The following is a 72,089-nucleotide window of genomic DNA, read 5'->3' as shown; positions in this document are numbered from 1 at the left end:
CTGTTCCCAGGAGTTGATCAACTTTGTGACCCCACACCTCCTGGATATCTGTGCAAAAAGCTCCATAGCTCATCGTATTCCCCCAGTCTCAATAACGATTCTGATTCTGATCATTATAATCGTCCCGTCGGCAGTTGCTTTGAATGCCCCTGCCATGCGCTGCTGCAGGTATTGCGAGTATAGTGTATATGTATTTATTTTATCTTAGCAAATTCTCTCCCCTCTCACACACAAGGCCAGCATTCAACTACGCAGTATTTCGCCTTCCTCTGCTAGCTTCTTTGAAAATGAGCACCTTGGCACGATGTGGTCAACACCTGCGCTGGGGAGATAAAGGTGGCTAAGCTTGGCGCTGGCCCCAGATTGGTTGTACAGTCTTTGTTCTCCTGGAACGAACACCGCGTTTGTGGGAAAAATCGCGTGGTAATAAATAATATATAATGTAGGGTAAAGCACAGTCCGCGACAACACGTAAGATGCGCATGCAGGCTGAACAGTTCAGTTCAGTTCCATTTATTTGGTATAGCCCTGTTAGCCATTCAGCTCTTGAATCGGGTGCAACCGCAACAAACAAAAAACATGAACAAGAAAACATCTTAAAGTGACTACGTGACTATGCAAACAGAAAAACCAGGAAAAACATCAAAATATTCCTGAAAAAGCACCGTACACCAACGCTGTGTGCAAACATCCCAGTGGGATGCAAGTCAAACAACAACAACCACAAGAAAACTTAGATTAAGACCATCAGTCTAACTCCGTACTACAAAAAACAAAAACATGGCCAAACCAAAAACCGTTTTCGAAATCACCAAAATAAAGCCATAAATGCCATGTAACTGTGATCATAGGGACTGTGACCGAATTTGTAACAATAAACTACATAAATAACATGTAACACCAAACCCTAGAGCCATAGCTGGCTGCATGAGTCACTCCACAACAAACAGGAGCATCAGTCGGAGTATCACATTTTTGAATGCACCTTTAAGATCAGCACACTAAATCAAAATACAGAGCGAAACATTTTATTTTAGGCCACTGAATAGCAGTGGCAGCTAGGGGTGTACAACTCCTCTAGAGCAGTTTTGAGAGAAGATCTCATTGGTAGCGATTTAAGTTGCAGTTTATTGGCAATAGCATTCCAGACCCTGGGGGCATCAATAGCAAAGGCCCTTCTTCCGGTTTTTGTACGGCAATAGGGAATGTGAAGCTGGTAAATGAGCGAAGACCTGAGGTCAAATTTGTTCTTTGAAACAGAGAGGAGATCCAGCAGGTAGTCTGCGGATTTTTCTGTAAGTACATCGTGAATAAATACGATCTGGTGCACAAGCCGTCGAACATTAAGAGATGTTAAGTTTTACCCAATGTAGAGATCACAGTGGTGAGTCATATATGGGCAGTTCAATGCAAATCTTAAGGCCGAGTGATAAATGGAATCAAGCTTCTTCAGTACAGTACTTGGGGCTGATTTATACACGATATCACAGTAATCAAGTAGAGGCAGTATGGTAGCATTTATCAATTCCAAACGGAACATAGGGGGGAAGCAGTCCTTGTGTCGATACAGAAAACCAATTTTTATTTTTTGTCTTTTTACCAATATTATCAATGTGATCTTCAAAATTCAGTTTTGAATCCAGGATGACCCTAAGATACTTATAGATCTTGACTTGCTCTATTTGATAATTATTTAAGAAATGTAATTGGGGAAAAATAACTTCCTGCTTTAGTCCCGGTGAGAAGCATAGCACCTTGGTTTTGGAGGTATTCAGGAATAGTTTAAGAGCAACTAGCTGATGTTGTAGTTTGTTGAAATCACCCTGGAGCTTAGCAATCACGTCATCCGGAGAGCGACCAGCAGTAATCAGTATCGTGTCATCTGCAAAAATATTTACCCTGGAATGATCCAGGTCAGTGCCCAAGTCATTGACATAAAGAGAGAACAAGAGAGGGCCGAGGATGGAACCCTGTGGAACCCCTTTTGTTATCGTCACACTGTTTGACCTCCAACCATCTGTGAATACAGTTTGGGTGCGAGAACAGAGTAAATTTTTTAACAATTTTACTGTGTTTTCGGAAAAACCGAGGCAACTTAGTTTACTAAGCAGGGTGTTGTGGTCAACTGTATCAAAAGCTTTGGACAGGTCAAGAAAAAGACAGGCACAGTACTGCTTATTATCAAGGCTACTGTAAATTTGATTCAGAGAGTCTAATGCAGCAGATGTGGTGCTGTATTTTTTTCGGAACCCAGATTGTTTTAGATGTAGTAGATTTTGATTTAAAGCTTTCGTGACTACAGGGATTCATATTCTTGGTTCTTTCGGTAAAGTCACGTAGAAGGGAAACAATAAAATAATAAAAATATGAAACAATAAAATTCTCACGACGTTTCGACTGCAACACAAGCAATCATCATCAGGTATGAAAACCACAACAAGAAAATTTGAAAAAGTGGCAGTTATTTTTAACGTTAGCACCACGGAGAGAGATTTGACAGTTTGTTCAGATGGACGAGTCCATCTATGTTCGGAAAAGAGGAGGGGGGGAGACGAAAAATAATGGATGCGGTCTGAAAGCCATCTTAAGCGTGATCAATCAATTAAGACCTGGAATGGTTTATCAAATCCTTCCAATGATTGCTAAGCCAGAATCCATCTTCTCGGTTGAAATTGTCTCTGTGTTAGTATATGTGGATAGCCTCATGAACGAATCTCTCATGGTAGCCAGATGGCTTGCAAAGAACCTCTGTCTTGGAGAAGTCAATGTCATGTGAACCTACTGAATTATAACAGTGATCTGCCACGGCCGAGGTGTTGGTCCTACCGTGTTTCAGGTCTGCCTTGTGTTCACGAATGCGGTCCGAGACATGTCGTTTGGTTTCTCCAATGTAACTACTACCACAGAGGCAACTTAGTTTGTAGACGCCAGGGTACTGTTTGTCCGGAATCACATCTTTTACAGACGGAACCAGATCACGGATTTTATGTAATGTGTTGAATCGGACCTGGATCTTGTGTTTATTCAAGATTTTGGAGATCTTTTCTGTGATCCCCGCAATGTAGGGTAAAGTGATGGTTTTGAAAGGCTCCTCAAGAGGGTCCTTCTTCATGGTTGGAGTGATAGCTTCGCGGATTGTGTAGTCGGAATAACCATTAGCCTTAAGAGCTTGGTGTACGTGCTTGAGTTCACTGGCTATATGTTCCTGGTCGGAAATGCATTGGGCTCTATGGTGCAGAGTCTTAAAAACCAACAAAATCATTTCTGATTCAACCACATTAATTGATCAAATCAAACAGTTCTCGTTGAAACCTTCTGCTGCCAGGCCACCAAGAAAAATACATAAAGTAGATACACCCCTTCGTCCCATCGTCTCTACTATCAACTCCCCCACCTACAAACTGGCTCATTTTCTGTCTGAAATCCTGCGGCCTTTCACTGGAAAAACCATCTCTGCGGTACAACATTCTACTCACCTGGTATCGACAATCAAGGGTATTTCCCTGTCCCCAGACGACCTGCTTGTCAGTTTTGATGTAGTTTCCTTATTCACCAAAATTACTGTACCTGACACCATCGCAATCATTGAAGACTTGGTTCATCAAGGATTAAACACTGAGGTACCCCCCCTGGTAAGACACTGCTTAACCAATACATACTTCACTTGGAATGGAACTTTCTACAAGTAAACTGAGGGCACCCCAATGGGCTCCCCCCTATCTCCGGTTAAAGCCAACATTTTCCTGGAGAAATTTAAGACTGACGCCATCCAGACTGCCACTCTGCGCCCAACCTTATGGAAGAGGTGCGTGGATGACACTTTTGTCATCTGGCCACATGGCCGGCCTGCTCTAGACCAATTCTTCGATCACATAAATTCCATACACTCAGCCATCAGCTTTACCATGGAAGTCGAAAAAGATGGCAAGCTACCTTTTTTGGATGTCCTAATAAAAAAGAGACCTGATGTTTCAATGAGCCACTCTGTCTACAGGAAAGCTACCCATACGGATGCTTACCTGAAACCGGATTCCCACCACCATCCATCCCAGAAGAATTTCCTCATCAAGACTCTGCACCATAGATCCCAATGCATATCCGACCAGGAACATATAGCTAGTGAACTCAAGCACGTACACCAAGCTCTTAAGGCTAATGGTTATTCCGACTACACAATCCGCGAAGCTATCACTCCAACCATGAAGAAGGACCCTCTTGAGGAGCCTTTCAAAACCATCACTTTACCCTACATTGCGGGGATCACAGAAAAGATCTCTAAAATCTTGAATAAACACAAGATCCAGGTCCGATTCAACACATTACATAAAATCCGTGATCTGGTTCCATCTGTAAAAGATGTGATTCTGGACATACAGTACCCTGGCGTCTACAAACTAAGTTGCCTCTGTGGTAGTAGTTACATGGGAGAAACCAAACGACATGTCTCGGACCGCATTCGTGAACACAAAGCAGACCTGAAACACGGTAGGACCAACACCTCGGCCGTGGCAGATCACTGTTATAATTCAGTAGGTTCACATGACATTGACTTCTCCAAGACAGAGGTTCTTTGCAAGCCATCTGGCTACCATGAGAGATTCGTTCATGAGGCTCTCCACATATACAAACACAGACACAATTTCAACCGAGAAGATGGATTCTGGCTTAGCAATCATTGGACGGATTTGATAAACCATTCCAGGTCTTAATTGATTGATCACGCTTAAGGTGGCTTTCAGACCGCATCCATTATTTTTCATCTCCCCCCTACTCTTTTCCGAACATAGATGGACTCGTCCATCTGAACAAACTGTCAAATCTTTATCCGTGGTGCTAACGTTAAAACTAACCGCCTCTTTTTTAAAATTTTCTTGTTGTGGTTTTCACACCTGATGATGATTGTTTGTGTTGCAGTCGATACGTCATGAGAATTTTATTGTTTTATATTTTTATTATTTTATTGTTTCCCTTCTACGTGACTTTACCGAAAGAACCAAGAATATGTAGTCGATTGTTGGTGAACAGGAAACTGCTAATTTGGTAGTTCGAATTTTTTTCTAAAATTTTCATCAATGGGGACAAAATTGAGATAGGTCGGTAGTTATTGGGATCATCTGTAGGGCCCCCTTTGTGAAGTGGACGGACATAGGAATGTTTCCATTCTAGAGGAACTGATGCTTCTTTGATGGACAGTTTGAAAATATGGGCTATATGTTTGTATATTAGGTGACCAACAGTTAGTAGAGAAAAGACGGGAATACTATCTGCTCCGGTAGAGGAGGACCCTTTGAGGTTGGACAGTTGTTTCAGAACATTACTTTCGTGGATTGGCTGGAAACTAAATTCGTTTAATGTTTGGACAGGGGTGTAGGAATTTGAATGAGCAGGGGTGACTCCCAATAGATTATCAAAAAGATTACCAGCTTCATAAAGATGAAGGTTAAAATTGTCAACAATTTTTTAGGGATCTGAAAAATATTCCCCATTTCGGTTAAGCTCAACGGGCAGATTGTCTGTTTTGGATGCCTTTTCGATACATTTGATTGTTTTCCAAAAAATCCTAGCATTTCCATGTGATTCCAGGAGAGTGGAGGAAAAGTAGGCATTTTTTGCCTGCCGTATTTTTTGACGCATCTATTCCTTAAAATCCAACAACAAAGACTGAGGCGCGTGGGTAGTATCTAGAAGCATCCAGCAGCATCCCAATGCCTCGTGTGATGATGCTACGCTGAGGCAGCTGCTACAAACGCTTATTCCTACTCGCGCAACGTGGTTCCGTTCACTCAATCGCGTTGTATCCAATTCGCATCCGCGTTATAAAAAAATGTGTTCCCTCATACACTCATCGCGTTCTATCCAATTTGCCTCATGAAAACAACACGCTTTATAGGAGAACATACTGCAACTAGCCTTTTGCCCGTCCAATGACGGGTGTATTGCAGTAAATCTGAAACTTGCAAGCGACAACAGACCGCAATGTGAAATTCATTGCATCAATTCGTTATAATCCCTTGTTCATCATCACGTACTTTTTACTTCGATGTCTCAATAGCGTTACGGAGACTGCGTGACATGAGGGTTCTGCCTTTGTAGTGAGGGTTGTAAGTTGACGCTGAGGAGGGGGGAGGAGGCACCTCGCCCCCCATGTGGAGTGACGTCACCCGCTAGTTATTATTAATGGTGGGGGGGGGGTGTCCATTTGGATGACGTCACCTGTTCATGATTATTAATGAGGGGGGATTCTCCATGCGAAGTGACATCACCCGCTCATGATTAATAATGAGGGGGGTCCATGTGGAGGACGTCACCTGTTCATGATTATTGATTAGGGGGGCTGGTCGACGTGGAGTGACGTCACGCGCGGGACACAGACATTATTGGCTCATTATAGTAGTAAATGTGCGCTTTCGCTCTCCAAAACGTTCTTTTTAGACCGAATGCATTCATAACTAAAAACAAATGTGCAACATTTATAAGAATATTGGTTGAAAATAAAATGTCATAGGAAACGATGGGAGGAAGAGTAGGCCAATATACTCTCCAGAGGGATTCTCTCGAGCTCCCTCTAGTGGAGGCTCTTCCGCCAGCAGTGGCGTGAGCAAGACAGTGCAGGGCTGCGCCTTCACCTTTATGTCATAGGACAGCCGATTGGCATTTTCCTCCTCGTTCCGTGATCTGGGCGATTGCGGACAGCTGAAGCAGAGTTGACCCTGGGCAGTGCGTCGATGGGCTGCCACTACCAAGCACGCCAGGTTGTCACGACGCGGCTACCGGGCTGTGCTATGTTGAGGTCAGCAGAGTGTGGGGAGCGGTGGTGTAGCGGTGACCCGAGCTCGATTCCCACTCACGGCCAACATCGGTGACGATTATCTGAACCGGTGCTGGGCCTCCCCTAGGTCGACTCAGCCTCAAATGAGTACAAAGTCGGTCGGGCGTGGTGCTGGCCACCCACCCCCCCCCGTGTACCATTCCGGCCTTCATAGGTGCTCGCTAACAGGACTTGCCCCTAAAGTCTGTTAAGGCTGTATGGGGGATCTTTTACTGGTAGGAACGAAGTTGTAAACTGAGTGTACCAGCCTGCAATAGATTAATGTGTCCGTCCGTCCCCTTTCAATACATTAACGAAGTGAAATCTCGTGCTGTTGGGGTTTAAAAATAAAATTGCGCAAAATTCCAATGTTCCTACCAGCCCACCCTGCAGGGACCTGTTATTTGGTCAGCAGAGTGCACTGCCACGGAGGCAATTGTACTGCTCCCACGTCGATACTCACTGCCGTCAGCAACCCCGCACTGACCAGCGTGGCGGGTGGAGTTGGTGTCACAGTGGTTCGTGGCCCGATGCCATGAGCAGAGTCCACCTGAGTTTGATTCATGGCCACGGCGGACATCAGTGGCAAGTGACTGCCGAACCAGTCCTGGGCCTCCGATGTCCTTCGTCAACCCGCACTCACCAGCCGCGGTCGTGGGGAGGCCCCTCCCTCCCTCCTCATCCAGCAGTGGATTAATAATCGTAATTTTAAATTGTAAGGCGATGCCGCACGGAATTGGCTCACTCTCGTACAAAGAGAGAGAGAGAGAGAAGATGATGATGACTCAGAGGTACGCGGAGAAACCGCGGACAAGTGTCAAGGCAGTCGCGCGGTGAGCCGAAGCTACCAACAATTGCCCAAGCTCTACAGTCCTTTATATATCAAGTTGTTATCGGACAATTATTGAGTGTTTACACGTGGGAGGAAACCGGAGCACCCGGAGAAACCCCACGGGGGCGAGGGGGGAACGCTCTATCCCATCCAGACGAAACAGGTGAGTCCATGTATTTTTGCTACACTCATGCCTTATGGAAGTGAACTCGATGCCGGTTTGACAGAAAGGGCTGTACACCTACATGTGTATACCAGGAATATCACTGGAGAAAGCACTGGTATTTGTCAGGTAGATGCTTCCTTGGTACATTGGTCAAATCAAATATAAGGATAATTCCATTCGGTGTCTCAGACGAAGATGATCCAACACCATTTATTCAAGCAAAACACACTCTGGACCAGCTACGACCTTATTGGGTCTCATCAGCAGTGTCAAGCTTGTTACACAGATGCTGCTGGATTCATCATCATCAGCCTTGATCAATCCACTGCTGGATGAAGGTCTCCCCAACCCGCCGCCACTTCTGATGATCCTTCGATGCAACAATCCACCCAGCACCTGCACATCAACTGATGTTGTCGCGCCATCTCCAAGGTATGCTCCTTCCCGGATTACCAGTCGTTATTGACAAGGGAACTCCATTAAAATATGACTATAAACTATTAAACCACTTATTTTACCAGGTAAGGTCCACTGAGCTGTATAAAGCTTTTTCACAAGCGACCTGACCGCAAATGACAGCTCAACTAAGTGGCTTACAACGTGGAAATGTATAGCAGCCAAATACTCAAAACGCATATTTCTAATTGTGGAGGGGGAAAAAATCAGAAGGCCCCGGTGAAAAATCCACGCGACCACAGGTAGAGGAAGTCACGGAGACTCCAAGCATCCAGGCGTCAGGGTCGGGGTCGAACCCACGAGGGAGTTAGCATCTCGCCACCGCGGCGCCCTGGGACCTCGTTAAACGCAAACGTCAGCAGTGAGTTGGCACATCAAGGAGCGTTAATCTGTGCACGAATTGTACACAGTTGTGCTGCTGGTATCCGAGTAGATCTCCTCCCACGTGTGAGTGCTTTCAGAGAACCACCACGGAGCTCGGCACGGATGGGGGGGGGGGGGCACGCACAATCGTCTTTGACAAACAGCAGACTCGGCCCTTGGAAATTCAACATTTGTTGGCTAACTCACAGAATAAACAAGTGTCAGCACGGGGCCAGCGAACAATAAATACTCTCTCCTCTCGGTAGCACTTGAGATGTGAAAACTGCAGAGTCTCGTCAAGTAACGAATAGGCAAGAAATATGCGATACGCATGGGATTCTAGAACGCTTCCCAATATTCGTGCGTGTCTCCCGGACGTATTAGGTGAACGATAACGACCGTCTCATTTGCCCGGTTTTGCATACGCAACACAACGATTAAGCAAACAGTCCTCCACGCAAGGCCGTAATTATGATATTGGGGGGGACACATCCCCCACAATAATCAAATATGCTCAAAATGTCCCCCCCAATATATTTCTATAAAAATATTTGTAAAAAATAATTGTGATGCTATGTAAATAAAAAGAACAATTTGCTAAACCTTGGCCACAATATCTGGACTTGTCTTCATATAACAATGTATAGATTTCTGTTCATATGATTGTGGTTATGGTTGTACTTTATGAATCCCTAATCTCTGCCATTACATACAATGAAACAAGAAAAGGTAAAAAATAAAAAAACAGGGGGGGGGGACCCCAGACCCCCTGGAAGATTTGGTACCCCCCAATGTTGACGCCATGGCTACGGCCTTGTCTCCACGTAATAAACACACACACACAAAGGTAGCTTTGCATATCTCATCGGCCTCAAAGGCCTCCTGACAGTGCACAAATTCCACATCGTTGATTACTTTTTCTTGCGTATTGCACAGTTAGAAATCAAGAAAGCCCCCAATAGCAACACAACTTTTTATTAATATTTAACTTGCAATGGATGACGTTTTCACTGGAGTTATTCTGCTTCCCTTCCTCCCCTTCTGACGGACACAACCCGTGCATTATTATTCACTCTAATCAGCCTTAGTTGGTAAACGTTACAAAATCCGTCGCTGAATGAGTGCTTACAAACGTTATTTTTGTTTTGTTTTAAACGATGGTTACAAAAATAAACCGTTCACACACACACACCGTACTCAAAGTCGAAATAACTCTTCTTAAACGGTGACCACTTCGACACTCGAAGGCTAAACTGTTGAAATGATGGGTATTTTTCTTATCCCACCGCGCCTCTGTCCACCCAGCAGTATCAACGGGTAGACCACAGCCGATCGGTAGGCCGCGCGTGGTGGGGTAGAATGTGGGTACCCTCACATCTTAAACAAAAAAGTCCCGCTAGAGTGGAAAAGTATTCCAAGATTCCCTCTATATGAGACTCGAGTTCCCTCTTGAGCAGTGGTTCTCAACCGGGGGTGCGCGGACCCCCTGGGGGATACGTGGCAATGTCCCAGAGGGGGTGCGTGAGGTGGTTTATAACAGTGTCAAATGTTGTCATACATGAGTCATTGGTGAATAATCACGCATGAATCTGCCAATATAAAACAATTACGATAGTTTTTGTTTAATCCATATGGTAACCTCGAATGATATATAAGACATTTCTAAACTCATTGAAAGCAAACAATGTGGATTTCCAAGAGTAACCAGGGAGCAAGAACAAATGACGTCCTGCATGCAGAGCGTCTGTTGAATTTTGTTTTTATTCGCTTGCAGTTACGAGCAAGTTAGGAAAACCTTACAAAATGGGCAGTTGGTTAAAATATCGATATTCTTAGTTCTTTCGGTAAAGTCACGTTGTGATGACACACCTGATGACGACCGTTTGTGTTATGGTCGAAACGTCGTGAGAATTTTTATTGTTTTATATATTTAATTATTTAATTGTTTCCCTTCAACGTGACTTTACCGAAAGAACTAAGAATATGAATTACTGCAGTCACGAAAGCTTTAAATCAAAATTTAAAATGTCGATGTTCATCATTCATACATTTATAAGGAGGGGTTCCAGTAGGCAACAAAAGGTCGAGAATAACCACTGCTTTAGATGAGATTTGCGCAAGCGATTGCAGAGATACACCTTCACAAACATTCGCCTTCAATTGCAAAAACACTGTTTGATGTGCTGCTGTCAGTCACATGGTGTGCGGATTGGGTAATTTCGTCGTAGCGTGACGCCACGCCGTGACGTCACGCCGTTACGTCATTGCACTTTGGGAACAACTTTTGCACATGGCTCCTCTTTTTCAGTTTAAATTATTTGGTATAGCCCTGTGAGCCATTCGGCTCTTGAATCGGGTACAACCGCAACAGACAAACAAAAAAATACATGAACAAGAAAACATCTTAAAATGACTATGCGCAAACAAGAAAATCCAGGAAAAAACAGCAAAATCGTCCAGAAGAAGCACCGTACACCAACGCTGTGTGCAAAAAATCCCAGTGGGATGCAAGTCAAACAACAACAACAACCACAAGACAACTTAGATTAAAGCCATCAGTCTAACTCCGTACTACAACAAACAATAACGGCCAAACAAAAAAAAACATTTTCTAAATTACGGCAGCATACACGAGTCTGACACGAGTCTGCTGCCGTGATTAATCGACTCTAGAACAGCTGCTGCGGCGGCAGCGGTGCACAAGCAACAAATAACACAAAATACTCAACGCATTTGTCAACAACACACAACGGCACCGTGCGTGTGTGGCCTGTAAAGGCAACATATGTAATAGGCGGCGTTTCGGGCGAGGACCAGGTCTTAAATGAACAAGGGTCGTTGCCCGATTTGCACGGTTGTCCACGTGCGGCGTGAAAAAAGTTCAACATAACAGAGCAGAACACACGCAATTGAAACTGTAAAAAAAAGTGAGATTGGGCAAAATGCGTCGTCTTCATTGAGAAGGGCCATTTGCCCGATACCGTCACCTGTTATATATTGTTATTGTTTTTTATTGCAATGGGGTAGCAAAGGTACTTCATGAAACAGCCTTACACCACGTGTCAGGTACACACGCCTTGAGCAAACCGCCGTTACATGCCGCTGCTTTGGTGGTGGAGACGTGGGAAAGCCTTCACCTTGAATAATCGGACGCTTTTATTTATCCTGAAGAAATCCGATGAGATATGAAGCTCAATCAAACGCGCCTTCATTTGGGGTAATGAATGAAGAGGGATGGCCAGGATAAAACAAACATGGATGATGCAAAACGCACGTACATTTACAAACAACTAATAAATAAGCCAACAGGTTGTGGTCTCTAGCAGCACACAGCAGCTGGTTCCCAGTTGTCCGACACAAGCATAATCTTTATTTATCCTGGAGATATCCGATGAGCTATGAAGCTCTTTTTTCACAGCTGTCCAGCAGGGACGGGTCAGAAAGTTACACAACAAACAATAAAACGATTAGGATTGCAAAGTATAGGAAAGGTAAGTAAATCACTGAAACGAAATGCATAGAAGAAAAATAAAGTATATAAGTTCAAATTGCACAAGACAATCAATTTCCAAGCTTGGGCATGGCAGAAGAAACAACAGCAAAACCATTCCCAGACCACACCAAGACAACACAGAGCCAATACAAATTGCGCATTAAAATGTAGTTATCGATACACGGGTAAGGATTAAAGTTACAAATCATATTCTTTGGGTTTTTCGGTAAAGTCACATATGTTGAAAGAAAATAACAAAAAAAATACAGATTACTTTCAACCTATCTACGTGTGACTTAACCGAAAGACCCAAAGAATATTAATTCCTGCAGTCACGAAAGCTTTAAGTCAAGATTTAGTTACAAATCACATTTGTAAATGTGATTGTATACAGCACGAATATTCTGCTTCAGACGAAAACATCTAATTGGTCAAGATGTGAATCGGCACCGTACGTTTCCTCTGTAAGTTGTCAACAACAAAGACATTGCAGGGCTGCGCCTTTGCCTATTCCAAGCACAGTATCCAAAGCACGGAAACTCCAATCTGTTTTAAATCTCAAAGAAATGCTTCAAATGTCGCAACAAGTACTGTGGCACATTCGACACCTCGTAAACGTTATCTTGTTGCTTGAGAAACACCCGGCGAGCCGGACAATTCCTTGAGGGCACCCGAGCATTCCAAAGGCAGCTCTAGCAACATCGGATGCAACGCCCTAGGGCGAGCGAGGATCGCCACAACCACCACCACCACCACCACAACAACCACCAAACAGCGTGTCTCTGGCAACAGTTCGAGGTGGAACCCCCCTTGCTCCGTTCAACAACGACCACACGCCGAGCGGCAGTGGTTCCAGTCATCGCCTATGAGTCATTATCGTGGCTTAACGCGATGTTACCCAACCCCTCCTAACGTGGCCCCCAAGAGAGTGTCCCCAACGTCGAGTATCCGGTGACATTAAAGGGGTGGGGAGACTGCCGGTTGCCTCAGCTGCAAATACAAACGAGATGCCAAACGCAGGACGGGATAAGCATAGCGCACGGGGGCGATGCCAATTTTTTTTAATCTTTATTGCTCCTACGACTGCAACAATCGCGCCGCAATGATAATAGCAATGGCTAGGCAGCGGAACGAATTATGCTCGCAATCCAAGGTTTTATTGTAATGGTAACTGGAAGACAAAACGGAAAAGGGCGCAAAGAAGCACGGAGATTGAATGCTGAGAAATCTCATTGAGACAGAGAGAGATAGAGGGAGAGAAAGCGGTTACACGTGGATTTGAGACCACACGCATTTTACAAAAGACAACAATTCAAGCTGTGAATAAAGAAAGTACGTGTGCTTGGGCAGGACGCGTCTTGGCGAGAGGGGTCGATTGCGGATGGTCGAGAATAGTGACGGAGTGGCAGCCAAGGAATGGGACGCGTTGGATGACAAGTGCCGCCGTGGAGACGGAGCGAGGCGATCAGATCGTGAGCGGACGTTTGGTGGGCAGGTCTTCGCAGAGCCGCGAGAGCAGGAAACGGCTTGCGGAGGTCTTCATCCAGCGGTGGATTGGTCTTGGCTGATGATAGGGAGAGTGATAGCGAAGCGGTTAGCACATTGCACTCTAAACCGAACAACCGGAATGTAATTTCTGGCCACGGCTAACATCATGACGAACATCTGAACTTATCGAGTTCCCTCTAGTACCACCAATTCACCAGCCCGAACTGACTAACGTGGTGAAGTATGGTTAAACCACTCACGGCCGCAATATATAGGGAGGCCTTCATGCAGCAGTGGATTGACAAAGATCTGAGAATTATTATTATAGAGGTATGCCACATGAATGCTGGTCATCGCATTGCAGGAAGGGTGTCACCCTCTTTGGGGAGAACGTATTTAAAATAGTTTGTTCCATGCTGACCACGTGCCATACGCTGGCGATTACAACCTAGACCACTAACGTGCGATTTACAAAAGTGGCTTAGCTCTCGAGTAAGCAGGCAGAGCAACTGCACTGGCACCCACGGGCCAGACGGGGCCCAGGTGTCAGGCTATGAAGGAAGGTCGGTGTGGGGGGGGGGGGATGGGGCATTGGCCATTTATATGACTTACATAGGGATCCCCGAGACTTATATAGAAACTCAGACTTAGATAATCATAGTCTCACATGGAGATCAATGGACTTACATTTCTATTGGCCTATGTACACTTGCATAAAGAACCAAGTTCTTGCATAGAGACCCATAGAACTACATATACCTCTAGCTACGGATGTTGCCATTGTTTGTGTGCCACTCACCAGCGAACCAGAAAATATTCATTGAATAATTTATCCCTGCAAATTTTGGAAAGGCACAACAGAGGAAATATTAGTAAATGGCTAAGCAGAGGTTACAGACAGCCGAGCGGTTGCTACCCGGCTGGCGGAACATGTAACAACTCGCGCTGGAGATGGGCGCAGCTGTAATTGCAGTCGGCATGCAGTGGAAGGGAATCACTTTTCCTGACACCGTTGACACCGAGCCAAGTGGGGCTTGCAGCTTGCTGCTGCTGCTGCCGCCACGAACCACATGTGTGAGTGTGTGTGCAACTCGGCGATTAGGCGGTGACACGGCCCGGCGGGAGCGCGTTTTGTTGCAGAGCTCCGCTGTTACAGAATAGTGGGCTGCCCTGGCCAATGCTGTATTAACCATAAACACTGCGCGCCGTCTGCTTTATGGTGGACTGGAAAAAACACATTCCCGGGATGTTATTCGGTGATAAATATGCCAAGTGTGCTGTCGTAATGGTCCAAATTTGCCAAATAAAAAAAAACCCAAATCGCTTAATTGGGAAAACTCAGTCACATCTAATACCCACTGGCAGATTATACACATGTGTAGGCCAGTCCTGAGTACACCCTGTGTCGCATTTGTTTGGTTACCACTGGGGGTCCCCTCGGCAAAACTCCCTAAATTCCCGCAGAGAAAGTGAATGGTTGAGATGAGAAGGCGCTTTGAGATTCTGGGCATTTAAGGCCCCTGTGAATGCAAATCCCTCTCTCTTATCCTTATGTGGACAATGACCCCTATAGTTAACGCGTGGGAACGCAGATGTGGAAATTCTGCACACCAACCTGCTGCTCTTAACATTAACTAAAATATTCTTGGTTCTTTCGGTAAAGTCACGTAGAAGGGAAACAATACAATATATTCTTGCTGTGGTTTTCACACCTGATGATGATTGCTTGTGTTGCAGTCGAAACGTCGTGAGAATTTTATCGTTTTATATTTTTATTATTTTATTGTTTCCCTTCTACGTGACTTTACCGAAAGAACCAATAATATGAATCCCAGTCACGAAAGCTTTAAATCAAAATTTACCAGGTAATTTACCAGGTAAGGCCCACTGAGCTATTTAGCTTTTTTTCAGAAGTGACCTGGCCACAAATGATAGCTCAACGATGTGGCTTATCGCGTGGAAAGTTATAGCAGCCAAATACTCTAAACTCGCGTCGATTCTAAATGTGAAGGGAAAAAACCGGAGGACCCGGAGAAAAATCCACGTGAACATGCAATCTCCAAATATACAACAGGCGTCAAGGTCCGGGTCGAACCCACAATCTCCTGCATACCAGGCGAGGGAGTTAACGTCTGGCCACGGCGGCGTTAAAAAATCCATCAGACAACACTTTCAGCAGCACTGATTCAAGACGGGCAAACTCTCGACCGGTTTCGACACTCAAGCGTCTCATTAAGCAGCAGATTGTGGGTTCAGGCTGCTGGTTGGAGACTCTCGCTCTTCCGGAAGACGTTTTCAAACCCGGCGGCTGCGTCTTTCGGAAGGACACATCTTCTGAAGACTTTGAAGACTCCGCGACATCTTCCGCTGCTGGTGCCTCTTCCGGAAGAAGTTTTCAAAACGCTGCTACCTCTTCCCGCAATAATCGATAGTTTAATCTTGATTTGAAGCTTTCGTGACTGCAGGAATCCATACTCTTTGGTTCTTTCGGTAAAGTCACGTAGGTAGAAATAAAATTAAACAAATCACCTACGTGACCTTAACGAAAGAACCAAAGAGAATCGATTGTTTGTCTCTTTAAGATAACTAGTTCATGAAAACCTGTCTTCGCCTGGCAAAAGTTTTCAATAAGTATAATATTAAATTTGATTATTTTTTTTTTACAATTTTCATCTACAGACACTAACACCTACTCCAAAAATGGGTATTTTCCCGCAAAAAACACAAATTGTTGACGACTTAATTCAACTTCTTTTATTGAAAGACGTACCCATCGGAAACCGCTCAATTTAAAGATGATGTCCTTTTTTATTAGAAATAATTAACATTAATGAACTTAATACTCTGAGGGGAAGCTCTCCTATCTTTTACCGTTTTTGAATTATTCAGATTTGGAGCCAGCCATAAGTGACGTCACGGACCTGGGGGGGGGGGGGTCAGACATTTGTGACGACGTGTGACGAGGTGGGGGGAGGGGGTTTGAGAAATGTGACGTCAGATAAAAATGCGCAACTTTAAATATAAACAACGCACTTAATTAAATAGAATTGTTATAACAACACTAATTTTTATTAAGTATCATTATTAACTATCTGATTATTTAAACTTACTCAGGTCACCTTTTATTTATTCCATGAAGGAGCATTTTGCTTCTCCATGGGAGAATGGAGAAGCATACATTTTGTAAATTTTTTGAATGATTGTTATTAAACATTTTGATTCTAATGGTTCAACCAGGGCTTTTCATTATGTGGAATGAATATGTGATTGTTATAATTGTCCTCTCCATTTTGCTTCATTCTACTACAAAGTTTGAAATATTTTTTTATGCTTATAATTACTTTTAATATTTTATAATTATAAGAGAATTTCAATATAATATTCTGAACATCTGCAGTTTTAGTTAGACGTTGAATATTTTCAAATGAATTTTATGCTAAATTTCAGCTTTCCAACGCCTCCTTTTAAATACGTGTTTTCTCCTACAATATCAGAGTGCATTAAATACGCACTACAATGACAATAGTTTAAAGTGATTTGAAGCATTTTTTTTCAAAATGGAAATATGGTTTGGGGGGGGCAGAGCTTTGTGACGTCATGTTTGAGGGGGGTCTGACTTTTTGTGACGCCGTGTGACGAGGGGGGTAAAAAAAATCGGCCAAAATCGCGTGACGTCATTTATGGACGGCCCATTTGAACATCATAAAATGCAGATTTTTTTTTCGTCCAAACCCGCTTAAATCCGAAATATCTCAAAAACAATAAAAGCTAGAAAAAATGGTTCTCGCTTTAATTATAGTTGCTCTTTAACGCTCTATCAAACGACAAAAATGGCAATGTTATATTTTTTACGGTTTCTGAATGACACCACGCACAATCATATTTATGGGACACTGAAAAACGAGAATTGGGGGCCTTAAAATAAAAAATCTCGGATTTTCAGATTTTCCCTGTTCTCTGTGTTCTAAAAGCTAAATCTTGACTTAAAGCTTTTGTGACTGCAGGAATTCATATTCTTTGGGTCTTTCTGTAAAGTCACGTTGATAGATTCAAAGAAAATAAAAAACTACGACGTTTCGATCGCAACACACGACCGCTTGTGTTGCGATCGAAACGTCCGAAAGAACCCATAGAGTATCCTAAAAGCTACTTGTTTAACACATTTCATCTTTCTGTCTTGTCGGGAAGTAACCCTCGTGGTTTTTGAGACAGATTAAGGTTTTAATTTAGATAATTTACACGCACGATAAACAGTTTACAACAGTACTGTCTTACTACACGCATACAATTCGCATTAACCACAACACAGTATACCTACACGATTTGAAGCTTTCGTGATTTCAGGAATTACTCTTTGGTTCTTACGGTAAAGTCACGTAGAAAATAAATAAATTAAATAATAGAATACGACGTTTCAATTGCAACACAAGCAACCGTGATCAGGTATAACTAAAATTGAGAGAGAGACAAAACACAGACACGGAGACACACAGACAGTGTCTGTCTGTGTGTCTGTGTTGTCTCTCTCTGCTTGTGTGTCTGTCTGTGTGTCTCCGTGTCTGTGTTTTGTCTCTGTTTCTCTCAATTTTAGGTCTACCTGATCACGGTTGCTTGTGTTGCAATCGAAACGTCGTTTTCTATTATTTAATTGATTTTCTTTCTTCGTGTCTTTACCGAAACAACCAAAGAGTATACATACAGTATATAAAAGGGGTGTGTAAAATATACGTTTTTACATACAGACTTACTTTTTGGCAGGTATCGCGATGTAATCAAATCGTCAGTGTCAACAATAGACGCGCTACTGCAGCCTGTACAACTCAGTCACCACACCAGAGACACCAACAGCCGCCACTAAGTGTCCGTGTCGTATAAACCACAGCGCCTGTGCCAGGCTCGGTGCACTTTGAGGCCACGTGGAAGTGCCGACGGCGGCTAGCTGACAGAGGAGGTCACGAGAGAGAGAGAGCCAGGTTGCCGTTCGTTGACTGCATAGTTGACCCACACGATCTAGATTTGAAGTTTTCGTGACTGCAGGGATCCATTCTCTTTGGTTGTTTCGGTAAAGTCAAGTAGGTATAAAATAAAATTAATAAAATTAATTAATTTATACCTACGTGACTTTACCGAAAGAACCAAAGAGTATTGAACCATGCAGTTTACCCCGTATTTTTGTACAGGGAAATTGAGTTTGCAGGTCCATAGGCAGCGTTCAGCCGTTTCAATACGGGCAAAACAATTTATTGTTGTCTATTTGTTTGTGTTTATTCGTTGTGATGGGACTTTATCGGATGAACTTTGAGATGTATAAGGGCGCGGGGTGACGAATAAGGTCTGAATAATAAGGTAGGGCACTGATCAGGGATTGACATGTACAGTATGTGACTGAGATGACTGGCAGATGTAACAGCTGTTGCCCCCTGCTGTGCCAACACGAACCAACATCAAAACACATTCCTGCGGAGGGAGCTGGTAGGAACGTTGGGTTGCTCGGTCAATGGCCAGGGTCAACGGCGGCACCACGTGGTGTATTCCGCAAAGATGCCCCACTGTGCGGGCGGGCACAAGCTGGCGTGAGTAGGTTAACCGTTGAGTTTTATAAGGGCACCACGGGGTGACCACCCCCCCACCCAGCCCCACCCCTCCCCACCCAGCCCCTCCCACCCAGCCCCTCCCCACCCTCCCCTCTCCACCCAGCCCCACCCCTCCCATTTTTGAATGCACGACGGACGGACACAATAATCCCCTGTGGGCTGGTGGTGTAACCAGGAGGTTCCTACCAGTAATATCCCCCGTATAGCCTTAGACTATTGGGGCAAGTGCTGTTATCCAGCATCACGTCCAGCCGCCTTTGTCTCTCCAGTGGCTGAGTCGACCCAGGACCGATTCACGATAATCGTCACTGGTTTTGGTCGCTGTGGAAGCGGGAATCGAATTCAGGTCGCCGGGTTCGTAGCGAACCGCTCCCCAACACCGCGCACAATAATCCACAAACAAACCGACACAACACCCCCTCACTGCGAATTCTACGATAACTTCCCGCTGCAACAAGCGCGAAACGTCGAACGCACAACTCCGCTAAGTTTCACAGGGGACTCATTTTTTTTCTGGAAGATGGTTTTCAACGCGCTGCTAAACATCTTCCGGAAGACAACTTCCTCTTCCGGAATATGTTTTTTAAAAAAATCGCTTGTTCACCATCTTCCGGAATATATCTTCGTATTCCCCTTCCAGAAGACGATGCTTCTAAACCGCTGCTAATCATCTTCCGGAAAAATTCTACCGCTTCCAGAAGACCTTGCTTCCAAACCGCCGCTAACAATCTTCCGGAAGACGGTTTTCAAACCGGCGCGCGACCGTCTCCGCCTCCTCTTCCGGAAGCGCCCCCACAATGCCGCGCGCGAACAACGGCTTGAGTTTCGGCGCCATTTTCGAGCGGCGGTCTCAGAGCGCCGCTCCGTCAGACGCCCTTCCTTGGCGCCTCGCTCCTCTCCGTCCTCCTCCTCCTCCTTCCTCCTTCTCCTCACCGCCGCCGCCTTGTCCCCCCCCCCTAACCTCAACCCAGCCACGACATCTCCCGTTCGCTCGCCTTCTCTCCGCCGACTCGCAGTTTGAAGGGTGAGCATTGTCCCGACGATTCTACTCCCGCCCACCCTCCCCGATGCCCCTTCCTCTCTCCCCCCGCTGCGTTCGTGCGAAGTTTTGTGAGGCGGCGGCGGTGGTGGCGGCGGCGGTGGTGGCGCGCGTTTTGTGCGGTGGTTGCTTTTTTTAGCGGGAGAAGGCGCATCGAGCGGCCGGCGTAGACCCGACAACTCGAAAATTGAGGGGGTGGGGGAAAGAGGGAAAAGCTGTGGATCCCGCGTAAAAAGTTAGCGGAGTTTCGTGTGACTCGTTGCACACTTGTTGCAGCGCGAGGTATCGTTGATTGTGGACTGAATGGGTGTTTCGCGCGCTGTTTTGCAGACTTGCAGTAGCGCGTACTACTGTTAAGAAGGCAGAGGGATTTGATTGCCTTGATTTGCCTTTGAGCCGTCGATCTTCGCACGTACGCATAGCGTTACCCGCAACGAGAAAGTCGTTGATGTAAAACCGCGTATTTTATTTTTTAAACCCATTTTATATATTTTCTTAGGTCTTTCGGTAAAGTCACGTTGAAGGGAAACAATAAAATAATAATATATATAAAAAACAAAAAATTCTCACGACGTTTCGACCATAACACAAACGGTCGTCATCGGTGTGTCGGTTTGTATACTGTCAGTAACGTGTTGTGGTTAAGGCGTATTGTATGCGTGTAAGAATATACTGTTGTATACTGTAAATGTTTATGCTTGTAAAGTATGTATCTTATAAATCGAACACTAATGACTACACGAGTGAAATATATATGCTAAGTATACGGAATGTCAAAACAATGAGAAACCTGTTTTCTTTAAAAAGGCGTCACTTTTTTAAAATAATTTAATCGTTAAAAGAAAAAAAATGGCGTTTGGCTACACAAACATTTTTGTTAAGAGATAAATAGTAAAAAATAAAAAAAAGTCTTACATCGTTCCCATTGGCTCGTCTTGTAAAGTTACCACAGATGTGGAATTGAAAATCCGAAAAGTGGCCGGGGGGGGGGGCAATGGGAGGAGGCGGAGATTCCTCCCCAAGTTCATGTAAAAAGCGGGCGAGGGTGGCCGCGTTACGGAAAAAAGTGGCTTCGTAGCGGGGGGGGGTGTTTTGAGCGTGCAATTGCATTTACATAAATTACAAATCAGGCAAAAAAATCTTGAACCTTGAGATGGAAATTGCCCTGGACTTTAGTTGAGCTGGACATGGGATGACCCAGATGTTAAGTGTGTAGGGGGTGCAATTGCACCAGGAACCACCGGCCGGACGGGCCCAAGCGCCGAGTTATGAAGAAGTCGGAAATTAAACAAGAGGGTTCCAGTTTTATTTCTTCCACCGTGACTCATGCCAACCACGCCACTGCAGATGTTTTGTTAAACTTGAGCATACCGCCACATTCGTTGTTCAGCTTGATGTAGTTATGTATATGTTTACAATTGTACCGGCAACATCTGCATGAGCACATATAGTATCCAAAAAGGAAGACATCTGTTAAAGCCAATGTGAATTTTCCAAGCCATTGGTTTAGACCGGTGTTTGGCACATGGACCACTCAGCCGATGCAAACAATACCAATAATCCAAAATGATTGATATTTCCGGAATATAAACACTTTTTTAATGCAGCTATCAGGTTTTGTTTTTTAGGCATGTCATAGATCTTAAGGTAGTCTTATTAGGGTATATAGTTTATTATTTTATTGTTTCCCTTCAACGTGACTTTACCGAAAGAGCTAAGAATATGAATTACTGCAGTCACGAAAGCTTTAAATCAAAATTTAATTAGGGTAGTTTAACCTAATTTTTTTTAATGAAATTTCATTTGTAAAATATGAATTAACGTCCGAAACTAAAGGTGTTAAGCATTCTCACTATATCCGGATCAACCTGACGGACCGCCCCAGATTCACTCGGGGTCCGGGGACCACACTTTGAGAACCACTGATTTACGCTCAACACGTTTGGCCACTAACTTGAATGTTCTCGCTGTCAGTAAAGTGTTTCAACTGAAATACTAAAGTCTGACTTATTCACTCTTGGTGATTTGTACAATTTTCTTTTACAATTCATTTTTTTTTGCCCATTCATGTGTTTTATTAATCCCTGTTTTTGTGCATTTTGTGGGTCTTTTATAGGAGAAAATGTCTCCAATGGCAAAAGCCTCAACGGCCAAGAGGAGGGGAAACAAAGACGACGATGCAGATGACTTTGCATCAGAGCCTTTGGCATCGGAGCAAGCGCCAATTTCTGGTCTGTAATGCCTTGTATTTGTGGGCTGCATATAAATCCTCAAAATTGTAGTTTTTGTAATTTGCCATGTTTTTGTTGTACTAATCACACGAAGTTGTATTTACTTATGCAAATCTATGATACATTCATGTACTTTGGCTCTCGCATTCACAAGTCCATGGGGGTTTCATTTAAGAGTTGCAGTGTGAGTGGAAATTTATTGTGTGCAATACTGTATTTGAAAAAACAGTGCGGTTAAAAACCCCAGAGTGGAACGCAAAACACTTTACTCAGCACCATTTGATGGCATTCATATTCCCACGGGGTTGCACTTGGGTTTGCCTGATGCAGCAGAGTCTCCCGAGGACCGGCGTACCCTGCAGGAGATCCTGGAGAGCATTCCTTCCGCTCCTCCAGCTGCCATGACCAACGAGCCCGGGGCCGCACGCCTCATGATCACACACATCGTCAACGAGAACTTCAAGTCCTATGCCGGAAAACAGGTCCTGGGCCCTTTCCACAAGGTGGGATGGCGTGACTGCGCTCGTCAATTTGCCCCTTCCCCCTGGGCTGGTTAAATTGCCAGGGAGGCCTGAAGTCAAACACTTGAGAAAAAAAAAATCCACACCAGATTTGTACTTGTTCAATACCGGGTGTTTGATGTAACAATAAGTGGACCGGCCTGGAATATTTGTTATGTCCGATGATGGCAGGCAACTGCCTGATGATGCTAGTTGTAACTATCGGCAAAACATCTTACCCAATGGTTAAATGTAGGATTTCTCTCCAACACCGGTGTGTTGACACAGTAATACATTGACATGTTTGCTCATGTAACAACTTTATTAATTGGCTGTGTCGGGTGGCGCAAGGTTTACAAAAAAATGTTTGCTTCTGATTTGTGTTTCTACCATTAATTTCTTGTCTCCTATAATCCTGTGCCCCACCCCTTACACTATAATTGACCAACTAAGTCAACAATCAAATTCCAGTGATTGTTGCAATTTTCCCATTTGATGTTTAAAATTGAATTCAAGACATGTAGAAAAGTTATCTTGTTTATATTCAAAAAGGTCACGTATACAATATCCTGTGCATAGGGGGAGTGGTGGCAAAGTGGGTAGTGCACTGCAGTAGGAACTTGGTGACCTGAGTTTGATTCCCGGCAAAGGCTAACACGAGCAGCGGTGATATATGAACTGGTCCTGCCCCCCCTCATCAACCCGTACTGTCCAGCGCGGTGAAGTATAGTCAAACTGTAAACACCATGACTGATATAGCATGTGGCAGCCTTCATTCAGCAGTGGATTATCAAAGTGCTGTGTATCATTTGTTCTTACAAATCTGTTAATAACCTTATGCCCCCATGTAGGTCTAGAAAGTATTCCTGTTAAAATGTTTGCTGCTCTTTTCCATCGTCTTGCGAGCAGCGCTTCTCTTGCATCATTGGACCAAACGGGAGCGGCAAGTCCAACGTGATCGACTCGATGCTCTTCGTGTTCGGCTACCGTGCCCAGAAGATCCGCTCCAAGAAGCTCTCCGTTCTCATCCACAATTCTGAAGCGCATCCTGACCTTTACAGCTGCACTGTGGAGGTCCACTTCCAAAAAATCGTAGACAAGGTGAGTAACTCTGAAGGTGTGCAATAAGTGGGCATGTAATGATTCACACCACGACAAACCCATTATTCAATTGTTAGGATTCGGTGTCACTATTTAATTCGGAAATAGCATTGTTTTACATCTTACTTTTATTGGTAAGGTGATGTTAACCTGGAGGAGGAGGAAGCAGTGGCGCAGTTGGTAGTTAGCCCTTTACACGATAAACTCAAGATCTTGACTGGTTCACGGCCATGGCTAATATAAGTGGCGAGTGATATCTGAACCGGGCCTGCCTCTGCCCTCACAAACCCACACTGACCAGGATGGTAAAGTAAAGTGAAACAGTCCTCATGACCATCACGCCGTGAAGGGATAGGGAACATTTTCCATATCGAGGGCCAAAATTACTTGAGTGGGCCACACCACTCATGCCTTAAAGTTACTCAGTAATAATGCAAAATAAATGTGCATGTCGACTGAATATAACAAGGCCCCTGCACTGACATAAGGGACTGAGTGCACTAAAATTATAAACAATGTTGCTGGGTTGAACATTCCCCTTCAGTACGCATTAGTGAGGCTAAAATGTTACAGTAATGGATAAACATGTCGACCATTTTGTAAGCCTCGTGTGGTGGCAGGCTGTATGAAATAAAGTAGAGAGTTGTAGGTCCCCCCCCCCCTTGTCTAATATCTCTCACCGCTTTTCCACTGACACATCCAAGCTGAGCTGGAACCACACCACGCTTGGTTGGCCTCACAAGACACCTGCATATAACTATTGGCTCAGCTGGGCCAAGACTAATGATGCGTTAATTGCTTGTGACATCCGAAACACGCTGACGTCTCGACTCTGGCTGACCATAGTCTGCGCACGACTCGGCTGCCGCGGTGGCGAGATGTTAAGGACCTCGCCTGGTATACAGGAGGTCGTGGGTTCGATGCTTACCCTGACGCCTGTATATTTGGAGTTTGCATGTTCTCCTCCCTGTGGTTGTCTTTTTCTCCGGGGCCTCCGGTTTTTCCTTCCACATTTAGAAACATGCGTTTAAGAGAATTTGGCTGCTTTTGAATTTCCACATGATAAACCGACATTTGGCTGTCATTTGTGGCAAATTCGCTTCTCTGAAAGAGCTATAGAGCTCAGTGGCCTTTACTTGGTAAAATAATAATTTAGCTAAAGTCACGTGACTTTACCGAAAAAACTAAGAATATGAATTACTGCAGTCACGAAAGCTTTAAATCAAAAAATAATTTAGCTGTTTATTTAATAGTTTACAAAGTGGAAAATAAGTATTTGTGACTTGAAGACGTCTGTATAAGAGACGACGAGGTTTGCGAGCGAGCTTGCTGTGCCTTTTCAGGAGGGGGACGATTTCGATGTGATCCCGAGCAGCGAGTTTTATGTTTCCCGCTCGGCGACGAAGGACAGCGTGTCATCGTACACTGTGAGCGGGCACAAGGCGACCTTCCGCGATGTGGGGCAATTGCTGCGCAGTCACGGCATAGACCTGGACCACAACCGCTTCCTCATCCTGCAGGTATTGCTGCCGTGAGGAACTCATTCATAGTTTGGGAGAGCGATGGGTCCCTTCCTGCTGGCCAGACACCCTCCCAGCCAGCGTGACCGGGTGCATGGGGGCTGTGAGTATACGTGGAGTACACTGAGGAACTGGCGCTGCAGTGGCGAGATGTTAACTACCTCACCTTGTATGCAGGAGGTTGTGTGTTTGATTCCGACCCTGACACCTGTATAATTGGAGTTTTCATGTTCTCCCCGTGGTTGCTTAGATTATTGTCCGGGTCCTCCCGTTTTCCCCTCCACATTTAGAGTCGATGTGCATTTTGAGTATTTGGCTGCTATACATTTCCACATGATAAGCCACTTAAGTTGAGCTCTCATTTGTGGCCAGGTCGCTTCTGAAAAAGAGCTATATATCTCAGTAGGCCTTACATGGTAAAATATACATCGTTTTTAGTTGAGTAGTTTTTACTGTGGTGTGGACTCTTCGTTTTTCAGAGTACAGTCAAGTCTTGGTTATCCTGGATAATGGGGAACGGAGGGTTAGCCTGGATAAAATGGATTATCGAGAGTTACCTGTAAAGGCTATTGGTGTGAAGCTCCGTCGTTTTGATTAATCTTCCCAAGATGGAAATGACTGGCCTCGTGGAGCTGTAGCAGCACGTAATGGTTTGTATTTGGGATGTCAGGAGTTACAGACCATGCTGTGCTGCCGCAGTGGCACGAGGAGAAGCGCACTCTCACTGCTGGACCCCCAATCAGGTTGACGGTTGTATTTTCATCTCAGGAGGCAGCTCATGGTGATGAATACAAAAATATCATATGGATTTAAGCGTTTAAGCCAATGTGTATTTAGTAAATGTTGTGTTCGCACCATTATTACAACAAAGGCTATCGTGAAGGCACTATATTTATTCTCTGTAAGATTTACTTGACAGATTGGTATAGTCTGCCCGTAGGGGGCCATGTTGCAATGCACTTTTTTTCCAAGTAAGTCATTTGCGGGTGAAAATGTATCTTCTCAAAGTAACATACTGCCTTTCCTGCTGTAGCAGCACGTAAATATTGGCGTGGGCACTTGCTGAAACCTCCAATGTTAGCTTGCTGCTGCAGTTTGATTGGCCCTTTCTCCGGACCCGAAACTTCTTTCTGAAATTATCATATCCACAAAGAGTTTATGAATGTATCATTTCTCGCACGTGAGTGCAAGGTGCCAGCTCGTTCTCTACTTTGCATTTCTGCCAATTCCTCAATCCTTTATTGGCACGTTGCACTTCACATTAATAAATGTGTCTCAAAGCATTTTTACGAGTAAAAATTTACATGAATGCCCAATATAATATCTAAAATATACAAGAAAATTTGAAATGTCAAGGCAAATATACCCTTGACGATTTTTTGAATAAAAGCTTATTATTCCAACCGATTGCTAACATGCTCATCTCATGTAGCTGCATAAAATGACGTGCATTGAAAGAGGGAGCTTTTAATGGAAATCTAAATGTGCAAAACTATCAGCGCCTCTGACGATAGTTGGGAGATCTTTCCATAACATTGGAGTGAGACGGATAAAGGAACGGCCGCCAAAAGTCATACAGTGAAAGTAGCGAACTACGGTGTAGTGCTGTGAGCTAGAGTAAAGACCTGGTATGAGCATGGTTCTCTCGAAGATCAGAAAGGCGAGTGTGGTCTGTGTCATTTTAAATCCATGTAAAATCACAGAATTCCCTCGTTTTTCACTAACTTGCCATCCGCTAATTTGTGGCTATTTGCGAATCATGCCTGGAACTTCACGACTGCATCGAGAGAGAAAGAAAGTGATGAAATAAAGCTATGAGAAAGAAAGATTATTTATGCATTTAAAGTAATATAATTTTCCGTGAAATTCACGAGCATCTCCGGAACGTGCCCCTCGCGAATAGCGAGTTGAACACTACTCTCAAAGGCCATAGCCGTACAGATGTCTGTTGGCATCTCCAACTGCAGTCGGTGTATCTGGGTCGGTGGGGCGGGCTACGTGTGCAGGGTGAGGTGGAGCAGATCGCGCTGATGAAACCCAAGGCGCAGACAGAGCACGACGAGGGCATGCTGGAGTACATGGAGGACATCATCGGCTCAGGTCGCTTCAAGCCAGCCATCGAGGCCTGCTGCCGCCGCGTCGAGCAACTCAACGAACTGCGTGGAGAAAAGGTGGGCATGGTGCATGGGTGCATGAACGTTTGCTCGCTTAGGGCTGAGTAGGATTTAAAAAATACCTTTGTTGGACCACAACAAAGATGAGGATTCCCCCGCATAGCCTTAACAGACTGTTGAGGCAATTGCTGTTGGCGAGGACTTATTGAGGCTGGCACGGCACATGAGGGGGGTGGGTTAGGCCAGCACCACGCCCGATCACCTTTGTCTCCCCTGTGGCGATGTTTACACAGCTCACAAGGGGTGCTCATTTGAGACGGTCGATCTAGGGGAGGCCTAGGACTGGATCAGATATTCATCACTGGTGTTGGCCCTGAGCAGGAATCAAACCTGGGTCGCTTGGCTCTTAGCACGGCGCACTAACCGCGACATTACCGCTCCCCACGAGTAACATTTTCAAATACCTTTGTCAGACCACACACACAGACCGTATTAAGCTTAGTCCTGCTGGTCTGCCCTAGAGTCCCTAGCCCAGGCAATACTGGGTTATTTAGAGAGGAAATGTTTGGGTTTATTGGCTTGGTTGTTGGGCATCCCTAACTATCCTTAGCCGCTTCCGGTGAGCATTTACGGTTGATGAGAGTGCATGCATGCTTGTGATTGTGGGCTCTGCCGCAATGCAGCTGAACCGAGTTAAGGTGGTGGAGAAGGAGAAAGACGGACTGGAGGCGGAGAAGAACAACGCTGTGGCTTTCCTGATGGCCGAGAACGATATCACCAATCTCAAGAACAGCCTCGTTCAACACAAAATGTAAGCCAGTTGCTGGAATTGAACTGTTTACCTTTGCCCGTACCGAGACAACTGCAAGTTGAAGGGGCTGTCCCATTCACTGCCGAATCTCAGAATTTGCAAGCGGTTCAGTGTAATTTTTATTCAGTGTCATAGAGCCGTTTTTAAAGACATTTTACTCACCGCAGAGAACTAGTAACACGATCGCACTTTACGATAGCTGCGCCAAACTGTGCCACACGCCCTCCCACATTGCCTTGTGGGAGCCGCAGTACCGATAAAGTTATTTTATTTTAGCTTTTCTTATTCTTCCGTTCCATTGACGTACATGTACGTCAGCTGAACTGGAAGGGGTTAAGTTTATTATTTTGTATTTTTTCCCTTGGTTATATTGCAGTTGTACTATCACGAGACATTGATGATATGGGACAATTTTGGAACTCCCATGACTAAGAATGTCACTTTTGCCCTGCAATAAGTGTAACATGTAATTAAAAACGTTACATTTTCATGGCTTGAATAGGCTGAATGATGTGCAAAATAAGTCGCATGTTTTTGTGCGGTCATTGGTGATGGGCAGAGATGATCATCTCGCTAAACTCAAAGAATCCGGTTTAGTTACAAGTAGCTGACTTCAAAGGGGATCTTGCTGATGCTGACCGAGTGCCCTGTACATGGTATTATGCCCCTCCGTCTGGGCCACCACCTCTCTTAGGATTTAATATTGACTTAAGTAATTAAGTGTTACAGGCTGCTGCGGGGTTACGTTTTGGGCAGCAGATGGCACTCCTTTGTTCTATTGTACTCTTCTGCTCTACTGCTATGCTCCCAGAATTCGTCAGCCTGCACTGGCCAGCTTGGTGAAGTATGGTTGACGAATATAACCAGCGTCACTTGAGGGAGGCCCTGATCCAGCAGTGGATTTACAAAAAGCGTTATATGTGTCCACGAACGGGAAGTACCCGGCATTGCCCGGGGGAAAAATGTATTTCAAAACTTTTCTTAAAAACATAACATTTACAAATACTAAGCTATTGTGAAAGCCCGAAGTTCCGTTTGTCTGTCCATTTGTCCGTGAACAAAATTTTATGAGGCTTGCAGAAGTCCTGAATCAAAAAGTAATCAAATAGTGGGGGGTGAATAGTTTACCCCCCCCCCCCCCCCCGTAGGCATCTATACCTACACACCCTACATACAATAGAGTGAGTACTATCTAGTGACTATTGTAGTATCTGGCTCTATAGTAGTATCTGGCTCAACAGTAGTATCTACTGACTCTATAGTAGTATATATTGACTATTGTATCGACTGACTTTATAATAGTATCTGCTGACTGTAGTTGTAGCTACTGACTATATAGTAGTATCTACTGAGCACAGTAGTATCTACTGTCTCCATAGTATCTACTGACTGTATATTAGTATCTCCTGACTGCAGTAGTATCTACTGACCATAGTAGTATCCTCTGTCTCTATAGTCGTATCTACTGACTGCAGCAGTATATACGGACTGTAATGGTATCTATTGACTGTAGCATTATCTCCTGACTCAAGAGTATCTACCGACTCTACTGTAGTACCTACCGATCTATAGTATCTACCGACTATCATAGTATCCACTGACTAGTATCTACTGAATCTATAGTAGTATCTACTGAATCTATAGTAGTATCTACTGAATCTATAGTAGTATCCACTGACTATAGTAGTATCTGCAGACTATTGCAGTATCTGCTGTCTATAGCAGTACTTACTGACGCTACAGTTGTATCTACTGACTGCAGCAGTATATACTGACTATAGTGGTATCTACTGACTATAGTAGTATTTACCGTCTCTACAGTAGTATTTACTGACTCTACGGTAAAATTTACTGACTCTACGGTAGTATCTACCGACTATAGTAGTCGCTACTGACTCTACAGTGCTACCTACTAACTATAGTATTATCTACTGACTAGTAGTATCTACTGCCCATAGGAATATCTATTGACCGTAGTATCTATTGACCGTAGTAGTATCTACTGACTGTATAGTAGTGTCTGCTGATTTTACAGTAGTATCAACCAACTCTATAGCAGTAAATACTGACATTACAGTAGTATCTAATGACTATAGTCGTATCTACTGAATCTATAGTCGTATCTATTGTCTTTAGTGGTATCCACTGACTATAGTAGTCACAACTAACTATAGTAGTCACAACTAACTATAGTAGTATCTGCAGACTCTATAGCAGTGTATGATCTTTATGGCGGTACCCTGGGGTATCAAATAATACAAAATGGCCAAGGCAATTAAATATTTCATTTCTGGGACAGTATTATTTCCAGGGGTGTACTTAACTCCGTGACTGGGGTACCAATCAATCCTAAATTAGTGCTACGCGATGTCGATTGCCGCATCGCCGACCATCAACAGAATAAAAATGACCGCGTCACGGACATTGTGCAAGAGCCGGGGTATCGCCATAAGGTTCATATGCTGACTATAGCAGTATGTGCTGACTATAGCAGTATCTGACTCTAATGTATCTACTGACTCTGCAGCAGTATATACTGACTACAGTTGTATTTACTGACTCTACGGTAGTAGCTACCGACTATAATAGTATATATCGACTCGATTTCAGTATCTACTAACTCTACAGTAGTATCTACTACCTCTAATAGTGAGTCACTTCAGAGACGTTCATAGTAGGAGGCATACACGTTTATTCTACACTTTTTACAGTATATGGGATAACTATATACGGGTCAGGACAGCCGGCACACTGCCTGACCCAACACCGACAAGGAGGTGAAGACGACGGCTTCCATTCCAAAACCGCAACAGCCCCGACCCTGCGTCGGGGCCTCTCTTTTATCCTCTCCAGCATGGCCTGGTTCTGCCTTTGGCCACGCCGCCTTCTGAAACCTATCAGAAGGTTCTGGGCTCTGCCCCACGTGTCTCCTCTGTCACCTTTACCCTACATCCGTGCCTATCACGTGCCCTACTGGCAGACCGGCCGCTGTATCCTCAAATGCCCTTCACTGCCAGCAACCGGCGCTACGCGCTCCAGGACACACTTCACCTGCCCTGCTGGTAGACCTGGCTTTTACACCCACGATCCTGCTCTCTACCAGTAACCAGTGCTATGTGCCGCAGTGACCCATTTTATGTCACTACAGTAGTATCTACCAACTCTATAGCAGTATATATTGACTATAGTATCTACTGACTATAATAGTATCTATCGACTCTATAGCATTATCTACTAAATCTACATTAGTGTATATAGACTAAAGCAGTATCAACTAACTCCATGTTAGTATCTACCGCTCTCAAGTCGTATCTACCGACTCTATAATAGTTTATATCGAGTCTATAGCAATATCTACTAATTTGATGGAGTGCCGTGGTGAGGCCTAGTCCCGCGGAGTGTCGCCGGCCTTGGTTGGATTGCACAGCCGGCCGCGGTGGCACCTTGGCCGGCTGGGGCTGGGCTGTTACCCCCCACCTTCCCCCCGCCCGCCCTACAGTAGTAGTATATACGGACTATAGTAGTATCTACCGACTCTATAGTAGTAAGTGCACACATTGGGGTGGGAGGGAGAGAAGAGGACATCGCACTGTGAATAATTTACGTCGGCGTTTTTTTATTTTTTACGCGAATATTTTTTTTCCTGTCCTCACCAATTTGACTACTTTACGAGAATACAATGAGGGAAAAAAGTATTTTCCCCTGCTGATTTTGTACGTTTGCCCACTGACAAAGAAATGATCAGTCTAAAATTTTAATGGTAGGTTTAGTTGAACAGTGAGAGACAGAATAACAACAAAAAAATCCAGAAAAACGCACGTCAAAAATGCTATAAATTGATTTGCATTTTAATGAGGGAAATAAGTATTTGACCCCTCTCAATCAGAAAGATTTCTGGCTCCCAGGTGTCTTTTATACAGGTAACGAGCTGAGATTAGGAGTACACTCTTAAAGGGAGTGCTCCTAATCTCAGCTTGTTACCTGTATAGAAGACACCTGTCCACAGAAGCAATCAATCAATCAATCAGAATCCAAACTCTCCACCATTGCCAAGACCAAAGAGCTCTCCAAGGATGTCAGGGACAAGATTGGAGACCTACACAAGGTTGGAATGAGCTACAAGACCATTGCCAAGCAGCTTGGTGAGAAGGTGACAACAGTTGGTGCGATTATTCGTAAATGGAAGAAACACAAAATTATTGTCAATCTCCCTCGGCCTGAGGCTCCATGCAAGATCTCACCTCGTGGAGTTGCAATGATCATGAGAACGGTGAGGAATCAACCCGGAACTACACGGGAGGATCTTGTCAATGATCTCAAGGCAGCTGGGACCATAGTCACCAAGAAAACAATTGGTAACACATTACGCCGTGAAGGACTTAAATCCTGCAGCGCCCGCAAGGTCCCCCTGCTCAAGAAAGCACATATACATGCCCATCTGAAGTTTGCCAATGAACATCTGAATGATTCAGAGGACAACTGGGTGAAAGTGTTGTGGTCAGATGAGACCAAAATGGAGCTCTTTGGCATCAGCTCAACTCGCCGTGTTAAGAGGAGGAGGAATGCTGCCTATGACCCCAAGAACACCATCACCACCGTCAAACATGGGGGACACATCAAAGGGACGATGGACGGGGCTATGTACTGTCAAATCTTGGGTGAGAACCTTCTTCCCTCAACCAGGGCATTGAAAATGGGTCGTGGATGGGTATTCCAGCATGACAATGACCCAAAATACACGGCCAAGGCAACAAAGGAGTGGCTCAAGAATAAGCACATTAAGGATCTGGAGTGGCCTAGCCAGTTTCCAGACCTTAATCCCATAGAAAATCTGTGGAGGGAGCTGAAGGTTCGAGTTGCCAAACGTCAGCCTTGAAACCTTAATGACTTGGAGAAGATCTCCAAAGATGAGTGGGACAAAATCCCTCCTGAGATGTATGCAAACCTGGTGGCCAACTACAAGAAACGTCTGACCTCTGTGATATCCAACAAGGGTTTTGCCACCAAGTACGAAGTCATGTTCTGCAGAGGGGTATAAAAGACACCTGGGAGCCAGAAATCTTTCTGATTGAGAGGGGGTCAAATACTTATTTCCCTCATTAAAATGCAAATCAATTTATAACATTTTTGACATGCGTTTTTCTGGATTTTTTTGTTGTTATTCTGTCTCTCACTGTTCAAATAAACCTACCATTAAAATTATAGACTGATCATTTCTTTGTCAGTGGGCAAACGTACAAAATCAGCAGGGGGGCAAATACTTTTTTCCCTCACTGTAGATTTTCCCCTTGTTTCTGGCAACAAAACATGTTAAGATGTTAACTCCAAACTGAAACCTTTTACAACGAATCATGTCCGCATTAACCACAATACTTGTGGTCAGAATGCAAACAAAAAACGTACTCAAATATATGCATTGTCTTTGAAACTGATTGGTCCACACCAGAGACAGCTTTCTTTTGAACTTAGTCTCACAACGGTGTTAGACCAGAGAACGCCAAAAGGCGTACAGCAAAAACAATGCATTATCAGAATAATGAGGGCTCGGGGCGAGCAGCTACATCATGGGACCTCCCTTGCCAGTACCAAAATGAGAGTTTTTCCCTTTTTTCTGGCAACAAAACAGTAGCACTTTTCCGTCCCAGGGCTTATTGCGTCGTACGTGTACTTTTTAAAAAACTAAACCCAACAGTTTGTCAGTTGAAAGCGTCACAAGGTACACGCACAGACAGACGCACAGACGGTCAAAAAAATACGTTATAAGGTTAGATAATCATTTAATTTAATGACTTCAGTTGACGTCGGATAATGTTATCTGTGGGTAAAATAAAGGAACGCAATTTGTCCATTGCGCGCACTTATTAAGACTAGAACAAACGAATGCGTTTTTTTTATCCGTCGCACTCAGGCAAACCGCTCGCAAGGCCCTTGCGACGGAAGAGCGGAAGAAGGCGGACATCGAGGAGGCGTCAAAGGATCTGAAGGAGAAAATGGCTGAGCTCGTGCAAGCCAAGAAGGGCAAGGCCAAGGAGCTGCAGGCCATCGACAAGTGAGGAGGGACATCTGTGGAAAAGAGCTTTGTAGCTCATCGGATTCTCCAGTAAAAAAAAGTTATAATTCTGACTACAATTTTAACGTGCAATTTTATTGAGGGACTATCTTTTTTTGGCCTGGAACTCTTTTTCCTGTTGTTTCGAAGCCTTTCCCAAGCTTGGGAAGTTGCATACTTATACAATATACTTTTATCTAAATTTTGATTTTTGTGACTGCAGGGATTCATATTCTTGGTTCTTTCTACGTGACTTTACCGAAAGAACCAAGAATATACTTTTAGCTACTTTATTTATCGTAATTTGATTACCTTTTCTCAACTTTGCACTCCTATAGTTGTTTGTATTGTTTGTTATTAGAGCTTTCTGACCTGCCCTGACTATCGGACTGTTTCGCACAACTGGGAACCCACTTATAGGAATAGGTTTTGCTCTTTCTGGCAATAAAACAGGTGTTAAGATGTTAAAACACCAAACCTACTGCTGTGTTTTGCCAGAGACTAAAACTTGCAGGGTTATTTATTAGTTTGTAAATGTACCTGGTGTTGTAAAGGAGGTTTAGATTACATATTTAATACAAGTTTTGCATAATCCACATTAGTTGTATCCTGATCATCCCTCTCAATTTATTACCTAAAATAAAGGAGCGTTGATTGTATTTTTGCTACGGCTTTCCACAAAACTATTTTTTTTAAATTAACTAACGGGCTTTACTTGTTTTATCGTAGGAAACTGAACAAGATCAACGCTTTTATTGAAGAGCACAAGAAAACGTTTGTACAGTACGACCTGCAAGATGTTAAGATGAGGGAGAACTTGAAGAATTGTGCCAGCAAGGAGAAGAAGCTCGCCAAGCAGCTGGTGAAGGATACAGACAAGGTGGGCCGAGTTCAATGTATGGTCAGCTGCTCTGACTCCTGAGTGAGAACATGTGCTGAACATGATTTTGTTTTACTCTTAAGTTTTCTATACCTATTGTACATGTGCAACCCTTTTGTCAATATACTGCCAGATGAGAGCTTCTTTACGCTGTGCTGGTGGTCGCCAGTGCGGGTTCGTTGAAGGCGTGGGGGATGATAGGCATGTGAGCATGCAGCATTTGATTTTGCTGCACTGCCCTCTGCTGCCCACCACGTAGCCCTCTATAATAATGTCTTGAAGCCCATTCAAGCACTTTGCAGGCTCAAACCTGCTAAACTATTGAGATCTGATAAGATCGGATGCATTCCTGGTGATTTTGTCATAGGTGCTGCTTCCAATGATGACACAGTATATAGATTTTGATTTAAAGCTTTTGTGACTGCAGTAATTCATATTCTTAGTTTTTATTATTTTGTTGTTTCCCTTCAACGTGACTTTACCGAAAAAACTAAGAATATATATACAGTATATAGAGTTTTGTTAGTCATGGGAAGGTATGCATCTATACATCCGTTCATCTTATGCTCATGTGCCCAATGATTTACATTTCCACAGCTGAAGGAAATCCGCAACGTTCCGGCAGCGAGCGATCGCACAATCAAAGTTGCAACGGAGTGCAAGGCAAAGCTGGAGGCCAGCAAGAGTGTGGAGGAGGAGAAGCTGAAATCCGTGATGGCTAACTTTGAGAAGGAGACCAAAGGACTGCAGGAGGAGAAGGAGGTGCCCGCAGCTCATGGAAATTATTATTGAATTCAGTACACTTTCAATATTGACCGTACCGATTAGCAGGCTACCATTTACACCACCACAGCTTGTTCGAATTATGATTGGTCGCGTGACAATCCATTCCATACAAAATGTGTATATATGTAGTGAGTTCAACTGAGTCGCAGACTCCCCTTAACAGAATAACAACCTATGGTGGTGACCACCAGGCTAACTACACGAGTTACAACGTAACTGCTACTATGGACCGGGACCAACAGCTCGGGTCCAGGTCCACGTGTTGGAGACTCGTTGAACGGAAAACGTAGACGAAGGTTTCTTCAGGATGAACAACGCCGGTCCCACTGGGGACCCGGCTTATATTCTCTGCGGCGTGGCTGGCTCCGCCCTTGGCCACGACCACCTTCCAGAGTCCTCGGGAAGGATCTGGATGCTAACCCCGTGACCACCCCTAGCCCCCACTTGGGCCCCTTTGTAGACTTAACTGGTCACGTGTCCTCTCGCGTCAACCAGAGTGCCATGGCCTTTAATAATCTCATCATACAGCCGGCACTCCCACACCTTGTCCTGTAGGGTTGGCACTGCACGCCAAGCGTGGTGCCATCTAGCGCTATCAATCAGCGCTCACCGGGCCCCTCTAGGGCTGGTACTACACCCACACCATTGTGGTATCTGCGATGTTGTTACACCGTGCCTCTCTAGGGCCGGCACTGCACAGTGACATCCCACGATGTCACTACACATATATATAAAATAATCTTACCATTTGTCACTCCACTTGTAGATGAAGGCCTCACCATGTAGACCGTGAGGTATATTTTATCATACTTCACCATGCTGATCAGTGAGGGATAGTGAAGGTTAATAAACCCATAATTACATATTAAGTTTTGTCTTATTGATAATACAAAAAATATATATTTGCGGCCATATAAACAAGTAGGAAGGAATGTATATATCTCCGGAGAGGTCATCTGATGCCTGGTCGGTGAAATCTTATCTGGGGTTGTGGCCAGCGTGAGCCATGTTTCGGTGGCGCGTACGATTTTTAAGAGCAGCTTCTCTCTCCGCTAACAGGTGAAGCAGCAGGAGCTCCTCGCACTGAGCAAGGAGGTGAACGAGAGGTGCTCCCGCATGGAAGTGGCTCAGTCGGAACTGGACCTGTACATGAGTCGCCACACCTCGGCCCTGGTTGCCCTCAACGAGGCCAAGCAGGCCCTCACCAGCACCACCGAGGGCCTTTGCGGGCGGAGAGAAAACATACGGAAGCTGGAGACAACCATTCCCTCGACAGAGAAGGAGCTCGCACAGGTGGGGGGGGGGGGACTGTGGGGCAAATGCTGCCCTTTGATTATTTTTTTTATTGGTGTTGGTCACAATGTTTAAACCGGACGCGAATTTGTTAAAAACTGCTTCGTAGGTTTTCGCAGTTTTGCTGCATGGCTCTCCGATGTGTTTTCGGGTTGTACTGAGTGTTGCTTGACATGAGGTCAGATTTTTTGGGAGGTGCCACGGTAGCGTCATATTCAATACTTCACCTGGTATGCAGGAAGCCGTGGCTTCAATTCCGACCGAGACGCCAGTATAATTGGTGTTTGTGTGTCCTCTCTCCCTGTGGTCATGTGGATTTTTGTCTCTTGGTCCTCCGGTTTTTCCCTCTGCATTTATAAACATGCGTTTAGAGTATTTGGCTGCTATAAATTTCTCCATGATAAGCCACTTTGGTGAGCTATCATTTGTGGCCAGGTTGCTTTAGAGTGGGCCTTACCTTGTAATATAAAATAGTTGAGTTTAGTTTTCACTCCCTGTGTGCTGGGACCTTTTCTTTGAACTTACTTCAAGCTCCCAGTGTGTGGAGCGAAATGTTGGACATCATGCTGAACAACTTGTGGTACAACGCGAAAACATGTCGGGAGAGCCACGCAGCTCATCCGTGCCAACCTTTGCAGTAGAAAGAGAACGAGCGTGCTATCCCTTGCTCATTTTGAACAGGAAGGAACTCAAGTTGAATTCCACGCACGTTGTGGATGTTGGGGATTTTGTGCCAAGTGCCGTTTCGTCGACCCAAACAGGCCCAGCTGGAGCTGGAGAAGCTGGCACCTCTGGAGAACGCAGCGCGCGCAGAGGTGCGAGCATTGCGTCAGAAGACAGAAGAGGCGAAGAGCTCCCTGTGTGCCTCACGCTCGCGCAACAAAGTGCTGCAGTTGCTCATGGACCAGAAGAACAAGGGCTCCCTTCCCGGCATCTATGGTCGCCTGGTACGCAGGCAACGAGTGCATAAATTGGGCGCCGCGGTGGTGAGATGACAACTACTTCGCCTGGTAATACAGGTGGTCGTGATTTCAATCCCAACCCCCCGACACCTGTATATTTGGAGTTTGCAGTTTCTCTCTCTCTGTGGTTGCGTGGATTTTTCTCCTGGTCCTACGGTTTTTCCCTCCACATTTCGAAAAATGCGTTTAACAGTATACATTTTCACGTGATAAGCTATCATCTGTGTCCAGGTCACTTCTGAAAAAAGAGCTATATTTCTCAGTAGGCCTGATATGCTAAAATAAAAATATAGTTTTAAATGTTTTGAAAGATGCAGAGTGGACAACAGTGCCTTGTGGAGTTGAACACAAGGCAAGTGCTGCACTGCAATGGGTTGTTGTAAGAGCATCACAACACATCAACGCTCCACTGTCTGGCCATAATTCTGTCATCCATCACTATTATAGGTTTTGATTTCGTTGCCGTTTTCATATGCTCCATCTTCCTTCCATCGTAAAGTTGGGTGCCATTGCATGTTAAGCAATTAATTGGGGTGTTGCGGTTGAGCAGTGATTCACGTATTCCACGATGAACCTGGCAACCTGAGCTTGATCTTCACTCCCCCCACAACCACCTCCAACCCGTACTAATCTGCATGGTAAAACAATGACACGGCAGTGGGGATCCTTTGAGCAGCTTTGCATTGACTAAGTTTGCTGTGTACATTACCGTATAAGCCAGTGTTCTTCACTAAAAGAGGGGTGGGGGGGTGCACTTTCGCCGATCAGACATCAGTGTGAGAGGCCGCCAGGCACGTGAACCACCATTGGGGGTTTGACAGCAGCACGACAATGGGGAGTATTTTTACATTTGTGTACGGTCGGGGGCCCGCACGTCAGTGGCTGCACCAAAGGCCACTGGGGGTCCCGCAGGTGGCCCTGCGCGGGCCTTGCAATAAGAACATTGGCATAAGCTAATGGTCGTGAAGGTTGGTTAGCAGCGGCGGCTGTTGTGTGAGCTCCTCCCCCCCATCACCACTCTTTTTGAATATGACAGGGGGACCTGGGAGCCATCGAGGAGAAGTATGACGTGGCCATTTCGTCATGCTGCGGTGCACTTGACAACATCGTGGTGGACACCATGGACACGGCGCAGGCGTGCGTCACCTACCTGAAAAAGCACAACATCGGTTCCGCCACCTTCATTGGTCTCGACAAGGTGACTCGATTGCACATGGGAATCGTGTCTGTATACAGAAACTCTTGAAGTTCCCTAGCCAGCAAACAGCCCCGTAGCCAGCAAGCGTGAAACGTTGGATCGATAATACTTTTTTAAATTGATTCGTAACAAAAGGAAAAATGTGCATTTCACAATCTGTTATGTTTGATCTGTATGTTTGGATATATTTGGGTCATGTAAACCTTGTATTCACCATACATTCTACATTCACAATCATGGGAGATAAAATATCCCAACCTTGTAATTCATTTATTTATGAGGCCGATTCATTACGTCTTTCAGTTAGGCCTCATCTGCTTTGTTATTTTATTCATAATGTTCCTTCCAGGAAAACCATAAAAAGTACAAGCTTCTTACTCAAAGCAAACATTGTAAACCATATACAACACTTATTGTCACTCGATACCTTGCAACTAATTGTTTAAAATACATCAAAACAGTATAGTAGATATTACAAATAATGGTCGCTTAATTGGTTGGTTTTGAAATATACAGTATATCATCCAAAACTATCTGAAGGCACTCGCATTCCCATGCACCTCAATTAATTTAGTAAATGCTGCTACCACGTCTTTCATCACCACGTTGGATAAGATATCGGTTTGATCACCAGATGCCTCCTTGAAATGAATGATTGCTAGCCAGGCAACCCACTTTAACTTACGAGTTGGCCAACACCTGGCCACTTCCCAGCTAGCACAAAAATGGCATCATCACTTTCTTCAGACACAGCAGGATGTTTGTCGTGCATTTTAAGTTCATCGCAATGTGGGCTTCACTCCAAGCTCGCCCGCCCACTAGTAAGCCCAGATTGCTGTGAGCGCACACTGCTCGACTAAGCTGTCAAGGGGTTCTAAATAAATTATTTAAGTGCATTGCTCCAGTGGCTTCCTGTTATCGTAAGGAAGAGCAATCCAGACGGCAGCAGAAGCGCATCTGAAAGCGCGCGATGCAGTGATTGTCTTTGTTCGATAGTTAGCTAAAAGCCGCTGCTGCGAGGATGACCGGAGTTCGCATGATGGTTTATGCTCTTTGATGAGATCAGCATTTGTGGCAAGCACTTTGTGTGTAATGAATGCTTCCTCATAATGTATTTGTTCGGCAACCGGAAGCCAGTGCAGCTCAGCGGGCATCGTACAGAGCGCGAACGGTGAGGGCGGTTGGATACAGATATTCCGCGGACGATAGCCGGAGGCCAGGTGCTTGCGGGGCAGGAGAATGATGACAGCAGCAGCTCTCTCTCAAAGTTATAAATACTAACGATGGACGATGGTGTATTGTTTGCATGGTGCCGCACGTGCAGATGCGCGTGTGGGAGGGCACGATGAAGAAGAGCGTGCAGGGCCCCGAGGGAGTGCTGCGCCTCTTCGACCTGGTGCGCGTGGGCGACGAGGCGGTGCGCACAGCGTTCTACTTCACCCTGCGCGACACGCTGGTCGCTAACAACTTGGAGCAAGCGTCGCGCGTCGCCTTCCAGCATCAGCGCCGCTGGAGGGTGGTCACCCTGCAGGGCCAGGTCATCGAGACGTCTGGTGAGCCGGCCACGAGCCTTCCCCGCCCCTCCTCCTCCTCTGCTGGCAATGGAGGGGTCAAGGTTAACCCATTACCATTCCGGTGACGCGCGCGTACATCGGTGTTCATTGCAAGGCCGGCTGGCTGCTGGCTGCCTCTGATGGCCTTTAGTGCGGCCCCTGACGTGCGGCCCCCAACAATACACAAATGTGAAAACACCCCCATCGTGCTGTCAAACCCCAATGGTTTCAAATGTGTAGTGGCCCTCGCACTAATTTTGCTCCCACAAGGCCATGCGGGAGGGCCTGTGGTACATTTTGGCGCCAGCTATCACATTGTGCGGTTGTATTGCTACAGTTCTCTGCAGTGAGTACAATGTATATTCTTGGTTCTTTTATAAAAGAATAAAAATATAAAACAATAAAATTATCACGACATTTCGACTGCAACACAAGCAATCATCATCAGGTGTGAAAACCACAACAAGAAAATTTGAAAAAAGTGGCGTTTTTTTCAACGTTAGCACCACGGTGAGCGATTTGACAGTTTGTTCAGATGGACGAGTCCATCTGTGTTCGGAAAAGAGGAAGGGGGAGACGAAAAATAATGTCTTTAAAAACAACGGTACTATGCCTCAATAAAATCACCACTGAACTGCTTGCACGTTTCCTAGATTCAGCAGTGAACGGGACCCACCCTGCAACTTGCAGATGTCTCGGAAAGGGAAAAAATTAAAGGGTAGTTGTAATTGGGAGTTTTAAAAGGTGGTCATGGTGCAGTCCTACAATTACTTGCAGATGCCGCTGGTGGCAGAGATGCATCCTCGATAGGGAATTCTATACATCCCCTCAAATATGGTATGTTTGGCCTACTTTTCTTTGCCAGCCAGTCAACTTGGGTGAGGTGATGTATTTCAGTCAAGTAATTGGGTTATTGCTTTGGCCTTTGTTCATTACTTGACTCTGAAATCCAATTTCCAGTTTAGACTTATAGTGTCTACATGGCAGCTGCATTTCAATTTGAGTGAGACGTACACCAAGGAAGATATATATCCATGTACTGTAAGAAGCAACGGTTACACTTCAAACGTAAATAGTGCATTAATATGTGTGCGTTGCCAAACAATTGTGCCCTACCATTTTATGCCATCATTAAGCATAATCTCTGCTTTGCTCAGGGACGATGTCTGGTGGTGGCACCAGGGTGATGAAGGGCAGGATGGGCTCCTCTGTTGTTAGTGAAGTACCACAAGAGGAGGTGAGTCTGCATTGTGAGCATTTTTATTAGAATCAATAGTGCTAAAAGGATTAATCAATGATATAAAATAATTACGTGTTTTTTTAAGCTTTCCTACTAAGGTTGAAAGCTTTTCTTCTTTATGTCCGTCCATCCATCTGTTATGGGGGTGACGGGCCCACTGTAACTCTCAAGTCGCACCTCCGATGAGCACGGTTGGCTGCGTACGGTGCGAAAGTTCTGCATGCATGCAGACAAGTCACTGTTGCATATGAGACGATACTTGAGATCTCTCCTCGTTAAACAATATCAACTTGAAGATGATCCATTATGAACGAGCCCATAAATAAGTTGTGTTGCTGTGAAGAACCTACTGGATTGAAAACCAGATGGGTTCAACAAAGGGTACCTACAATTTGTAGAATAACACCATCTCGTGTGCACGGGCTCGATGGTTTTCTAAATTGCACGACTGTCAGAGCTGGCGACTGCTTGGGGGAGGCCATTCAGCAGTGGATTGATCATGGCTGATAATAATGATGAACAGTTGCGCGCCACAATTTCATGCGAGAAGCTCTCCCCCCCGCGGGGTGGGGCGGAGTGAGTGACGCGGGGCGGCCGTGAATGGCACATTCGGGCAGGTGGAGCGCATGGAGCACAAGCTGCAGGAGGAGAGTGCCAAAATGGAGCAGTACCAGCAGCAGAGGAGCCAGCTGGAGGAGCGGGTGCAAACGCTGCAAACCAGCCTGCGGGACATGAAGTACAACCTGCAAAAGCTCTCGGCCGGCGTGAAGGTAACCACCAACCCAAAAATCCCCGTTGCATAATGCAGGGTTGGCCGTTCTCGCTGACCTTATGAGTCGATTGAATACCAAACTGTTTATGGCCTGAGAGCCACAACAATAATGCATTGGGTCATCTCGAGTCAGCACCGCAGCCAGTTTTGCTCACTTTGGTTGGCTGTGGAGTTTTGAATTCAGAAATCTTCGAGTGTCCCGTAGTACCCATGTCTGTCTGGCCCCCGCACCGCTGGCAGTTGCAAGTGCCCTGGGCCCACTTCCGCAGATTTTACTTGATCCAAACAGTTGTATCCAAAAATAAAAATATAGCTGCGTCTTTATTGTGCCATACCTGAACTTGCTGTATGCCTCCCCCCGGTATCATGTATCATGAACATTGTTAAAACAAATCTACTGACTTGTAGTTCAAGGCAAAATGACAGGTCAGCACACTGTTCAGATCAGTTCGTGGGCCTAATCTGGACAACCACCCCTGAGAATAAACATCTTTGGTTATGATCTAACCGAAGGAGGCATACAATGTCATCTTGCGAAGCTGTTATTTCACACATGGTGGTCCATTGTTAGCTGCAAGATTTCCAAATGGGAATTTATCCTTTTGATGACATGGACATTGAGAGCATAATTAGATTATAATAGAAGAAAAAGAAGTGCAAAGATCCATTCTAATGCTTCGCGGTGCTCTCCTTTGCGTGCCCGAACTATTATTCGGAGCACCGCTTGTTTGTCAAGTGCACATAGAAGGCGATGGGAACATTTTCCTTCCTGCGGGCAGAATCGGACTTCCAGACACCTTTTGGTCGGCCACGTGTGAACCCACACATCGGCGCTATCCATTAATAACACGGAAAATAATGCGCATGTCTTCGAGAGCACGACCTTCCTCGCAGTGTTACAAATTATTTGAGCTCGCTCAACTGAAAAACGCGGTATTGCCACTTTTAGGAGAATAATTATGTGAACTCCGATGACAGGTCCAGGTAGAACAGGAGGTGAGCCTCAAGCTGCAGGTGAAGGAACTGGAGGCCAACGTTGTGGCGGCTGCACCAGACAAGAACCAGCTCAAGAAGCTCGAAAAGACTCTGGAGGGCTTCAAGAAAGGTGCGGTAGCCGAAGCGGAAATTAAGCGGCGCAACTTGGCAGCAAGCGATTTTAGGGCTGCCACGGTGGCGAAATGTCAACTACCTCGCCTGGTATACAGGAAGTCGTGGTTTCCTGATGCCTGTATATTTTCATGTTCTCCCTGTGGTCGTGTGGATTTTTCCCTGGGTCCTCCGGTTTTTCCCTCCATTATAAACATGCTTTTATAGAGTATTTGGCTGCTATAAATATCCACATAATAAGCCACTTCGTTGAGCTATCATTTATGGCCAGGTCACTTCTGAAAAATAGCTATACAGCTCAGTGGGCCTTAACTGGTAAAATAAAAATAGTTAATTAAAATAGACAATAGAACCATGGTAGCTTCTATTTTTCAACAGTTGTACACTACTGAACCATTAAATTAGATCACAGCCCTCGTTTATGATGAAGTATAAGCAGGCTGACTTCTTCCTTCCCTCTTACCTGAGTGGCCTGGCCCAGGGAGGCCAACAGGGGGACCAGGGCAAGTCAATTTCCTTCCTTGGATGATGAATTAATTTGATTTAACTGATTTTTTGTTAGCAAAGTCATGATGGTGTAAATAATACACTATGCAGAAAATAACATCTACATGCTGTTATACACATACAGCAAACAATTATTCACACATGTCGATTGTGTATCGCTTTCCAAACAGGCATCTGTCCTTGTAAATATTTAACTAGTTGTACAGAAGCCAGCAGATAGGGAGCCATCGGGGACAAATCTACTGCTAAATGATAGCCTCTCCTTATGCCATAGTGTCATGCCATACTGCATCATTGTCAATGCAGGTTGGTGAAGATTGGAAGCATAGGCGTGGAATTATAGAAACACGGTACGATAATAGATATTGCTTAACTGCATCCTGCTGCCCATAACGTAGCCACCTATGATAACCGAACGTCCATGATGGTCGTCCATCCAATCGCCTTTCGGGCTCAACCCTCCTTAGCTGCCAAGTTTTTATGAGATTGGGTGCATGCCAGATTATTTGCTCATAGGCCCTGTTATAGTTATGGACAGTATAATAATTGCAAACGATAGGAATTGTTCTAAATATCTCTTTTTGCAACATTGTTCCTTTTTTATTGATGCTTGTGTTGCAGAGTATGAGAAAGTGTCTAGTCGGACGGGTAAGATCGAGGCCGAGGTGAAACGCATCCATGGGTTGATCATGGAGATCACGCAGGGCCGGCTCAAGGCACAGCAGGACAAGGTTCCTCACCGCGCCTACATGGGGTTCATTGGTGGCGATTCACGTGACTTCTGTAGTTTTAGACCGGGGGTTGGCAACCTGCGGCTCCGGAGCCGCATGCAACTCTTTCAGGGCCGCTGCTTCATGTTATTTATTAAGGACCACCGTCTCGTATTCACATTGGATTGCGGCTCTTGAAAAATTTAGTTTTTTTTACCGAATTCGAAAAATGCCTCTTCTCGTTACTTTGTTTGCCAACCCCTGGTTTAGACACATCTCATGGGAGTGATGGTGGCAATTTGATTTTAGCTGTGGTTTATAACAGTTTTAATATATACACCCCCTTGAGTGGGGGTAGTCACATTTCAAATAAACCTTTAAACTTGTTACGAAACAACCGTAATAATTTTGGGCTGTTAAAATTGTATCGGTTTTTTTATCGTTTTCAGAATCAATGATTGATTTCGAAAGTTCTGGATTTGACAGTGGAACCTGTAAATTTTTTATAACGAACCGAGGGGCATGTGAGAACATTCAAAAATCGCAAGGCGCGTTTTTAAATTTGTTGTCGCATGACGAACAATTGCATATAAATTATGTAGATAACTGACAGCATTTTGTCAATTCTACTGCTGAATAAAGGGCGTCGTCAGTCATGGGGCTGGTTTTACCATACTCCACCACGCTGATCAGTGCAAGACACTGAAATTAGTAGACCTAGTCATCATGCAGTAATATTGCTGTTAAGGTAACTAGGGTGGAGAATGCCGGTAGTAAACTGTTTAGTTTTAATCTCTTGAATTTTCATGCCTCATTCCTTGTTATTTACCTACGTACTTTCGTATTAAGATCACCAATGTTGATGTAACTGTTCCTTCTTTTCACAAAGGTGGACAAGATCAACCAGCAGATCGACGAGTGTGTGTCGGATATTACCAAGGCCCAGGTGGCCCTCAAAACAGCTGACAGGTCAGTCTCCTTCTGAGCCCCATACAAACATCCGCCTACCAGTTTGTCACTGGAATTTAGAATCCACGTGTGTAAAACCCAGGCTTTCTCAGTGCACACATGAGTGGTGGTGGACAGATAACTCGTCTGTATGGATTGTTAATAGCAATAATAATTACAGCTTAGCGCCGTTCATAACATCTCAATGCCCTTTAAATCAATGATAATGAGGGTGGGGTTGCGTAAGTGGCGAAGATCAAGTAAAAAGTTAATTGTTATTTAGTACGTTTAGTATTGTTCCAGTCTTATAGTTCAAGGTTATCACAAAGATGCTGTGTTCCACAGACCAGTATAGTTTGCCAGAAATTCGTTTTTTTGCCTTGAAATTTAACAAACTAAGTAATCTGCGAGTATTTTTTTCTATTTCGAAAATGTCGATCATCACACTAGCATATCTAGCTTACTTTCTTGAAAATCGCGTCAGTGTCTTTAACATCCACTCTGAAGTAGACGACGTATATTTACAAATAATAGACCCGTTGCATTATCCACGGAGGCCATTGGTCTCGAACTGCAAACCTCCGCAACGTATGTATGTTGAACTACTTTCACACCGTACGTAGCCAACCGTGCTAATCGGAGATGCGAGGGATGGACCGCAAATTAAACACAAAAAGCCGTTTTAAACAAATGAGTTTTCAATCTAGATGTAAAAGTGCATAGCTCCAGTGGCTTCCCAATATCGGAAGCTATAGCGTTCCAGATGGCTGCAGAAGTGCATCCGAAAGCACTCGATGCAGTCACCGTCTTTATTCGACAGCTAGCCAAAAGCCACTGGGAGGATGACTGGAGTTCGCGTGATGGCTTATGTTCTTTGACGTTAAAGAGTCAAACTCGCTACCTCTTTGCCAGGGCCGTTTGACTGTTTTTTTACTTTGAGCAGAAACTTGAAGAAGGCGGAGGAGGCTCTGGCTAAGACGGAGCGGGAGCAGGAGGAGAACCGCCAGGCCATTGTGCGGCTCAATGAGGAACTGAAGAGCTTGGAGGAGGCGGCTGCGGAGATCATGAAAGAATGCACGCATGCACAGGTCAGGAGGGAGTGTTGACCTCGTCACTTGAGGTGCCCTATGAAGCTGGGCTTGCGGTGTTCACAAGCCGATGTTAAATGGGCGTTTGTTGACAAGGGTGGCTTTAGGGTCAGAGTACTGAGCCAGCGTTTGTTTGAAATCCTCAGTTTGAATCTGTGTCAAAAGTCATCTTTAAGTGCACTGAATGATGCTGTCTGCATCAGTTACAGTAGTGAATTCATGGTTGTGCCAAAACTTTTGCCACTCAGTGCTGACAAGACCGAAGCCATATTCATCGGCTCTCCTCTGCATCTTTCTAAAATTGGTTCGCCTCGTTTGTGGTTTGATGGTCACGATGTCTGCCCTACACGGGAGGTCAGAATCCTTGGTGTTCAGATTTACCAATCATTGTCCTTTGAGGCACATATCTAAGGTGGTTAAAATATAATTTTTCCACCTAAGAAATATTGCCAGAATGCATAAATTCCTGTCACTGGTCGACTTGGAGGGACTGGTCCATTCTTTTGTGCTATCCCGACTCGATTACTGCAACGCCTTACTGGTTGGGATTTCGAGCATAGTACTGGGCAGACTCCAGCTTGTTCAGAATGCAGCTGCTAGAGTGCTTACACGTACACCATTCCGTGAGCATGTTATACAAGTCCTTTTTATCTCTTCATTGGCTACCAGTCAAATTCCGAGTTGATTTAAAGATGATGATAATATTAACCTATCGGGCTTTAAAATGGCTCACCCCACGTTACTTGCAGGAACTAATACATTTATATATTCCATCATCAAGGTCATAAATATCTTCTGATCCTCCAACTGCTCAGTACTCCCGGGTCTAGGTTGCGCTTAGTTGGTGACGGGGCTTTTGTTAGTGTGGCACTCAAACTATGGAACGCCTGTGCCACTTGAAGTCAGGCAATCGGAGTCGGTAGATATATTCAAGTCTGCTTTGAAAACACATCTCTTTAAAGTGACCTTCCCTCTTCAGTTTGGTCGGTTGCGCTGGTTCTGTTTTTGTTTCCTGCTTTTCATGTATTGGGATCGTTGGATCGAATGCGCATTATAAATTTAAGTTATTATAAATACATCGTCACTTTATTAATACCGCTTCCTGATTTGCGTTGCCTCAACCCCACACACTCATGTCGCTGATAGTATCGTCCGTCCTTTCTCATATCTGTCGCCTCTCGGCCTTCTACGCCACCACCCTGTAAACTGCTTAGATTTACGTTGTCTTGCTGTTCATCGCGCATTTCAGGAACGCATCCCTGACGTGTAAACCAGGGTATTACTTTTCGATTTAAATTTCGATTTAAAGCTTTCGTGACTGCAAGGATTCATCTTCTTGGTTCTTTCGGCAAAGTCACGTAGAATGAGAATAAAACAATAAAACAAAATAAGACAATAAAATTCTCACGACGTTTCGGCCACAACACAGGTAGCCTTCTTCAGGTGAAGGAACAGAACTGTCGGGACGACAGCGCTTCAATGAACGCTGCTAAGATTCGCAGCGTCTTTTAAGCTAGGTGGGAGAAGTAAAGCGCCTTGACAAAGGAGTTTACATATCAAACAGGAGAATTTAGCATTGAAATAGCTGGGTTAAAGTGTTGTATCAGCAGGGTGCTAAAGTCAGAAATTAACATGTAACTGGGAGATTAGCATGATGTTAATGTGAGGGATTAGCATGTGACTGGTCACGGAAATATCTATGTTAAAGTCAAAGTTTACATATCAACAGAGGCATTTAGTATATGGACGCTAAAGGACTGCAACTACCCAACTATCATACAATAAACCGATGTGAAAAAACTAAGTATAAACGACATCAATATAATAAATGTATTCAATATAATCTTCAATAAGTTGAGCTATAAACATATGGCAAGTTTTTTGTAATTTGTTCTCAGCCTGGGCACCAATGACTGTTAAAAAGCCATGCTATTATATTTGTATTTTCAGTTGATTTGAAAATATTCCTGTTGTGAGAATTAAAAATATGATGGCCATGCAACAAGAATGTATCTGCAGCAGGATCTGTGGGAAAGTGCATTGCCTCCTTGTGCGGATAAAATATGATATGTCACTTGGAATGACCTCAGAAGTAGTTGAATGTTAATTCCTGTAGGCTGCTCCCTGAAACGTGGGGTGTACCGCTCCGTGTACCGCTTTCTTTGTGTGCCGTTCTGTCTGTACTGCTCTGTACCGTTCGCTGTACCGCTTGGTGCGAGTATCAACTCGACACGTCGTCTTGTGCACAATGCTGATATCACATTTCAAATCAAAATTGGAAAAATGAAAAAACATGAAATAAGTTAGCAAAATTGTATACACATGACCTATGTAATAGCGTCCGACATTTGTTTTGTTTAAGTGTCCTTCAAAATTGCATGGACAGTGCTAGTTTTGCAGAAAAAAATATCTTTTTTAAGGTCTTTCCAAAGTATAGGGTGCATTTTAATTATATCAAATGTCTCATTTGGCGTGCCTGGTAATACATGAGGTCGTGGGTTCGATCCTGACCCTGGCGCCTGTATATTTGGAGTTTGCACGATTTGGAATTTTCTGCAGCCGTCTTCCCCGTCATTAGCGTGGATAATCGAGTTTACTGTACATTCATACTCTTTGGATCTTTCGGTAAAGTCACGTAGATAGAAACATTATAAAAAATAATTATGTTTTGATCACAACACAATCGTCCTCAGGTGGATTTTTCTCTGGGTCCTCCGTTTTTTCCCTCCACGTTTAGAATCGACATCATGCGTTTAAAGAGTATTTGGCCGCTATACATTTCCACATGATAAACCACTTGGTTGAGGTATCAATTGTGGCCAGGTCGCTTCTAAAAAACTATATAGCTCTAGGTTTTACCTGGTTAACAAAGAAATATTTGTTTTAGTTTTACTTACAAGGCAATAAAAACACACGGGCTTGTGTTGACGAGGATGGGCGTGCGCGTGCGTGCCCTTCAGGAGCGAGGCAAGGAGGTGTCGGAGCTGCAGAGGGAGCTGATGGGCGAGCTGAAGGCGCTGAGCGAGGAGGAGCAGGGTTACCAGAAGGAGGAGCTCGCAGTGCGCCTCAAAGTGGAGCAGTTCGACACCAAGATCTCGGAGCTCAACAGCATGCTGAAGCACTTCAACAAAGAGGTGCGCGTGCCATGCTACGTCCGGCTCGCCATGCCCTTTTGTTAATTAAAACCCTATACACAGTCGGCTTGTTTAGAGTTAATGCGAGGATTGGCGGCTCGTCGTAACCCATTTTCTTGTCCCACCGGCACATCCGAGCCAAGCCAGTGAGGAGCCCCCGGCATCATAATGGCCAATTTTTCACCTACCATTTGCTATTCCAAGCTAGAAACGGAATCGTGAAACGTTGGGCCTCGCAAAGCATCTTTAATATTGTAAACTTTGGGTCAAGCGGGGTTAACGAGCAGGGGCTAACGGACACGTTCGTAACGTGCGACGTCGGTACACTGCGGAAACGGATGTCGTGTCATTCATGTGCGCCGCGACTCGTTCATCGCTGGTGATGTACGTTGAACTTCTTTCGCACCCTATGGAGCCAACCGCGCTAATCGGAGGTGCGGTGGTAAGGACAACGAACTAAACAACAAAGCAGTTCTGAATAAATGCGTTTTCAATCTAGATTTAACAAACTTGGGTTGGATTGGCAGTGAACATTATTTGACCATCATGTAAAAGGTGTACTTCTAGTGTGAATGAAGATGTTCAAATAACTTGAAGTTGTGCGATGTTGTATTCCAGGGTAATTCTCTGAAAAAGTGTGGTGTCACTGCTCGAATTGAGATATTCGCATGGACAATGTCCGCTTTTTTATGACACTTGTGGCACATCATGGGACCTCCTTTGCCAGTACCAAAATATGAGAATAGGTTTTCCCCTTTTTTCTGGCAACCAAACGGTCCAATGATGTAGCTGCTAACCCCGAGCTCTCATTACTCTGATAGTGCGTTGTCTTTATGCTGTACGCCTTTTGGTGTCCTCTGGTCTGACACCGTTTTGAGACTAGGCTCAAAAGAAAGCTGTCTCTGGTGTGGACCAATCAGTTTCAAAGACAATGCATATATTGTCAGTGTTTTTTTTGTTTGCATTCTGACCACAAGTATTGTGGTTAATGCAGACATGATTTGTAAAGGTTTCAGTTTGGTGTGTTAACATCTTAACACCTGTGTTGTTGCCAGAAAAAAGGGGAAAACCTATTCTCACTGGTGGTACAGTCGAAATGTATTTTGAGGGAGAAAAAATGCACGAGAATTAAACAATGTGTGTGGAATATTACAACTAGTTACGATGCTGCACATCTATAATTTACAGCTGGTGGTTCATGTAGTTGTGTGAAACCGAGGTGGCCAAGAGATGAACTGGCAGAATTTGAGGGACCATTTGTTGATGGTCGTCACAAGCCCAGTATGTCTATCAGTGTCTTGGGTTTGTGGTGGTGTAATGGTTGGCCTACTGCGCTATGAACCTGGTGGCCCAAATTTGATTCCAGGCCACTGAATAACATTCGTGATCATCTGAGTGGGTCTTGCACCTCCGTTCTGCCAACTCAACCTTAAATGAGTACCGGACCAGTGTCTAAACATCGTCACTGGGGCAGCCAAGCGTGGTACTGGCCACACACACCACCCTTTTTATGTGCCCATTACAGCCTCAATAGGTGCTTGCTCAACAGCACTAGCCCCACTTCTCCCACAATGTGGCCTGCTGTGTGTGCGCGCCGGCAACAGCTGTCGAAGTTTAAGCTGCACGTCCTGGACGAGGAGGGCGAGGCGCCGGTGCTGCCCACGCTCGGCAACAGGGAACTGGAGGAGCTTGAGGACCCCGTGGCCCTGGCCAACAAGATCGCCATCCTGGAGGAGAAGACGCTGCAGATGAAGCCCAACCTGGGAGCCATCTCTGACTACAAGAAGAAGGTTCGCCGCCAGCATGCCGTTGGGGAGCAATGCATTACGGTTTTGGTGTAGATTTGTTAAATTTACAATGACAGTGATTCTCATGTTCTTTCTTTAGGTTCATTGATAGGAGGTTCCTTTGACTTTTATTCTGGCCACGAATGAAAAGTGGATTATCACATGGTGTTGTTAACCCTTTCCCCGCTTCTGAAAAATGAGCCAGTCGCTTAGTGGGCCTTACCTAGTATATAAAAAGTTTATTTTTATATTTTGTAGCGATTTGCTTACCTTTCCTACACTTGGCACTCCTATCGTGTTTTTGTATTGTTTGTTGTAAGTTGCTGGCCCGCCCCAACTGGACATCTGTGAAAAAGAGCTTTAGCTCATTGGATCCCTCCCCTAATATAAATACATATTCTGATTCAGATCTTTGCACGTTCTCACAGCCTTGCTCATTTCAAGAAACGCATTGACCCTTTTTATCTATAGCTTTGGGCCTTTTGTGCCTGTCTGTGCTCGGCATCCGTGATAAAAACAAATAATTAACCTGCCACTCCCCTCCCCCGTCTGCCCCCATTCGCTTGCAGGAGGAGATCTACCTCCAGCGAGTCTCCGAGCTGGATGCAATCACGGCTCAGCGGGACGAGTTCCGGCACTCGTACGAGGATCTACGCAAGAGCCGCCTGCAGGAGTTCATGGCTGGATTCAATGTGATCACCAACAAGCTGAAGGAGAACTACCAGATGCTCACGCAGGGCGGAGACGCGGAGCTGGAGCTGGTCGACAGCCTCGACCCCTTCTCTGAGGGGATCGTTTTCAGGTGGGGAGGGGGAGTCTGGTGTTGTTTAACCTTTTCCCCGTTCAGATCACGAACTTAAACCGAACAGACACGTTGCTCCGATTAATCCGAAATCCACGTGATCGCCTCCACAGCACTGTAGCTGATTGGCGTTGCTCTGCTGTCGACTTCGTGGGCCGAGTCTTCTGCGTGGGAGCAGGGAAGTGTTATCGCTGAGCACGCGCATCGATCGGTCGATCGTTAGTATTCGTTCTAAAGATCAATGGAAAATGGTAATATTTTTGGATTATCCGCGATTTTTAATGATCTGCGGTCGTCCTCCCCGTCATTAGCGTGGATAATCGAGTTTACTGTATATTCATACTCTTTGCGTCTTTCGGTAAAATCACGTAGATAGAAAAATAATTTTTAAAAATCATGATGGGTCGATCGCAACACAAGCAATCGTCCTCGGGTGAAAAAATATAGCAAGAGAGCTGCTGAAGCAGGACGTTATATAGGCCTGAGATGGGTGCAGCCCAAGGGTAAGTGGGCGGGGTTAGAGACGGAAGATCGAGGGCACCCCAAAGCTGTTCATTGTATTGTCAGAGATTAGCAGGTCAATGTGGCCACCGCCATATCGAGGAATGCAACTCGGAGTCGGAAATAACTGCAGGTAGGATGGAAACATCACAGCCAGTTATGATTTAAACTGGTTTTCAGGTGGGGGGGGGGGGTACCCTCGATCTTCATTTTCTAACCTCGCCGACTTACCCTTGGCTGCACCCATCTCAGGCCCTGAAAGACTCAAGAGTAGGAATTCCTGCAGTCACGAAAGCTTTAAGTTGAACCATTACCGTCCGTTTGCGCAGCGTGCGTCCCCCGAAGAAGAGCTGGAAGAAAATATTCAACTTGTCGGGCGGTGAGAAGACCCTAAGCTCGCTGGCGCTGGTGTTTGCGCTGCACCACTACAAGCCCACGCCGCTCTACTTCATGGATGAGATTGACGCGGCGCTCGACTTCAAAAACGTCTCCATCGTGGCGCTCTATGTCTACGTGAGTGGCCTCGCCACGCACACCACCACTGGGCTGTCATGGCCGATACCGACCACGGGGCTGTCATGGCCGATACCGACCACTGGGATCTCGCGGCCAATACTGACCACGACGCTGTCACGGTCGATACCGACCACGGGGTCGTCATGGTCGATACCGACCACTTTGCTCTCGCGGCCGATAACAACCACGAGGATTTCGTGGCCGATACCGTTCAGAATCACAGTAGCTCTTTGATTATCCGGCTTTTGGGGGGAGGGGCGCCGGATTTTCACAAACGCCAGATAATCACGAAATCATGATTTAAAATATCTTTGTTTTGCGCATTCTTGTATGATACTATGTTTTTAGGTGTTAAATGTTTTTTATGCTTTAAATTTGTTTACGATATGAAATTGGCATAAATAAATATACAAATAGATAAAAAATAAATATCCTACTTTTAAAAGTTACCGTATTTACTGTACCGTAGTTACCACTGCATTCTCGAAGACTTTGCATGGGGTGATGTATACACGTGTAGTATTTTCATTGTTTCATATATATTTAGTTTATAATGTACTGTATATAATATTTAACACTGAAATCAAACATAGCTACGTGGTGCCGATCACCAGACTGGTTTACAGTCTTTGGAGCGGTTTCGCCGGATCGCCCGAGGACTGCAGGATATTGTTGGAAGCCGGATAATTAATCGATGATCAACTGAAGTTTATTTTCTGGTTAGATCGTGTTAAGGTGTTAATGTCGTTTTGTTTTGAGAATTGAAAACCCTCCTAAACACCCGGGTAGGGGTAATCTGGTGTAAGATATCACGTGCGCAAATGTGCCAATCGGTGCGATATTTCGGCAAACCGGAATGTTGAACAGCAAGCAAAATGTACGTGTATGCACATACGTTCAACTTATTTTGCACCATACGTAGCCAACCGTGCTAATCGGAGGTGGGAAATGTTCTATGAATCAGAATCTTTAGACTGGGGGAACCCGATTAAGCTACGAATGTTTCACTAATGAATGTTAATACGTGCAAATGTAGTGCCCTGGAAATGGCAGGATACGTTCAGGGTTGGTTTGACCCAGTGTTTATTTTTTCTTAACGAGCAACCTTCACGTCCTTTGGACGTGTCCGTCCATCCCTCCCTCTGGACTTAACCATCATTTGGACGTGACCTTTACAGTGAATAGGGTAGTAAATTAAAGGCAATAGATAACATGCAGCCAGCAAAACTCTGTATACACCGTTATCTCTTTGCGTGGCGTGGACACGCGGCTAACAACTATTTGGAAACGAGTCGGCATTCAAAATGTATATATTTTGTTTCCTCCCCTCTTAAAAGTTGATGTATGCAAGAGAGTAATGGTTTGCGTTATAGTGGTCCCTCGTTTATCGCGGGGGATACGTTCTAAAAATAACCTGCAATAGACCAAATCTGCGAAGTAATCAGCTTTATTTTTTACAATTATTCTACATGTTTTAAGGCCATAAAACCCCTAACCACACACTTTTATACACTTTTCTCAGACAGGCATTAACATTTTCTCACATTTCTCTCTTATTTAAACACTCTCAAAGTTCAAACTTTCGCAGATTAAAAAAATAAGTACAATATTAGTAAATTAAACCAAAGATCAAAACCTGTTTTCAAGCCCAAACATTTTTGTAAATCTGGCTAGCCGAACGCATTCTGTACTCCCTTAGCTAATCAGGACGCAGAACACATGTGCGGTTCTCCCTTAGCCAATCAGGACGCCGAACACAATGCGCGTTCATACTGTACGCAGGAAAAAAAAGCATGCAAAATTACACTAAAAAAAATCCGCGAAACAGCGAGGCCGTGAAAGGTGAACCGCGTTATAGTGAGGGACAACTGTAATGTGAATTTAAGAGCTATTTTATGCATCTTTAAACAAAACTATTAATTTGAAAACATTGCCAGTTAATTTTACCCCGTGGCAGGCATTATCTTTAACGCTTGTGCCTTTGGTCCTTTCTTGCCCACAGGAGCAAACCAAGAACGCTCAGTTCATCATCATCTCTCTGCGCAACAACATGTTCGAGATGTCGGATCGGCTGATCGGCATCTACAAAACGAACAACACCACCAAGTCCGTGGCCATCAACCCCAAGACCATCGTGTTGCCCCCACTGCCCGGTGAAGCAACAATGCCGAGCTCGTGAACCCGCACCCCAATCACCCCACCTCATCCACCCCACCCCATCCATCAGCGTTGGGGGTCGAGCTTTGTCCGGTCACCAGTCAGCCTGAAGGATTGTCAAGTTAACTTAAACAAAAATTAAAAGGGGTCAAAATGGACTTCTCTTGGTTTCTGCCTGATGTAAACTTTTGCGTGGAAAATATTCATCCTCATCAAGACTTAACCTTTACAGTGTGATTGGCTAGACCAGTCTTGTTAGCGCGTTACTTTGATTCATGGGCTTAATATCTTACTACTTTATGCTTATATGCGTATATATATTTTCTGGAAGTCTTACAATTTTCACTATAGCTTATGCAATATCCTAGATGTGGTATTTTTTTACTTTTACATTTATTGTAAAAAAATATATTGTCTCTAAATTGGATTTTTAACCGCAGTTGTGTGTGTAAATAATATATCTGTTCTGCAGCATCGTCATACATGGCTTCAAGAATAATAACCTGAGTCATGTTTATTTTTAAATATATTAAGTCTAAATATGAATTGAATAACTCTCCCGATGCTGGCTTGTGTTAATGTCTGGCTATCTTAAGTTACGTGGCTCGCAGTTGTGTGTGTAAATAATATATCTGTTCTGCAGCATCGTCATACATGGCTTCAAGAATAATAATAACCTGAGTCATGTTTATTTTTAAATATATTAAGTCTAAATATGAATTGAATAACTCTCCCGATGCTGGCTTGTGTTAATGTCTGGCTATCTTTTGTTACGTGGCTCGACTGAATGAGACGTCGTGGTTAACACTGCCGTCTTCGGTGGAGGATTAGACTACGGGACAGCGTGCTTGTTCAAGTATTTAATCACTGACAAATGCACAGTTTGCTTTCATTGTTGCGTGTTAACCTTTTTTTCCATCATGTAAAATAAAAATGTACACGGTAGTGAAATCTACCCGGCCTGCCCCCGTGCCCATCTCCGCAATAATATCTTTAAAATATTACGCAGGGAAGCACGTGCATTGTAAACAATAGACAATACCAGCACCAGTAGTACAAACAAATTCTGCATTCACCATCGCGGCAAAAACACATTCTGCAACAATGGCATTTTAATTGAAAAGGCAAAAACATTGAATACAATAGTGTTAAACCAAAGTCTGGTGGAAATTTGTGTTTAGTCACGTTTTCCCTTCCCGAGATAATTTTCAAGTACGTCCTTCCATGTGCCGTCGGCATAAGAGGGATTTGTTACGATTCATTAATATCGCTTTTGTCATTTAGATATGCATTTATTAAAGTCATACAATTATACAATTCTTCAACCTTACAGCATGATGTTAACCAGATGTTAACTGCCTCGTCTGGTAATACAAGAAATCGTGAGTTCGATTCTGACCCTGACGCCTCCCCCGTGGTCGCATGGATTTTTCTCGGGGTCCTCCAGTTTTTCCCTCCACCTTTTAGAATCATCATCACGTTTGAATCTTTGGCAGCTATGCATTTCCACAAGCCACGTAATTTGTGATAGCCAAGTCGCTTTTGAAAATGAACTATATAGCTCAGTGGGCCTTATCTGATAAAATAGATTTTTAAAATGTTACATTTTTAGTTTGTAATCCTATAAATGGCCAATTTTCGTAGCTATCGAGTGTACATGTGGTGCAAATGCACCGTTACCAAGGTTCTGGTGGAGCCAAGGTGCCAGGCTATGAAGAGGAGGGGAGAAGGCTGGGTGTGGGGGGGGCGGTGTCAGCGGATAGGAGGCCCCATTTTATTCCTTGTGCACCACGGCCCGGTGCCTGCCACTCCACTGGCCACGCACTGCTGCACAGCTATAAGGGAATTGTGTGCTGTGCAGGGCCAGGTGGCTTTGGTTGAGATTCCCTTGAAATCAATGGCACCCCCCCTGTGGCATCGCGCCCTTGAGAGCATCACTCAGCGAAGGGCTCCCGGAGGTCCTGGAGGAGGCGAGCGAGGCGCGGGCAGCACGCGTCGCGCGGTGGCGCGCTCGCCGCCAGGGCCCTCGCGATGGTGCGCAACGAGAGGCGGGCGCTCTCCAGGGCCCGGTCGCCTCCGCGTTTCTCGGCTCCGGCCTCATGGGACGCCAGGCACAGGCACGAGTTCCTCAGGTTAGCGCTCGCCTGCGGGTGTGAAGATAAACAAAATCACTGATAGGTGCAACACTGGTTGTCCCCTTACACGCACGCACGTGGCATCTATATTCAGAGCCCCCGTGAAAAAGTGAAATTACAATTGACTCTTGCCTCGTTAAAAGTAAAGGTGGACTTGATTAATACTGCGGTGTGTATTAGCCATAAAACATGCACGCCGTCTGCTTTGCAGTGGACGTAAAAAGATTGTGATGTTATTTGAAAGGGGCAGGCCATTGTTGGTGTCGCCTGGTCCTAATTTCCCAAAATAATAAACATTAACTTCCAAATTACTCAATAATCGCACCCCCTACCGCAAAGAAAAAAAAGTCTTAACTCATTGGGGCTATCCTGGGTAGACCGTAATCAATCAATGCCCTTTAATACAGGGGTAAGGAACATAAGGGCCTGGTCCTTGACTTCACTTCGTCCGTGGTTATAGGAAGGGAAGGATGGAAGTCAAACCCCAAGTGTGCGTGTCCTGGAAGCGTCCGTGGCGTGTTCGTGCTGATGTTAACCCGACAATAAAAGTCCCGCTGATTAGTGCATAGCACTATCAAATATATTTGGTTAATGCAGACTTGATGCCCTGTAATAGGGGTGGAGTATTTTTTCTTATCTTATAACCACCTGTGTTTTTGCCGGAAATGTTAAACGCCTTTTATTTTTCATCTTAACAGTCATAAGGATAGAATTTCCCTTACCAGGACGACTATTGCGGACTCCCCGTCAAATCGAGCAAAGGCTAAACGACACAAACCCCCTCCTGAAGCCCTCTCGTCATGCCTCGCAGAAGTCGTCGACATTGGCTGGCATCTCTCTCCTGACAAACAAACTGCCATCGTACGCAAGAGTAGAACAAGGCAACTGCTATGGAGCCACATCGACAGAGAAGCCAGTGCAGCAACATCCATTGCACGACACTCCGCTCCAACGTCTCTGATATCCCTCCGTCACCAACCACCAGCGTGGTGACGTTGTAGTCAACCCTCAAGACCCTGAGTGGCACGGGGAGGCCGGTATACAGCGGTGGATTGACAAAAAAGGGGGTGTGGAAGGGAAAAGTGGTCTGTAATTGTGATGTCACTGGGTGAAAGCTGTCCTTAAAGTGGTAGCTGACGTGGATAGAAAACCGCGTTGTCTTTAGAGTTGTTGCAAGTGGTTTCGGGTGTTCGAGGGTTTTTATGTTCGAGTTTAGTACTGTGCAGTAAATAGTACAGTCATATCGTGTTTTTGGGGTCGGCTGAGTAAAATCCAGCAGTGGAGTTCTTGTGTTTTTTGCAGAATAACGTTTGATTGCATGTTCACAAGTATTGTGTGTGGTTAATGTAGACTTCATTTCTTGCAAAAGGCATCTATTTGTTGTTTGAACATCTTAACACCTGTTTTATTGCCAGAAAGGGTGAAACATTCTTATTTTTCATACTTTAATACTGGCAAAAAAGGTCCCATGAAAGTAATTCACCGCGCGTGAGCAGTCTGGGGGTACAATTTCCCACCAAAAACAATTAAGTTTTAGTATTGTAACTTTCTGACCTGCCGCTACTGGACATGTGTAAAAAAAAAGCTGCATAGCTCATCGGATTTTCTCCAGGATGAATACTGCTTCTGGTATACACGTGCGTGTTGCATGCGACCGAGTACTCTTGTGGTTATTTGCTCTGTTCTGAATTGTCAATTCAGGATACGTGCACGATGGGCGTGTGCGGCTGTTTTTGTGGTCAGGTGGAGGGACGCACGACAGAAGAGGTGATGCGAGGAGGATTGGGTTGAGGTGGAGAGGAGGAGGAGGATGATGGTGATGAAGCTTTGCAAGGAGGTGGAAGCACAATTGTAGTGGTGATGTCGAATATAAATTTGTAATGATTTAGAGCAATCCTTGTCAACCCACCACTGCATTGTTCTTCACTGAGGGGGCACATTTGAAACACTATTGGGGATTTCACAGCAGAACGATGATGATGATGGGTGTTTTCACTTGTCGTGGGGCCGCACTAATGACCACCTAGGGGCCCGCCAGTGGCACCGCGGTGGCCTTGCAATGGAGAATGCTGCACTGCAGGGATGAGGGCCTCGCCGTGCCGGTCGTGAGGGTTACTTTACCATACTTCACGCTGATCACTGCTGATCTGGTAAAGAACGCGGGTTGGAGGTGTGAACTACTTATGTACTGTACAGCCCTATTGTCAATTCACTGCTGGATGAAAGCCTCCCTACGCCGTGCAGGTTCGTGAGGATCGTCCATCTGCAGGTAGGTGGATGCGGGAAATGCCATTAGATGACACAGATGCAATTCATGGCTGGGAATCACACTCGTGTTGCAGGGGTGTTGCGAGTACATTGCGCTGAACACTGCGCCTCCACCCCTCCCAAGTGTGCGTGCGCTTTCTCTAATTAAATTAATCGAGCAAGAACGCTCGGGGAGATCCGTCCGTATGTTGGTTGACCTTTTGCACCGTACGTAGCCAACCATGCTAATCGGAGGTGCGCTGGGGGGAAGAAACTAAACACACCCCAAAAATAATTTATTAAGAAAGTTTTAAAGATAAGACGAGAAAACCACACGGGCACCGTGGTTGTCCGTGTTTCGCGATGGCGCGCCCGTTGCGGAGGGCGCAATGATCTACTCACGCGTGATCGCGCGAGGCGGAGGAGAAGACCCCCATTCGGGGTCCCATGTGGGCGTCAATTGCGTGTGTTGCGTCCGCCCCGCCACGATTGAGCGCTCAAGCGCAGCGGATAATCGCCCCGCCACCCACCCACCCCTGTGCGTGCGGTGACGGCCTTAATGCGACGTAATGAGGCGCGAACGCCCCAACCGCCCACCCACCACTCCGCGCCCTGCTGTTGATGAGCAGGGCGCCAGCTCATTAGAAGCGCTCCCTCCCCTTCTCGCCCCATGGGTCTCGTCGCAGCAGCTCGCCGGAGCTGCTGACACGTGGAGGACGCGGCGAGTCGGAGGATGGGATTTGAGATGACGGTGACTGATGGCGATGCTGGTGGCGATGGAACGGCACTAATTATTTTACAAGAGTTAGGCCATTGTGTGCCGGTGTTACGGATCACAGCTTACCATCGTGCACGGGAGGGAGGGGAGATAATTGGGGGGGGGGGGGGGGGTGAGGAGAGGGGAATATAGACAAAGATCCCCCGTGTAGCCTTAACAGACTGTTGGGGCAAGTGCTGTTAGCGAGTAGCACCTATGAAGGCCCGAACGGCACACGAGGGGGTGGGTGGCCAGCACCACGCTCGGTGGCCTTTGTTTCCTCAGCGGCGATGTTTGCACATCAAATGGGCACCAGGTACTCATTACTCTTTGGTTCTATTCGGTAAAGTCACGTAGGTTAAAAAAATTTAAACAACAAAAATCACGACGTTTCGGCCACAACACAAGCGGCCTTCATCAGGTGAAGGACAGCGTTGGAGTGAAGAAAGCCAAGCGCTGGTCGCCTCCCTTTAAGCTGTGAGGGGGCAAACAGCAAACGCCCTGACAAAGGAAATTAGCATGAAAAGCACCACTGACAAAGCTTGGAATTAGCACAAGATGATAATACACCACCCTGGGAGTTTGGAATACCACTACTAGAATAAACATACTGTACCATTGAAATCTAGATTTGAAGCTTTCGTGTCTGCAAGGATCCATACTCTGGTTCTATTAGTCACCTACGTGACTTTACCAGGTACTCATTTAAGGCTGAGTCGACGTAGGGGAAGCCAGCATCGGTTTACGTAATCGTCACGGGTGTTGGCCGTGAACAGGAATTGAACTCGGTTCGCTGGGTTGGCAGCGTGGCGCTAAACGTTGTAACCACCACTCCCCACACCCGTTTGGATTATCATCACTGGTCATCCATAATAGAGTTTTTATTGGGTGAGATTGTGCTGCACTAGTGACGAATTGGCACGTTCTGTTTACGTGACAACCCTTACGAGTTGGCTGTGAAGGGTTTTAACGACACATTTATATATTTACGCGATCTAACCCAAAAACCGCTTATGGATGATATTGGTCGCGAAAGCTTTACGTGTTAAACTCATCACTGGTAAATACACGATGTATTCATTATTATACCACTAGTTATTCTCTATGAATGTTTCTTTTTGTATAGGGATTTTAGATGTTTATTTAAATTGTTTAGTTTATTTGGCATACACTACAATTATTTCAATTCTGACGATGATGTTTGGTCGCCCGTGTACGTAACCCCATTATTTGATTTAGGTAAATAACGGCACCTTCCAAGAACGTAACCCGCCCATCCATACCCGCAATATTCAAGGGTATCTTAGATTATTTAGTGGACGCTGTACTTAGCGAAGCGACGTAAACGGGGCAAATCGTGTAAAACGCTCAACATCCTTTGTTGCGATCCACCAAAACCGGTTTCTGGCGAACCATCGAACAAAAGCGGTTACCGCAGCCGATGCGCTTCCGCGGCCGTCCGCAACCACGTCTTGCTTCCGATATTCGGAAGCCACCGGGAGCGACGCTCTCTCATATCTGAATTGAAAGCCCCATTGCTTTGGAACCGTTTTCACTTAGCGCTTCGTTTGTTTTCCTCCCTGCCCGCATGCTCCGACGAGCACGGGTGGCCACGCACGGCGCGAAAGAACGACAGAAGTTCACCGCACGTACAAGTCGACAAGCGGAGAACCCCATTCACGCATCGTTGAGCGATGAGGCCACAAGCAGCAGAGCTGGTCAAAGTGCCGGGCAGGCGAGCCACTGAGTGCTCGGTTACGGTGTCGTTGTTGGGGCGCGTGGTGCGCACAAAGGTGGTGGGGCGGGCGGCTGCGCTACCTTCTTGCTGGCTCGCACGAACGCCTCCAGCCTCTCCCGGGGCATCTCGGCGACGAGGAGGCACTCCTGCTGCAGAAGCCCGCGCAGCGTGGCCCCCAGGACGCGCAGGCGATGCCCCGTGGCCTGCGCGGCCAGAGTGCGGGCCACCGCGGGCCTCCTCGTCACCGCCTCCGCGTCGCCACTCGCCACCTCCTCCCCATCCTCCTCTTGCTGCAGTCTCCGCTTGATGTGCGCGAGCGCATCCCGCTGCTGCCTGATGGAGTTTTCCAGCACCTCCATGGTTTTCAAGATGTCTTTAAGTTTCACCGGGTGGTAATGGTGGTGGTGGCGATGATGTGGTTACGGGTGTGATGATTGTGGTGGCTGTGGTTGTAAAGATGGTGGCCGTGGTTAATTATTACAGTGATGATGGTTGTATCTATCTATGTTGAACTTCTTTCGCGCTTACGTAGCCAACCGTGCTGATCGGAAGTGGGTACGGCGGTGATGGTGGGTGGCTGTTGCTGCTGGTGGTGATGGTCGTGGTGACTGGTTGTGAGACAGGATAATGGTGGTGATGGTCGTGGTGACTGGTTGTGAGACAGGATGATGGTGGTGGTGGTATGACCGTTCACTGTCGTAAACACCTCTCCACTAGGCAAGCAGGGCAGGCGTGGTCTCGTTCAGTGGTAATTACCATAGCAAAGCGGAATCACCATAATAATGAACTCGCCCTGTGCTATTGTCCGGAGTATCTCACCCCCCCCGTCCACGCGTAACGTTTACTTAACGGCACAAACCCTCGCACTCGTCATGCGCACTCATTAACAATTCAGAGTAACGAATTAACCCCTCAAAGTCGCCGCTATCTCCACGGGAGTTGCGTGGGAGGAGGGAGGAGGAGATAGTGGAGAAACGACGCTGGCTAAATTTTCTCCGCAAGCGTTTGTGACGCTTTTATCGGCGTGGGCCTGCAACCGCATTCTAATTCTGAGTGTGTGTCACCACGCGACAGGGTGAATTAATATCGTCGGTGTGATTGACGCACTTGCTCCCGATGCCGTCAGATTCTCGTTAAGCACAGAGTTGGAGCCCGGATCGTGATGGATTGGTTAGACCGTGTCGGCCTTCATAGGTGCTCGCTAACAGCACTTGCCCCAACAGCATGTTGAGGCTATACGGGGGATCTTTGTCTTTGGTTGGGCCACTCGTACACAGACGGGTCAATTGCACTGCCCTAAAGATGAGCAAACAGTTCAACGTTCACGAATGGTGACGTTTTGGGCAGAATGTATCTACAGTGTGTATTGACCTTTGCGTGGAAGGTCCCTTGAGATGGAACATCGCGTTTGCAAGGGTGACCCGAAGAACGGCGGCCGGACATTGTCTGAAATGTGGCCCATCCCATCATCGATGCGCAGTCATTCCTCATTGTCTAGGGCAGTGTCGTTTGCCGAGTGCGAGTTTTTAGCTGTGCGTGCTTTGCGACGCCACACGCAGTGTCACTTAACTGCTCGATTCCTCTCGCGGTCAATGTTGCCTGAGATTTCGGAGTCATCACAGTTGCTGCCCCGGTTGTTTGTCTCACGTATCACGCTCCCGGCCCAACGCGGGGTATTTTTTTGTTGTTGTTACTGCACATCTGTGCAAAATAGCTTCATCGCTCATCGGATTCCTCCAGTCCATAGAAATATTCTCATTCGTGTTTTTATAAGATAAATGTTTTTATTTTCAAGCCAGCGTGTATTGTTTTTGGACGAGAGCTCAGGCTTTGGCAGGTAGCCAGGGTGGGTGAGTCCGTGAGGGGGTAGGGGTAACGGGGGTGAGTAATTGAATCACGGAAAGGCGTTAACAGCGGGCGTTAGAGCTGCCAGTCCCATGCGTCTGCCCCAACAACACTAAACGCGTTGCCCGTGTTTCGCTCCTGCCGACGTGCGCGCGGAGAGCGGGGGGGCTTTAACAGCCTCCCCAGAGGATGGCGTGGAAGGGCTCGCAGACTCTCCTCTGGCTCTCCAACATCAACAACAAAAAACCACACCGCAGCACTCTTTCCCCCAGGACGGCGTTCTGCGGCAGACTGTGACTAAACGTTATTGGCCCATGCGTGTTCACACTTGCAGGCACAGGCTTACGCGAGGCAGATATCCCCCCCCGGTGGAGCCGTTAGCAGACTGTTGTGGGCAAGTGCTGTTAGCGAGCTCTTTATGAAGGGCACGGGCATACCGTGGGGGTGGGTGGGCAACACCACGTCCGACCGCTTTTGTTTCCACAGTACTGATATTTACACTGCACGCCGCACTAGTTACGTACTCATGCACGGCTGAGCTGATCTATGGGGGTGCCCAGGACCTGTTCAAATATTCGCCACCGTAATCGGTCGTGAGCCTCCAGGTTTGCAGCACAGCAGCGTGCTAACCACAACGCTGCAGTGAAGCGTAACCACGACACTACGCGGGCACGCGACGCTTACAGCGCATTGAGAAATAACCCTGGGTTCGATTCCCGACTCGGGTGTGTTTTTTCGTGGATTTTTTACAGAAACTCTCCCTCTTTTCTGCACCGGTTTCTTCCGGGTTCTCTGGTTTCCTCCCACAGAAAACGGACACAAACAGACCATGCGATGTGGCTGGTATTGGCCAAGCATCCCAATGCTGCAAGATTGAAAAAATGGGACCTTAAGGCTTTACCCTTTCTGGCAATAAAACAGGTGTTAAGATTTCGATTTAAAGCTTTTGTGACTGCAAGGATTCATCTTCTTGGTTCTTTCGGTAAAGTCACGTAGAATGAGAATAAAACAATAAAACAAAATAAGACAATAAAATTCTCACGACGTTTCGGCCACAACACAAGTAGCCTTCTTCAGGTGAAGGAACAGAACTGTCGGGATGACAGCGCTTCAATGAACGCTGCTAAGATTCGCAGCGTCTTTTAGGCTGGGTGGGAGAAGTAAAGCGCCTTGACAGAGGAGTTTACATATCAAACAGGAGAAGTTAGCATTGAAATAGCTGTGTTAAAGTGTTAGATTAACAGGGTGTTAAAGTCAGAAAATAGCATGTAACTGGGAGATTAGCATGATGTTAATGTGAGGGATTAGCATGTGACTGGTCACGGAAATAGCTATGTTAAAGTCAAAGTTTACATATCAACAGAGGCATTTAGTATATGGACGCTAAAGGACTGCAACTACCCAACTATCATACAATAAACCGATGTAAAAAAACTAAGTATAAACTACATCAATATTATTAATATACTCAATATATGTTTCAATAAGTTGAGCTATTAACATAAAGTAACTGGGTATACACTACACTATATAATGAATACCATATAGTAAACTAATAAAAAACTAAAACTACATCAATGTTATCAATTAACTCTATATACTCTCCATCAGCTGAGCTACTAACAATAAGTCGTTATACATTACAATGCCATATGGCATGCTACCCTTTTTGGATGTCTTAATTAAAAGGAGAACTGATGGTCTCTTTGGTTCTTTCGGTAAAGTCACGTAGAAAGAAATTAAATAATAATATAATACGACGTTTCGATTGCAACACAAGCAACCATCATCAGGTACAAATGAATGAGAAAACAAACCTAGTAAACTTGGAAACATAATGCAATACAACACAGAGAGTCGGCCAACACAACAGTCAGTACCCCACTTGGCCGAAATGTGTAGTCTAGTCTGTGCGTGCGGATGGCGTGCGTGGCACACAGCCGGAGACGAGGTGGTCGCAGGAGGCACCGCTCTGCCCTTTTATTGTTGTTGCCGAGCTCACGCCACCACTCGGGCCCCCTCTCTCTCCCACACACACGACCCCGCTGCCGCACGACCCGTCTCCGCCACGACCCTGCCCGCGTTGCACCGACGGCGTCGACCGGGACAGCCAACCACTGTCCAGCCACGCAATGCTCAGGTGAAGGCGGCAGCGAAGAGGGCGGGTGACGAGACGAGTCCACTCTCAGAATCGGCAGCCAGTAGCTCTCGCTCCGTCCTAGCCGCGCCTCCCTACTCGAACCCTCTAGAGAGTTCCACGGGCTTCCACACGAGGTCTCTCATGACCCTTGCCCCAGTTCCTCTGCCCTGCTGGAACACTCGCGTATATGCACGGCGGCGTGTGCGCTAAGTGCCCACCTGTAGTTGCTGCTGCTGTACAACAGTCAGCGCTATGTCACTACACATGCTCTAATATATATTGCCTGGTGTAGGCCAATCGGTTTGCAACACGTTTATATTTGGTGTTTGAGCATGTTAACACCTACTTTATTGCCAGAAAGGGTAAAACATTCATATTTTTTTCATATTGCAAGATTAACCCTGCAAATATTACTGTGAAAACAAACTTGGCAAGACCCTCCGGAAAGAGATGGGAGTCTCAGTGGGGCTTTCTTTGGGCTGAACAAATGTGATGATAATAACAAGTGGGATGTTAACATGATGTAACACAATTTTAGTTCCTGGGTAGTAAGTGTTATTTCGTAATTGCTTATGCCTAAAAAGTATAGAAAATGGCTTATTCCCCACAAACTTTGCTTTTGTGACCAGGACAGTGATATTTTGAAATTTACCTATTTTCAATGAGAAAACGGGAGAATTTGTGTATTTTCGTTCCTATAAAGTCAGAAAAAACACCATATGAATCAAAATTAACATGTATTTATACTAAAGTAATAAAAATAATACAAAAGATTTAGAAGTGAGTAGTTTTTCAAGATTTACGATTATACTGTAAATCACTTTCACGAATCAGCCCGCAAATGTAGTCTCCCATCATGTTCTCATTATACTATCCTTGGTAGCGGCATTCAAAGTCCAGTATAGCCTGGTGGAAGCGATCGCCTTGTTCCTCCGAGTAGCTCTCATGTTATCGAATTTATCAAGATGAGTATCAAGGATATGGACTTTGAGGGATGTCCTACAGCCCATTTTGCCGTAGCTCTTCACCAGTCTCAACCAGCTCCACGTAGTTTTCGACCTTGTGATTGCCCAGGAAGCCACGAACCACTGCGACAAAGCTGTTCCAAGCCGCTTTCTCCTTGCGAGTGAGCTTCTTGGTAAATTAACTGCACTCCAGGATCTTCTTTATCTGTGGTCCGATGAAGACACCGGCTTTGACCTTTGCCTCAGACAGCTTAGGGAAGAAGTCTTGAAGGTATTTGAAGGCTGCTGACTCCTTATCTACATCTCTGACAAATTGTTTCATAAGGCCCAATTTGATGTGCAGTGGTGGCATCAGCACCTTCTGGGGTTCCACCAGTGGCTCCCACTTGACGTTGTTCCTCCCCACAGAGAACTCGGTCCGCTGTGGCCAGTCTCACCTATGGTAGTGCGCCTTGGTAGCCCTGCTGTCCCAAAGGCAAAGATAGCAGGGAAACTTGGTCAAACCGCCTTGGAGACCCATCAGTAATGCCACCATTTTGAAGTCTCCGATTACCTCTCAGTCATACTCATCATACTTCAAGGCATCCAGCAAGGTCTTGATGCTGTTGTAATCCTCTTTGTGGGGCACCAAGTGAGCCAGGGGAAGACACCGGTACTTGTTACCATTATGGAGCAGCACGGCTTTGAGGCTCCTGGATGAGCTGTCAATGAAAAGGCACGACTCATTCTGGTTACAGACGATTACGATTGCTTCGAACAGACGGGTCACATTGTGGCAGAAGCAGAGCCCATCTTGATGGGTGAAGAAGCTGCAAAAAGGTTGGTGACGCTTCCTCTGATCTGCGACTTGCACATTTTTATCCAACAAGTTCCACTGCTTGAGCCTAGACGTCAAAAGCTCTGCATTGGACTTGGTGAGACCAAGATCTCTGATCAAGTCGTTTTTTCTTTTTGGTTTGGGGAGTATGGGTTTCTCTCCTCAGCTCCACCTTTGAAATTGTCATCTGGATCTACAACGTCTTCCTTGCTCTCTGACTTGCTGCTCTCTTCTAAAGACGGCTGCTCTCTCTCCGGAGGAGTGGGTTTGGGGAGCTCATAGCAGTGTGGTGCCAGGGCGATGGATGAAGAAAGGTCAGGACACGTGATAGCAGGTGCATTCTTGCCAGTCCGACGTTTGGAAGGGTCCACCATGCAGAAATAGCAGTTGCTTGAGTGGTCAGTGGGTTCCCACCAAATTATTTTGATAGCGAACTTCATGGCTCTCTTTTCCTCTCTGTACCATCCAAAAAAAATTCATTTATTTCACCCATGACTAATGTGTAAGAGATTCTCGCAACATTTTTCATATATGATATATTTTTTCAATAACATTGAAAATTGTAAAACATTAAAAACTTTTTTTTTACAATTGATCCATATGGCGATAACTCGGGGTAACCAATTAATACAAAATGGCCAAGGCAATTAAATGTTTTATTTCTGGGACACTTTTTTCCAAGGGTGTACTTAATTCTGCGGCTGGGGTACCATTGAATCGGAAATCAGTGCTACTCCGCGATGTCGAAACACAGCGAGGACGATTGCGCTGAAACCATGAACGCTCTTATGCACCATAGTGCATCGTGTGCAGCTTATCGAGATGAGTCGATTGCCGCATCGCCGGCCATCAGCAGACGAAAAATAACTGGATCACGGACATGCGAGAGCCGGGGTACTATGGTACCCCCCAGTACCGCCACAAGGTTTAACAATAAAAAAAAATGTAAACAAAATTTCGAACAATTGTCCATCTTACCTTCCAGAGTTTTTTTGCATTGCTTGCAGGGGAAATGAGGTGTCCAGGGTTTGTCTTGATCTCCGACAGGCATGCCGAAATATGCCTTGTAGGCCTCACACATCTTAGCAGATGCTTCCACAGAGTACTTTTTCACTCTTGTCTTGATAAATTGGCCGCAGACATAGCAAAATGCATCTGCCGGATGCTTGCAGCCTCCTGATGCCATCTCAGAGAAATGCAGATTTGTATCCACTTCGGCAGCTGGAACTAAACTGAACTGGTGGGCTTAAGGCCCCTGTATTTATACTACTATTTATATTACTGCAAACTTCTAGAATGTTCTAGAAGATACTCCAAGTTTACTCAGCAATGCATCTATCTGGAATGTTCTGGAACATAGGTAAATTTTAAAAAAAATATCACTGTCCTGGTCACAAAAGAAAAGTTTATGGGGAATAATAGCCATTTTCTGTACTTTTGAGGCATAAGCAATTAGGAAATAACACTACCGAGGAACAAAAAAAATGGTTACATAGTATAAAAACAAGTGTGATGATAATAACAAGTGTGAGGATAATAACAAGTGTGATGATAATGTAGTGACTGACTCAGAGACACTAAGAGTAGGAGGCACTTTTTATTAACAGCCTCCACAGTTCACACAAAGTAACTCCAGCTCTCAGTGAGGACAGCTGGCAGACTGCCTGACTGACGACGCCAAGCAGGTGAAGACGTAGATGGCGGCGAAGACTCCAGCAGCATGACGTGATCCCACTCCAAGCGACAACCCCGAGCTCCCGCCCGGGGTCCCCTTTTATCCTCCCAGCGTGGCCTCGCTCCACCCCAGCCACGCCCCCTTTCTAGAACCTACTAGCGGATTCCCGGGCTTCCCTCACGTGCCCCTTGTGTAACCTTTCCCCTACATCCCTCTCTCTGGTCTATCATGTGACCTGCTGTCAGTCAGGGCTGCTGCAACTGAAGATCCCCTTCTATGCCAGCGAAAAGCACTATGCTTCTATGTGACCGATTCAATGTCACTCCATCACCCCCTCCTGTAAAAAAAAAAAAATCAGCCGTCCTGGCTGACCTCCATCCCCCGCGTAGCGGAAACAACAGGAACAACAAACAACCGGGATAATTAACAAATTCTGACGAGAACACAACAATGAACTCAGGCCCCCAGGGATAGAACAATGTCCGACGACCGTCAGCTTACCGCAACCTGCAAGCATCGGGAAGGACCTCAGATCAACCGGCAGTCACAGCCCGGCTCGCATCTGTGGCCACCCACCAGATGGCGTTGGCACATAATAGGTCAAAACAAGGGGCGGGCTATCGAAACCGAACAGTTTTTGAATGGGTCCTCGTCACCGGGCCCCTAGGTGGGACAAGAATGGTTTTCCTGGGGACCTCCTGGATGAGATGGCAGCCATTCCGTCGTCTTCGGTCCGTCAGTGGACGGTGCTGCCGGTGGGTCCGCGGGTGTCAGGCCCTGGGGTCCTGCAGGCGAAACAACAGAGTCCTGCTGAGACGCACCCTCCACAACCGTTTGCCTGGGCTCGTCAGACACATCAGACACCTGGCACTCAGGTAGTGGGGATGAAGCAACATCACAAAGTGGAAAATAGGGTTTCAGCTGTGACGGGTGCACAAACCAGTGCCTGCGACCGACCTGGATACGTACGCACAGTGGCCTCCTGACCTCAGTCACCTCAACCGGGCCCTGCCATGGCCGGTGCAATTTAGAGGACGTGCCCAGGGGCACCTGGGGGCAATGCAGCCATGCCTTGTCCCCAGGGGTCCATGGGTTTACAGATCCACGGAGTCCCACAAGCTTCTCATTGGCGGCTTGCCATTTGGCCGAATTCCCCGAGACGCCTCCCATGCTTCCGTCAGCCGCCTGATCGTAAGCTGCATGGGCATGGGCACGGCGACCTTTTTGCCCCAGTCCATGCTTAACTGAGCCTCCATGGGGGGAT

General features: G+C 45.6%; 1 protein-coding gene across 2 annotated transcripts; it reads left to right on the top strand.

The window, feature by feature from the left end:
• The first annotated feature begins 20,001 nt into the window (after positions 1–20,001).
• Positions 20,002–57,461, top strand: SMC4 (structural maintenance of chromosomes 4). 2 transcript variants are annotated; one of them, XM_032975265.2, is made up of 25 exons: positions 20,002–20,224; positions 22,356–22,470; positions 22,804–22,973; positions 23,880–24,071; positions 25,415–25,591; positions 27,598–27,762; positions 28,389–28,516; positions 34,425–34,565; positions 35,295–35,445; positions 36,043–36,207; positions 37,291–37,524; positions 38,286–38,471; positions 39,523–39,684; positions 41,009–41,237; positions 42,395–42,474; positions 43,095–43,247; positions 44,228–44,354; positions 45,485–45,594; positions 46,463–46,542; positions 47,465–47,609; positions 50,570–50,743; positions 52,348–52,533; positions 53,100–53,332; positions 54,163–54,346; positions 56,352–57,461. In XM_032975265.2, exons 2-25 carry the CDS (start codon positions 22,362–22,364, stop codon positions 56,526–56,528), a joined length of 3,858 nt encoding a protein of 1,285 aa, XP_032831156.2. In that variant the 5' UTR covers positions 20,002–20,224; positions 22,356–22,361; the 3' UTR covers positions 56,529–57,461. The 2 variants fall into 2 exon arrangements, with proteins under 2 accessions (XP_032831156.2, XP_032831155.2); XM_032975264.2 differs by having other exon boundaries at positions 22,801–22,973.
• Positions 57,462–72,089: the final 14,628 nt, after the last annotated feature.

Source organism: Petromyzon marinus, chromosome 55 (genome assembly GCF_048934315.1).
Source record: "Petromyzon marinus isolate PM22_M1 ecotype Great Lakes invasive population chromosome 55, UKy_Petmar_22M1.pri1.0, whole genome shotgun sequence".
In the NCBI taxonomy this organism is placed as follows: Eukaryota; Metazoa; Chordata; class Hyperoartia; order Petromyzontiformes; family Petromyzontidae; genus Petromyzon; species Petromyzon marinus.
This window is presented reverse-complemented; position numbering and strand designations above follow the sequence as displayed.

Bases quoted from the DNA above. Each gene is read 5' to 3' on its own strand.
- SMC4 (XM_032975264.2), top strand. From the start codon at position 22,362: ATGTCTCCAATGGCAAAAGCCTCAACGGCCAAGAGGAGGGGAAACAAA. The intron at 25,592-27,597 runs GTATTGCTGCCG...CTACGTGTGCAG, and splicing joins ACCGCTTCCTCATCCTGCAG to GGTGAGGTGGAGCAGATCGC. The intron at 36,208-37,290 runs GTGCCCGCAGCT...CTCCGCTAACAG, and splicing joins GACTGCAGGAGGAGAAGGAG to GTGAAGCAGCAGGAGCTCCT.